General features: G+C 39.4%; 5 protein-coding genes across 5 annotated transcripts in view; 4 read left to right on the top strand and 1 right to left on the bottom strand.

Moving 5' to 3' along the window:
• The first annotated feature begins 604 nt into the window (after nucleotides 1–604).
• Nucleotides 605–29,290, top strand: LOC122055726 (protein RETICULATA-RELATED 4, chloroplastic-like). Its single transcript, XM_042617299.1, has 8 exons — nucleotides 605–1,187; nucleotides 2,026–2,094; nucleotides 22,513–22,644; nucleotides 22,718–22,771; nucleotides 22,891–22,935; nucleotides 25,374–25,513; nucleotides 28,421–28,546; nucleotides 28,943–29,290. The coding sequence occupies exons 1-8, from the start codon at nucleotides 663–665 to the stop codon at nucleotides 28,995–28,997; spliced, it is 1,146 nt and encodes a 381-aa protein (XP_042473233.1). The 5' UTR covers nucleotides 605–662; the 3' UTR covers nucleotides 28,998–29,290.
• A 552-nt stretch (nucleotides 29,291–29,842) lies between these two features.
• On the bottom strand, nucleotides 29,843–32,306 carry LOC122055725 (sm-like protein LSM5). The gene is made up of 4 exons (XM_042617298.1): nucleotides 32,148–32,306; nucleotides 31,949–32,072; nucleotides 31,377–31,449; nucleotides 29,843–30,036 (listed from the first exon to the last, which is right to left on the bottom strand). The coding sequence occupies exons 1-4, from the start codon at nucleotides 32,179–32,181 to the stop codon at nucleotides 30,004–30,006; spliced, it is 264 nt and encodes an 87-aa protein (XP_042473232.1). The 5' UTR covers nucleotides 32,182–32,306; the 3' UTR covers nucleotides 29,843–30,003.
• A 4,600-nt stretch (nucleotides 32,307–36,906) lies between these two features.
• Nucleotides 36,907–38,739, top strand: LOC122055724 (heavy metal-associated isoprenylated plant protein 32-like). Its single transcript, XM_042617297.1, has 3 exons — nucleotides 36,907–37,115; nucleotides 37,230–37,305; nucleotides 37,395–38,739. The coding sequence occupies exons 1-3, from the start codon at nucleotides 37,077–37,079 to the stop codon at nucleotides 38,531–38,533; spliced, it is 1,254 nt and encodes a 417-aa protein (XP_042473231.1). The 5' UTR covers nucleotides 36,907–37,076; the 3' UTR covers nucleotides 38,534–38,739.
• A 6,890-nt stretch (nucleotides 38,740–45,629) lies between these two features.
• LOC122055723 (protein trichome birefringence-like 10) lies at nucleotides 45,630–48,201 on the top strand. The gene is made up of 4 exons (XM_042617296.1): nucleotides 45,630–46,056; nucleotides 46,582–46,971; nucleotides 47,097–47,255; nucleotides 47,555–48,201. Exons 1-4 carry the CDS (start codon nucleotides 45,698–45,700, stop codon nucleotides 47,934–47,936), a joined length of 1,290 nt encoding a protein of 429 aa, XP_042473230.1. The 5' UTR covers nucleotides 45,630–45,697; the 3' UTR covers nucleotides 47,937–48,201.
• Nucleotides 48,202–60,539: 12,338 nt separating this feature from the next.
• Nucleotides 60,540–60,948, top strand: part of LOC122055722 — a 4,353-nt gene continuing 3,944 nt past the window's right edge. Inside the window, exons 1-2 of the mRNA XM_042617295.1 lie at nucleotides 60,540–60,766; nucleotides 60,939–60,948. The exon at nucleotides 60,939–60,948 is cut by the window's right edge and continues 161 nt beyond it. The gene's annotated coding sequence lies outside the window, so the exon portion shown is untranslated. The remainder of the gene's footprint in view (nucleotides 60,767–60,938) is intronic.

The following is a 60,948-nucleotide window of genomic DNA, read 5'->3' as shown; positions in this document are numbered from 1 at the left end:
CCATGTCCCAAGCAGCACTCATCAATTCAAATATTTGTCCTTGGATACCCTAGCAGACTAACCATCCCAGCTTACAAAAACTCGCCGGAGGGTAGATCTATTCAAAGAAGGTGCCTCGGAGGCTGAGACCTCGGGGACAAAATTTCTAACTTCTCTCCTTTACCTCCCGATAAGAGATCACCGGAATCAATGGATGGAGCCAGAGACGGAGCCGAAGGTGATGAATCAAGGCCGGATCCATCGATGGGCGTAGGGTTTCAGGATTGATGCCGCACAAACAAAACCTGCTCCCTTGTCTTTCTTTTCTCTCGCTGCCTTTTATCCCATTGATGGATCTCCCTCAGTTCTTTGCGCGGGAAACAATACAAACATGAAGCAGCCAATGGTCGCGTGACGCGTGCGCAGTAGCCCCACTAAATAGACCGGACCGTGTTTCCTCATTCCGGCCCGGTCTAGGACGTCGGTCACCGGTTGAGACGAAGGCCGAAGAGAAACGGGCAAACGGCAGACTTGTCGCGTTGCACGAACGCTTTAAACAACCCTACCAACTCAAAGAGACGGACTATAAATAGCGACCAAGGTTTTCTCCGCCCGCCACAAACCAAACCCGAACGTTCCAACTACTCCTTTCCTCATCTCCGGCTCCGCAGTCCGCCCCGACCATGGCGGCCGCAGCGGCTCCCGGCGGGACGTCCCCCTCAAACCTTCGCTTCCCTTCCCCCAACTCCTTCTCCCGCCGCCCTTTTGCCCCGCCTTCCACCGTCCGCTTCCTTGGCCCCTCGTTACTTCCCCGTCGCCTCCGAATCTCGCTACTCTCCCCCGCCCGTCGCTCCATTGCTGACCGATCCGGCCGCAGCGGAGGCTTCGGGGACGGCGGCAATGGCGGAAGTGGAGGTGGCGGGGGCGACGGAGGGGAGAGCGGCGAATCAGGCAATAACAACCGCAGCGAATCGTTGCTCGCCCTGGCAAAGGCTGAGCGAGCGCTGGAGAGCCTCCCTAAGGACTTGGCCGCCGCGATCGAGAATGGGAGGATCCCCGGATTGATCGTGCAGCGGTTTTTGGAGCTCGAGAGGTCGTCGGTCTTTCGCTGGCTGCTCCAGTTTGGGGGATTCAAGGAGCGGCTCCTCGCCGACGACCTTTTCTTGGCTAAGCTCGCCATGGAGTGCGGCGTCGGCATCTTCGCCAAGGTGTTTAATTCTATCCTTTGGGAAATCATCCGTGCTCTAGATGTCTGTCCTTTCACAAAATTTGGCCTATGTTATTGTGGATCCGTTCATTGTAATCTGGTGCACTTTTAGTCCTCCCCTCCTCGGTACTCTCAATGGCTGTTCTTTTCTAGAAATGGGAACGAACGGGGTTGTCTTTCTCTTCTATTGGACACTGTTCTCTACAATTCTCGTTGATGATGCTTCGATTAATTTCTCTTAGTCATGCTTTTGCCGCTTTTCACATTTCCATTTTCTCATGATGTAGGTGCTCTACCATTTCTTGGATGAATGATTCCTGAGTAGGAAACAAGAGGAGCTGGGGAGGGAAAGTAAAAAAAAAATTAATAAAGGAAACGAACTATTTGTGTTCTTTTCCCTGTTCCTGCTCTCTACCCTACTATTCAAATAGTTATCCCAATGAAGAAACTGTTCTCAATAATAGTTATCTGAATTGGTGGCACAGAATAATATTCCAGCAGGATAACTATTCTCAATCTTCAGAAATTGCTTCCAATACCCCAAGCAGACACATCACACGTTTGCTTGTTTTTCCCTGCCTAGATTTTAAGCCACACACGCAGTAACTGAATAGGATGATCAGTTTTCTAGCTGAATCTGTAGTTGGTCATTCATATTTGTTTTGACATCGATGTCACTTATTTCTTTCTAGTATTTACAGCATGCATTCAAGCATCTAATGAATTTTCCTTTCATAGAGACCCCACCATTTTATTCATTTATGCATATCTTAATTTTCAAAGTGCCATTGTCTTCCTCTAATCCTGATCTATTGGGAATTGGGATTACTTGTTTTTAGACGGCTGCTGAATGGGAGCGTCGCAGAGAGAACTTTGTGAAGGAATTGGATTTCGTTATCTGCGATGTGGTATGTTTAAAGTCGTGAAGCTTCCTTTATTGTCTATTTAACTAAGTTTGATGTTCAAAGGCTCTGGTACTTAGTCTTTTTTCCCTTTATTTGAGAATGATTCAACTTCTCAGTTATGGTATATTGTACTCACATTCTTATATGCAATGAGGAAATGGAATAATTGCAATTATAAAGTAGGACAGAACCTAATCAATTCCAAAATGACTAGCCACTCGGAAGGGAAATAACCTGTCATATAAGTTATCGGAGAAAAGAACAGCAATCTTGTAAATTGATAGACAAGAAAATTAATGAAGAATTGGTAAATGAGTGCCCTTTCTATTACTTCCATTTCCTTAAATTAACTACATTCTTTTTCATAGATATGATTATAGAACATAACTAGAGAGTAACTAACTACACAACTAACTACTAAGAAATCAATTGCATAGCTACATACAACCTGCTATTTTTACCCACACTGTAGGTGTAAGTCTCTAGTACTTGACTATTATGTAGTATGCTAACAATACTTCAGACTTTTGACCACACACTTTAAGTTAGACTGTCTCTGTTGATGCGAGACTGGGAATAGAACAACCCTCAGAACTCAAGGAAAAACCCATCATCGAGAAAGTGGGAGGTTGTTGCAGCAAAGGTGATAACCCTCACCCCGGGGCCCCTCAAGGACTGTCCCACCCGATCTGGAAGAGAGTCAAATCACAGGGGGCTTTGCCCAGTACAGCGGCCCTTTGCATGGGGTTAGGTGAGCAGCAAGGCATTGCGCACATACTTGAGATTGACCCCATGACCTATTGCAGCCACACCACATGCATGTACCAATTGTGCCAGCGTGTGGGGGCAAGGAAAAGGAAGTGGGAGGTTGTTGATGACACTAGTGGAGGTTGGAAGGGTAATAAAGATGCAGTCTTGAACAAGAATAGAGAGGCAAGAAGAAGGATTGCATTAATAACTGTTCACATGGTTATGCATATGCTGTTAAAAAAAAAATGGCAGTTCGGTGCACGAAGCTCCCGCTATGTGGGGTCCTAGGGAAGGATCCATCCATTGTACACAGACTTACCCTGCTTTTTTGCAAGAGACTGTTTCCAGGATTTGAATCCGTGACCTTTTGGTCACAAAGCAACAACTTTACCGTTGCGTCAAGCTCTCCTTCTATGCATATGTTGTTAGAGATAATTTATTTTAAGGAAAATAAATATGTATCTCACTGATATCATGTAGAATTCTTACAATACATTTGCCCTTATGGAGTGGACAACCCTCCTAATATAGCAATTTGAGACAAACTCCTTATTATCCCTAAGTACTATATATATATACACTTGGTTCTTCTAGAATATGTCTAAATGATGTTCTTCTTATGTGGCACCATGGGCCAATGATGTGACATGGAGCCTCCTTCAAAAGAAGCCTTGTCCTCAAGGCGGAATGAGGGAAATTGTGCAGCAAGTAAATCATAATTCTCCCAACTAGCTTCTTTAAGACGTCTATCCAGCCATTGGATTAAGAGTTCTAAAGAGGGGCACTTGTCTTCATTAATCCAATGATGATTCAATACAGTGGCAGGTGTCAGTAACATCTCCCATTCAGAATTGGTAGGAAGCGATGGTGTGTGCGAAGTGTTATGTTGTCCATAAGCACGACGTAGGAGAGAAACATGGAAAACTGGATGCACTTTGGAGGAATGTGGAAGAGCAAGCTTATATGTAACTGGTCCAACTTTTTTTGTGATAGTATTGACCCAAAGAATCATGGTGACAACTTTTCATACCTTTGCTTGGCTAAGGAACATTGTCTATAAGGTTGGAGACGTAAGAAAACCAAATCATCAACTTGAAATTGGAGATCACGTCATTTGGAATTGGTGTGTGACCTCATACGAGATTGAGCTTTGAGAAGATTGTCCTTCGATGTGCGTAGCATAGCATCCTGTGTTATTAACTAGTCTTCAAGATCAGCAATATTAGTTTCACCATAAATGTAAGATTGAAGATGCAGAGGATCTCTGCCATAAACAATGTGAAAATGAGAAGTGCCAGATGAACTATGGAATCCAGTATTATATGAATATTCTGCTCAAGATAAAAAATTGAACCAAGAATGCAAAAATAGTGTAGATAAGTTTCGAAGCAGCGATTCACAACCTCAGTTTGTTCATCAGTTTGCGGATGGTAAGCAGAACTCATACGGAGTTGAGTGTGACTAAGCTTGAACAGTTCTTCCCAAAAAGCATCGAGGAAGATCACATCTCTATTAGACACAATTAGACTTAGGAATCCCATGGAGACGAACAATATCCTTGCTGAATAGGTGAGCGCAGTAAAAGGGTGAGATAATGGAACAAAATGGGCATATTTGCTCAATCTATCAACAACAACCAGAATAGTATCATAACCCCTTACTTCGGCAGATTAGCAATAAAGTCTAATGAAATATCCTCCCAAATTTGGCCAGGTATGGGTAGTGGTTGTAACAAACCTGCGAGAGCTAAAGCTTGATATTTAGACCGTTGGTAGACTAAACAATTTTGAATCCAAGCCTTAACACCATGCTTCATGCATGGTCAATAAAAACTTTGTGATAGGCGATACATAGTCTTGAGATAGCCTCCATGACTAGCAGTGAAAGTGTCATGAGATTCAACCAATAATTTTTGCTGTAGTGAAGATTGCTCAGAGATGACAAGCTTATTTTTGTAGCAGAGTAAGTGATCAATGATAGAAAAATCTGGATGTATCTTTGTATCAGAGGGAATATCTGTTATTAGTGTATGTGTATAAGGATCCTATAATAATGTCTACTGCAGCTCCAGAAAATCCAAAGGGAAAAGAATGACCATTGACAAGAAGTCAACATGTTGAGGTAGGCACGATAAAGCATCAGCTCCTGTATTTTCTGCACCTTTTTTGTAAATTATGGAGATATCAAACGACAACAATTTCAAGAGAAATCGTTGTTGTTTGTTTGTTGTAAGACATTGATCAAGCAAAAACTTGAGACTACAATGATCAGAAGTGACAAAGAAATGTTGACCCAACAGGTAATGCTTCCATTTTTATAATGCCAATAACTCACGGTCCATGTTTGGAAAAGATAAACCTTTGCTGAAATAAGAAATAGGATGTCCATGTTTGGAAAGAATGGCGCCTATACTTTTTGATGATGCATTACATTCAACATTAAATGTTGCATCAAAATCAGGTAGATGAAGAGCTGGAGCAGATGTAAGGGCATGTTTCAGTGTTTGAAATGCTGGAGTAGCAGCTGAATGCCATGTGAAGTTATTCTTCTTATGAGATCAGTTAAAGGTTTGGAAATCAAACCATAGTTCTTGATGAATCACCGATAATAACCTGTAAGGCCAAGAAAACCACATAGCTCCTTCATAGAATTTGGTAGAGGCCAATGATGAATAGCCTGTAGTTTATTCGAATCCATCTTTACACCCTTGCATGAGATAATATGGCCTAAGAAGGATAGTTGTGGTTGATGACATAGTCATTTGGACTTTTTAATATAAAATTGATTGTCCCACAAGACCTAGAAAGCGATGGACAGATGTTGTTGGTGTTGTTCAGTGTCAACACTATACACTAAGATGTCGTTAAAGAAAACCAAGATAAACTTATGTAAATAAGGCTGAAATAACTCATTCATTACTGCTTGAAATGTAGACGGAGCATTTGTAAGACCAAAGGGCATGACAATAAACTCGTAATGTCCTGAATGAGTCTGGAATACAATTTTGAATATATCGGTGCATTCAGATCTGATGATAGCCAGAGCGCAAGTTAATCTTGGAAAAAATGGTGGCACCGTATAATTAATCTAATAATTCATCTATGTGTAAGTACCCCGTAGAGGTTTTGATATGATCAACCAAGTCAAGTTAGGTTCTGTTGTTATTTGATGCATTGTGTCTAAGTGTGCAGGAACTTAGGAGCACAGGAAGTCGAGGGAAAGACGTAGCTAGCGAGAAGGACGGTATGTGAGAGAGTTGACGGGCTCAATGCGTCCTAGAGACGAGGCGCTGCGGAAGAGTACGCCGGCGGACGAGAAGCCTGAGCAGAAGATTGCTCAAGAAGGCTGGAAAATGAGTTTGGGTGAGCCCTATTCCGGATGGCCGAAATCACCCAAGCGAGTAGAGTCGGAACGGGAGAAACCGGATAGTCAACAGACTATTGACCATCCAGCCCGATCCGGGCGCCCTGGGCTTGCACCATGGATGAGCTTGTTCAGCCCGGTCCGAGTGCTCGGACCTGGTCTAGGCGCTCGGACTATAAAGTTTATCTTTTGCCGAGTTGTCTTGATCCGTTGCTTCATGGATAAAATTTTATCCACCCCCAGGCACCTAGAACCCTTCTAGGCGCTCGGATTAACGCCTATAAATACAACCCTGATTTCAGTAGTTAAATAACAACACTTATAATCAATTTCTCTTTCTGGACTACTACTGTGTGAGCTGTCAACGTTGTAAGAGGCTGCTTCGCCCTAAGGAGATCTTCATAGTGAGCTTCATTTGCCTTGAATTAACAATCCTCTGATTGCAAACCAAGTAAATCTTTTCTGACCTCTTTCTTTTAATTAATTAGCTTCTTAATTCTTTTTGTACAAGTGTTTGTTTTAATCAAGCTATAAGACCGAGAAATGTTTGAGTTTGCATTTTCAGGACTGTTCAACCCCCCCCCCCCCCTTAGCCGGCCACCAGGGGTCCAACAATTGGTATTAGAGTGAGGACGTTTTAGAAGGACTAACCATCAACCGAAGCAAAGAAATTGATGGCCGGACCAAGCCTTATCCCGTCAAAGTTCGAGGGAGAGTTCACGCACTGGAAACGTCGAATGGAGGTATTCCTAAAAACCGACTTTGAAATTCTTTTAATAATTAAGTATGATTTTGTAGTTCTTAAAGATCAACAAGGCATAGCGAAAGAAGAGTACCTCTAGATGAAGGAGCAAAGCGATTTCGTAGCCAACAGTTGAGTGGAATATCACCTATTAAGTGTATTACTGCCTCAAGAAGTAAATCGCATGGGAAGTTACACATCGGCAAAGGATCTCTGGGAGAAGTTCCTGGAACTCCACGTAAGAACATCTGAAGCAAAGCTTGTACAGCGGGACATTCTTCGGAGCAAGCTAACGAACATCCATATGGAAAAAGGCGAGAAGGTAGCCCAACTATATGCAAAGATCAAGGAGCTAATTATCGGACAGGTCAACCTCGGCGAAACGGTAACCAACCGAGACTCGGTACGCTACGCACTCAAGGCTTTTCCCAAAACTCCAGAATGGACTTCGATCATAGACGCCTACATCTCGAAGGACCTAGAGGTAAGTACCTTAGAGGAATTTTTTTCAACTTTGGAATTACATGAAACTCGATGTGCATGTACAACAAAAGAGTTAAGCCAGACATTAAAAGTTACCAAAAAGGACGAACCTGAATCAGACTCAGATCTGGAAGGAGACCAAGAAGCTTACATGGTAAGGAAGTTTAGAAAAAATTTTAGATCTAATAAATTTAAAGAAATGTAGATAAAAAAAATCCAAGAAATAGAAGAAAGGTTCGATGCTACCAGTGTTAAAAAGAATGACACATAAAGGAGGACTGCCCGGAACTCAAAAAGGAAAAAGACAAGAGACCCAAGCAAAACAAGCACAAGAATCTCAAGGTCACTTGGGACGAAAACTCGTCATCCGAGTCAGAAATAGGAGCATACACTGGACTAGCACTGATGGCTAACCACGAAGAACAAGCTTTAGATCTGACATGGTAAGTGAGGTATGCCTTTTACCACCTGATCAATTGTATTTCGATATTAAATCAATGGTAAAATCAATGTGCAAATTAAAAACAAAAAAAGAAATTTTAAAAAAAGGAGAATTTAGAAATAAAAAGAATTTTGGCAAAATCTTGCTTAATAGAAGATCTTGAAAAATTGAAAATTGAAAATGCTAATTTAGAGGAACAAATAGAAAATTTTAAAAATTCTGCATGTTCAAATTTTAGATATTCTTAAAGATTAAATTAGTATTATAAATTTCACAAGGATCAAATTAGAAAAGTTACAAAAACATACATTTCTAGAAAATACTTGATCAATCTAGTAGGAAGGAATGTGCTAAAATAAATTTCTTCGTACAATGTGCTAAAATAAATTTCTTCGTACAATTTCTGTTCAAAATTAATTAGGTATTAATTTTTTCAAAAAAGAATATTTCATTTCCCATTTGTAGAAAAACTTTTAAAATTTTTTGATCGTTGCAGTATTTGTTATGATTTATTTTTCAAATATTATAGTTTTCAATTTAAAAATATTTCACAGAGTTATTTTTACAAAATTTATTTTTCGGTAAAAACTTATAATATTCTCTGTCCAACAAAATATTTTCGAAATATTTTGGCTAATATTTAATTTTCTATGAATTATTTATCCAAATCCTAATTTTTAATATTAAAAATTCTCAACATTTAATTTTCGAAAATTTAATTTTTCTGCAAAAATACTTACTCTACTACATTTTCAAAAAATTTCTCAAGAATTTTCGAACCTCAAATTTATTTTTAAGCATTTTTAAGAAAAATTCATCATTCTATCGTAAATAATTTATTACTACTTAAATTGATTTTATTTTCTTGTGAAAATTTTATTACTACTTTGGATATGTTTGCTTAACATTGTAAAAATTTTCGGAATTTTTCAACAAATAAAATAATTTTTAATTTTTTTTTTGTTGAAAATTACTTTTTCAACAAATAATAACTTAATTATTAGTCACTGTCTGTGTCTTCCTTGGACTTTAATTTAATTTAGCAACACCTTTATTTTTAATGTGATCAAAGAGGGATAGTTAGAAGTTAAATTTAAGGGGGAGGTACATTTTTCAAATATTTATATCTAATCTTTTAAACTTGCATAGTAATTTAATTTAATATCTTGTCTTACCCTAACTTAACTTGGGTTGATCCACATCAAAAAGGGGGAGATTGTAAGTACCCCATGGAGGTTTTGATGTGATCAACTAAGTCAAGTTAGGTCCTGTTGTTATTTTGATGCCTTGTGTCTTAAGTGTGCAGGAATTTAGGAGCACAGAAAGTCGCACGAAAGACGCAGCTAGTGAGAAAGACGGCATGGGAGAGAGTTGACGGGCTTGGTGCGTCCGAGGGACGAGATGTTGCGGAAAAGTACGCTGGCAGACTAGGAGGCGCGTAGCGTTTCCGAGGGACTAGAAGCCGGAGCGGAAGATTGCTCGAGAAGGTCAGAAAATGAGTTCGGGTGAACCCTATTCCAGATAGCCGAAATCACCTAAGCGAGCGGAGTCGGAACAGGAGAGACTGGACAGTTAACAGACTGTTGAGTGTCTAGCCCAGTCCGGGCACCCCGAGCTTGCGCCCTGGTCGAGCTTGTTCAGCCCGGTTTGGGTGCCTGGACCTGGTCTAGGCGCTCAGACCACAAAGTTTATCTTTTGCCAAGTTGTCACGATCCGTTGCGTTATGGATAAAATTTTATCCATCTCTAGACGCCCGGAACCCTTCCAGGCGTCCGGATCAGCGCTATAAATGCAACCTTGATTTCAGTAGTTAAATAACAACACTTGTAATCAATTTCTCTTTCTGGTCTACTACTGTGTGAGTTATCAACGTTGTAAGAGGTTACTCTGTCCTAAGGAGATCTTCATAGTGAGCTTCATTTACCTTGGATTAGCAATCCTCTTATTACAAACCAAGTAAATCTTTTCAGACATCTTTCTTTTAATTATTTATCTTCTTAATTTTTTTTGTACAAGTGCTTGTTTTAATCAAGCTATAAGATCAAGAAATGTTTGACTTTGCATTTTCAGGGCTATTCACCCCCCTTCTAGCCAGTCACTAGGGGCCCAACACTATATTGGGGATTGGATATTTATCAGGGATAGTAATTTGATTAAGGCGCCTATAATCCATACACATGCACCAAGATTGATCTTTCTTCTACATTAAAAGTACGGAACTTGCAAACGGACTAGTACTTGGCTGTATAAATCCTAATTTCAATAATTCGGTCACTCGTGTTTCACTTTCCATTTTTTGAGAATGAGGATAGCGGTATAGTCTAAAGTTTGGTGTTGTAGCCAATGGTATTAACGGGATAGAATGTGAGTGGTGTCTAAAGGGCGGAAGCGCCTTAGGTTTATGAAACATAGCCTCAAATCAACCTAATAAGTAGTCGACTGGAGATGTTGTAACCAGTGGTTTGGCAGGAGTATTGGCAAGTCGTGCTTTGGTTGTTGTAATCATTTGTGTGACAAATTCTGTAGCTTGCTCCTTAGCCAAATATTGGAATGTAGCTTCTAAATAAGATGGTATTGTTACCCCTGAAGTTTGTACTATTTGCCCTCTACATGGAAAATAAAAAACATCTCATTCCAATTTGCTTGTAGAGTATTTAAGCTAACCATTTTATTCCCAATACGAGATTTGTGCCTCCAACCGAGAAAGTATTGTAATCTTGGAGAATACTCAAGCCCGGTAACTGCACTTTAACTGCCTTACAAATTTTGCTGCAACATATGATTTCTCCATTACCAATCTGCACACCAAATGTAGGCATTGATTGTATTAGCAATCGAAGGTCATCAACTAACTTGTCAGATATGAAATTGTGTGTGGAACCGCTATCAATGAGGATCAACATTGGACGACCATAGAGAGTTCCTTGTACTTTCATTATAGTGTCGAAAGAACTACCGAGAATAGCGTGAAAAGAGATTCCTCTCTTCCCTTTATTTCAGTTTCATCTGTTTCCTCTAAACGGATAGCCTCATCTTTGTTATCAGCAATTTCTAATAATGAAAATAATGTTGGTTTGCATCGATGTCTAGGACTGAATTTTTCATTACAATGAAAACAAAGGCCCTTGTCTCGTTGTGCTTGTTTTTCTGTATCCCAGAATTTCATTGGTGGAGTAGTGTTTGAAAGATGAGTTGATGGGAAAGACCGATTAATGTTGAAGTTGGTATTCTGCCGGGGAATGTAACTGGTGTTGTTTCGACCTTGCACAACCACTGTTACACCCTTGAAATTTTTATTCATCTTTGATTTTGTTTCATATTCCAAGGCTAAACTCATTCCTTTATAAATACTCCGAGGTTTGTGGACTCGAACATCATTTTTTATTTCCTCTAGTAATCCATTCAAGAAAACACCTAAGAGGCAATGTTCCGACTAATGTTGTACACGAGTAACCCTTTTAACAAATTCCTGGTGATATTCTTGAACGTCGTGAGTTTGCAAAATACTACAAATATATTCATCAAGATTCTGAAATTTGGTTGGACCATAATTCTCTTGTAACTCTTTAACTAAATTTTCCCAGTATACCAACGACCGCTCACTATTAATCCAAGCGAATAGATCTAATGCATCACCCTTTAAGTACATGGCAGCCACATCTACTTTCAAGTTCTTTGGTGTTTTGTAATAACAAAAATATTTTTCTGCTTTGAGAATCCAACCTCTAGGACTACCACCCTCAAACGTTGGGAAATTTATTCTGGTGTGCTGTTTACATGAAAAATTACGCTTCCATGAATTGTCATATTCGTCGGTATGGATTGAACGTTATTGATCATCATTCTTGCGGCTCGTACCACCCATCGTAGGAATATGGGCTTGTTATTTAAGAACAGCCACATCAGTGGCTAACGCATCTAAACTATAAGTTTGGAATTGATAGTCATAAGTTGTTGTATGATGGCCTCTGGTATAGGTGGAGGAGAGAATGTACAAGATCGTCGGGCATCAGAGTTGATCGAGTATTCACAATTGTGGTAGCGGATGTGGGAAAGGATTTTGTTGTCTTTGATACCAAAGTATTCGAGAATTTATTTTAAGGAAAACGAATATGTATCTCACTGCTATCATGTAGAATTCTTACAATACATTTGTCCTTTTGGAGTGGACAAACCTCTAAATACGAAAACAAATAGCAATTTCTTAGAAATAAATGTTGGGACCTTGATCATCGGTTAGAGAGAGAGAGAGAGAGGGGGGGGAGGGGGTGAATAGACGGTCACCTAAATCGTTTGCTTCTTGAGTATTCGTTAGTGAACAGTGGAAATATAGAACTAATATGAATACAAAAGTTAATACTAAAAATAAAAAAGAAAACAATCAAACCGCTAACACGTTGATTTAACATAGTTCGGGGATGATGCTCCTACTTAGAGCTGTCAATTTGGGTTGGGCCCGTCGGGTTGGCCCGCCCCGCCAAACAATTTAAGCGGGTTGGGTTGAAATTTTATCAACCCAAGTCCGTCGTGGGCCGACCCGCCTAGGCCCGCGACCCGCGCGGGTCGGCCCACTCGGGCTTGGGTTGACCCGCGGGTTGAAAAACACATGTAAGCTAAGTTTTAGGCTAATTTATTATCTTTCTTTGTTATAATTTTGAAATAAAAATAGTACTTTTCATCCAACATAAATACTCGTTTGTGTTCATTTATATTTAAAATACATGTTTATGTATACATTTAGGGGGTGCTTGGTTCATTGAAAGGAATGGGAATAAGAATGGGATTGATAGAAGTAGGTAATGGAAATGGAGATTTTCCCATTCCCCTCCTTTTACTAAGGAATGACTCATTCCCATGTTTAGAGTAATGAATCCATGGGACCCACCACTAATCCCCCAAACCAAATACCCATTTTCAATCCCTTTTCCATTCCTTACTCTCATTCCATCCAACCAAGCACCCTGTTAATTGTAGAAAACTTTTTCGAAGTAAAATGTTGAAGATATGAAATATTTTTAAATTTTTTTAAAAATTTTTGATGGGCCCGCGGGTTGGCCCGCCAAACCCGCAACCCGCCTTAGAATGAGTTGGGTTGGAAATTTTCCAGCCCGCCAAGTTAGCGGGTTGGCCCGCCCCGCCCCGCCAAATGGTAAGCCCGCCACGGGTCGACCCGCCCTCCCACGGGTCGACCCGCCCTCCCACGGGTCGACTCGCCCTCCCACGGGTTGACCCGTCTGACAGCTCTACTCCTACTCCACAACGTGTCCTTGAGGTGGACGATCCCTGAATCCATCGGTGGATTAGTCCCCAAAACTCTAGCTAGCTCAATCCTCCTCGGTGGAGAAACCTCGCCACAATCTCTTGATCACACACAAGGATCACACTGAGAGCTTTGGAGACTCTAATAGACTTTAACCAAGTCTATTTTCATCACCTAAGTGAGCCACCCCGAGCTCTATTATATAAAGCTCAGGAGGGAACACCCAAGTCGTGTTTCCGCCACCAGTCGACTACTATACTTACCAGTCGATTGACCTTTGTGGAATTCGACTGTTACAACATAACAGCTCGAATCCAGTCGACTACCCATATGGATCAGTCGACTGAACCACATGGGTTGAGTGAACAGAAGCATTCTGTTCGCTCCCAATCGACTATGCGGTCGATTGGTCCAATCTACTAGTAGGGTTACCAATACAAACCCTAACTTAGGGTTTTATCCCTAAGTATAATCACTCATGTACTTGTTCTTACCCGCACAACCTTGACCTTGCCTTCTAGCCTCCTCTATCAGCCTTGCGTCCCTCAGATGCTTCCTTATCTTTCACGCCTTGCCTTCAAGAGCTTCCTTCGACCTTGTCTTTATTGTCGGATCTTCCTTTGCCAATCACACTTGGACTTACATGGCTAAGCCTCAAGCTTGGACTTACACCGCCAAGACTCCCATATTTGGATTTCACCTTTTCCAAGATCACAGTTGGACTTTCCTTTGCACCTGTCACCTGCACACTCAATAGTGCTTATCAAATACAGATACAAATCCTAACTTAAACCCTTTGCCCAAATATCAAAATCTAAGGGTACACTGATTGCTCCAACAATCTTCCTCATTTTGATATTTGCCAACCATTTAAGTTAGAGAAATAATATAGCGACAATTACATATATAAATAAATATGCAATATACTCATGCATATACAATGGAACCTAATCTTTACCTCCCCCTTGAGCTAGGATTCCTTGCGAAGGTATTTAGGTTTCCCACTTAAACCTAAATTTCTTCCCCTTTACTATACATCAAAAAGAGCTCCAACAATATCCCAATTATTAGACTCTTATACTTCTAATGATCATAATCATCATGTATTACCCCCCCCCCCCCGCTCATTTGATTACATACATGCATATCATCTTTTTAGTAATTTCCTATTGCTGGAAAAAAGTTTCAGACTGTCTCAGCCGACTGTCATAGTCCCCAGTCGACTGGTTTCTAATAGTAGTCGATTGACACTAAAATTTCAGCCTAAACTTATTTCTGAACCCAATTTTAGAAAAGCACTAGAAATTCCTTAGACCTCCAAAAAATTTCAAATTTTGTAGAAAAGTATGTTTTATCATTATCTACTTGGGAAAAATAGAATTAAAAATTAATTCATCATGGATCCCAAGATAGACCTAAAATTCAAAACTATCTAAATGGTACAATTGAATCTTGACCTAAAGTCCTAATTTTGTCTTGCTCTTGATGTATCTGCCCATACTAAACTATATTGCATCCCTAGCATTAGTTTATATGAAATTTATACATCTAAAACCAATTTTCATGCAATATGAATCTCATTTCATATTTTCATGCATGAATCTCATCCCAATTGTGCCAACCAACTAGTTTAGATGCTCAAGTCCATTTCTGAATCCTTTGACATGTTTTATGACACATTTAGAATCCCAAGCAAGGTCCACTTGAGATCCATTGACTATGGGTCCCAAATTGATTCTTTAAGCTCCCCTTAGATCTCTTAATCCTAGCCACCTTCCTAGGTGACTCATCTATTATGGTTAGACCACTATGATGCACCTCGGGTGACAATTAATCTAACCACTTTACTCTCTTAACCTCAGACACTTTGTCTTTGGTTAATTTCTCCGTGTCATTAACCTTGGATGATTTATCCTTAGTTGACTTTGTTAGAGTGTATACTAAAAGCCTAGCTTTTTGTAAACATTTATTTTGAAATAAATAATCACATTGGTCAAATGTCTACATTTATATGCTAAGTGTAGTTGTTCAATTAATTTATATTGTAAATAATATGGTGTGTGGTGTCACACACAGAAGATCATGTTATCAGTTCCTTATAAATTATAAACAGTAGCTCACTACTAAGATGGATAGGAACAAATCATTGGAAGGTCGTAGTGTAATTAGGTATTAGTTTATCTTAACTATAAAATTACACTAGTACACTCTGAGTGTATTGAGCAGGACCATTTAAGATTAGTTCTTTTTATACTGACTGCATAAAAGAACAAGACCTTTGTTATTATGGAAGTGTGTGCTCTTAATCATGATATAATAACAAGCACATATACTCAATATTCATTTCTTTAATTTATCAAAGGGTGCGATTTAGTTCGATAAATCAATAGGTCCGATAAGTTGGGAAATGGTATTATTTATACGGTGTGTTGTTGATTATAGAATGAAACTGTGTCCTAGTAATGTAGGTTGATGATGTCCCCAAGAGGAGCTTATAAGGATTGTCATGTAAACCCTGCAGGTGGACTTAGTCCGACATGACGATAAGGTTGAGTGGTACTACTCTTGGAGCTAGATATTAATTAAGTGAGTTGTTAGTAACTCATTTAATTAGTGGACATTCTATATCTTAAACACAAGGAGATTAACACACTTATGATAAGAAGAAGTCCATATAGTAATATGAGATTGGTGCGGTAGTTCAATAATAACTCTTTAATGGTATGAGTTATTATTGATGAACTCGAGTTGAGTGTTCGGGGCGAACACGGGAAGTTCAAGTTCATCGGGAGACCAAAATCAATTTCTCCTTTCGGTCCCTGTCATAGCCTCTTAGTTATAAAGTCTTATACCCACCTAAACCCACCTTCTTACCCATCCCAAGGTGGCCGGCCAAGCCAAGCTTGAAGCCCAAGCAAGGGCCGGCCAAGATAAGGCTTGGATGGGTTGAAGTGTGGTCGGCCTAGCTTGAACCCAAGCTTAGGTGGTCGGCCACAATAAAATTAAAAGGATTTTATTTTTTAAAATCTTTCCTAATGTGGAAGACATAATTTTAAAAGAGAGTTTTAAAATTAAGATTTTACCTTTTATAGTTTCTACAAAGGATTAAGAGAAAGATTTGATATCTTTCCTTATTTGTAGATTGAAAGGAAGATTTTAATTTTGGAGAAAACTTTCCTTATTGTAATCAGCCACATGTTTTAATAGAAAAATTTTAATTTATAAAAGTTTCCTTTTATAACCAACCATGAAGGAATTTTTAAAAGAGAAATTTTTATTTTAAAAATTTCCGGAAACAAATTAGGAAGTTTTAATTTTGTGTTTAAAACTTTCCTTGTTTGGAGGAGTTGTAGGGGTCGGCCACATTAATAAATAAAAAGAATTTTTAATTAAATTTTCCTTTCATTGGCAAGGAAATTAAGGAAGTTTTAATTAAAACTTTCCTTATTTGCCAAAACCAAGGAATATAAAAGAGAGGGTAGAGGTGTCTCACCTCATATAACAATATATCTTCTATTATTTCTCTCTTCCTTGGTGGTGGTCTGCCCTCTCTTCCTCTTCCTCTCCTATTCTTCTTCCTTCTGTGGCCGGTGGCATCTTCATCTCAAGGAGCTTGGTGGTGGCCGGATCTTGTTAGAGGAAGAAGGAGAGATAGGAGGCTTTGTTTCATAGCATCCCTTGGAGCTTGGTTGGTGGCCGAAAGTTCTTCATCTCTTGAAGATTGTTGGTGGCCGAAACTTGCTTGGAGAAGAAGGAAGCTTGGGTGGATTTTCGTCTTGGTAGATCGTCACCCACACGACATCCGAGATAAGAAGAGGAATACGACAGAAGATCGTGAGGTCTATAAGCTACAAAAGGTATAACTAGTTATTAGTTTCCGCATCATAGCTAGTTCATCCTTTTGTTTAGATCTTGGAATACCAAACACAAGAGGCTAGTGATTCTAGGTTTTCGGATTTATGATTCGATTTGTGTTTCTTTTGTTTTTCGATCTTGTGATTCGATTGTTCTTATTGGTTAAACCTAGGGTTACTATAAGGAGATTAAATATTGAATTTCGTTGAAAGGCTTTGTCTAGGAAGTGGTGGATGATCCCATACCCAAGAAGGCCTAGTGCCTCGCCATGTTTAACCTGGAAGTCAATCTCTGAAATAAATATTTGATCGAATTTGTAACATGGGTAGATTTAGATCAATAATGTTAAGCATCGTTTGCGATCCAAGTCTAAACCTCTAAGAACAGATAAGTTGAATTTGGAATCAATAATGTTAAGTTCGGTTTGCGATTCCAAATTTAATTTCTAAATAACACAATAGGTTGTTAGGAAAGATTCAGGACTTGTACAAAATTTTTGTACAGGGGAACCGACACGATATTCTGAGTAGCAACCAATAAACTTATCCTTGGATTTCTTCTCTTTGCCATATTTATATGCAACCCTTGCATATATCTTTTCTTTGACCTTGGAGATTTTTCCCTTGCTATTAGCACGTGCAATCATTGCATGTGGCCTTGCTTTAGCCTTAGGGGATGATGATCAGTATCCTAAACCTGATGTATCACAATTGGGTCTTTGACAACCCAATACTAAACCCAAACTCTTAGATCCAACATTGAATCTTTCTAAGTTTTTTCTAACCTATCAAGCTTTTCCTTTAAAGCTTGATTTTCCAATTCTAGGTTTCTAACCCTAGAATTAACTTGTCCACCATGGACAATCCTAGACGTACCCACCTTCCTAGGCATATGTCTCCCCTTCTTGGATTAACACCTAAGTTTTCCTTAGGTCTACTATGTTTAGGTTTAGCATTTGGATTTAATTTCTTAGGGTTATTAACTATGTAGACCCTATTCCTATCTTGGTATCTAAATCCAAAATTATGTATGGGTAAATAAACGACGTTATTTCTAGCATGCATATCCCTAGAACTTGAATTAACATTTGAATTAAAATTCAAGTTAGGGTTTACCTTTCTACTTACCATTCGAGCTCCCCTTTGACACGAGCATCCACATGGCTTCTTCCACTTCCTCCATTGCTTCACCCACTCCATCTTCTTGAGTGCTCCCTTTCTTGGGCATCTTATGTAGTAGTGTCCCTGCTCACCACACGGGAAACACATTATGTGCATCTTCTCCTTCTTCCTACAACTCAAATTAGATTCTAAATGAATTGAATTGAGTTTAGGAGTTACCTCTTTTTCCTTTTTGAGCGAAAGACACCTACTCTTATAGTGTCCCATTTTACCACACTCAAAACATTTGATGTGGTTATTCCCGCTCTTCTCAGTAAAGGCTGTTGAGAGTTGCACTTCTAAGATTTCTTCTTCACTTGTCTTGGACTATTCTTTCTCCCTTGAAGATGTGGACGATTCCATTTATTTCCTCGAAGATGTGGGTGATTCCACTTCTTCCTCCTATTCGGATGTTGAGCACGTTTCAACATTCGATTGGTCCTTCTCCTCTTTTTGGACTAATGAGCCCTTCTCCTTGAGCTCCTCCACTTGTTGGATTTGTGTAGGATTTTCATGAAGAGCAATTACTTTGCTCCATAGCTCATGAGCACACTTGTACTCACCTACACAATGGTGGCAAAAGATGACTACACTCGCCCCCAACGCCTTCGCCAACCCATCCCAGGACCAACATGTAGGAGGTAAATCACGGGTGACTACTAATCTTTGGAATAGTGACTGACACATGAGGGAGGCATTTACCTCGGCTATGCCAAGATTCGAACTCTAGACCTCATGGTGACAACACTCATGTGCTAGCCACTAGATCGTCCCAAGGGAAATGTACTCACCTACACAAGATAACACATTAGGACGCAATAAAGTTATCAAAATTTTTGTTACCTCCATGTTTGCCTTCAATTGTTCCCTTTGCTCCTTGATCCAATACCGTGGTTGGAGACGTTTTTCCTTCTTGTCCGTCGGAGCTTCACAAGGTTCCTCCAACGCTATACAATGGTTCAATCCATTTAAAACCATGTCTCCAAGCGCTTCCTCCAATACTCGAAGTCTTCGCGCTCATATGGAGGTGGAATTCGGATGTCCCATCCTAGTGCACCTTCCGATTCCATTGTGATACCACTTGTTGGTATCGGACGATTTCTAAAAATCGTCGCATTCTTTCTCTAACGTTTGCTCCTTTCAATGGTTAGTCCTTCAAGAGCGCTCCTCACTTAGATACCAATTATTAGGACCTTGATCACCAAATCGTTCGCTTCCTGAGTATTCATTAGTGCACAACAGAAATACAGGACTAATACGAATACAAAAGTTAACACTAAAAACAACAAAAAAAGCAATCAAATCTTTAATATGTTGATTTAACGTGGTTCGGAGATGATGCTCGCACTTTACGACGTGTCCGTGAGGTGACGATCCCTTAATCCGTAGGTGGATTAGTCCCCGGAACTCTTGCTTGTTCAATCCTCCTTCTCTGTAGAGAAACCTCGCCACAATCTCTTTGATCACACATAAGGATTACACTGGGAGCTTTGGAGACTCTAATAGGCTTTAACCAAGTCTATTTTCGTCACCTAAGCCAACCATCCCGAGCTCCATTATATAGAACTTTGGAAGAAACATCCAAGTCATGTTTCCGCCACTAGTCGACTGTCATACTTACCAGTCGACTGACCCTTGTGGAATTCAATCGTTATAATCTAACGGCTTGAATCCAGTCGACTGCCCAAACATGGATCAGTCGACTGAACCACATGGGTTGAGCAAATAGAAGCATTCTGTTCGCTCCCAGTCGACTGTGCGGTCGACTGGTAACCCTAGAACTACAAACCCTGGAATTCCATTCTGGGTTTGCTGGTTCTCAACCATCAGTCGATTGGTAAACCCTAACTTAGGGTTTTACCCCTGAGTACAATCACTTGTATACTCGTCTTCGCTTGTACAACCTTGACCTTGCCTTCTTGCTCCTCCATCAGCCTTACGTCCCTCTGATGCTTCTTCATCCTTCACGCCTTACCTTCAAGAGCTTCCTTCGGCTTTGTCCTTGTTGTTTGGTCTTCCTTTGCCAAGTCACACTTGGACTTACACGGACAAGCCTCAAGCTTGAACTTACACCGCCAAGACTATCATGCTTAGACTTCACCTTTGCCAAGATCACACTTAGACTTTTCTTAGCATATGCCACCTGCACACTCAATAGCGCATATCAAATACATCTAACCCTAACTTAAACCCTTTGCCCAAACATCAAAACCTAAGCGTACACCGATTGCTCCAACAATAAACTTCTTATTAGCCCTAAGTACTATATATAGATATAAATAGGTGGTAGTTATCAATGGAAGTTACATCCTACTTCCTTATTTTATGCATTGTAGTACAGGTGTTATGCTTTCTTGGTTCTTCTAGAATATGTATAAATGATGTTCTTCTTATGTGGCACCATGGGCAATTGATGTGGCATGGAGATCATATCATATGCTTATAGGCAGGAAGAGTACAAGAGGCACAAATAATTACAATGTTTACATTGTTATGCATATGCTTTAACAACAATGGTTAACGATGACTAAAAACTACAATTCTAAAGCATAGCGGCAGATGATCTGTTGCCTTAGTTCCAAAGTTATCTGAAAGAAGCACCTAAAATCATTCAAATGTAAGGCAGAATGAAATTGCTTAGGTGAAATAAATTCCTTACTTTGCTTTGGTTGTTTTCCTAGTAAGGAAGGAAAGTGTGAGGAAGGGAAGTGAGGATAAGGAAAGAATTTAATTGGGAATGATAATGAAATTAATCCTTTAGTTATGTTTCATTGGGGGATAGAAATCATGATTTTTCCTGTCCTCTCTTTCCTAAGGGAAAGAAAGGGAGAAGGATTCTTTGGTTTATGGAATTGATCATTTAAAAACTTATAATGGATAAACAAAAATATGATTTCAGTTTTTTTTCTTAGTTAATTAGTGTCATTCTGACACATCAGTGCTTTGGGCAGAAGCAATTTTACTTAAAACGAGGAAATGCTTCTTGAGTGGACTCACTCCCCCCCCCCCCCCCCCCCCAATTTCTTTGCGAAGCTACAGAGGGAAAGGTGGGTCCCCGCTTCCATTTCTTTCTTCTTCTCCTAATATGAAACGAAGCCTAAAGCTTCATTTCTGGAATTATTTTGTGGACTTTAACATGGTTTTGTGGATTATCTACTAATGAACTAATTCAATTTCATGTTAGGAGCTTTGTGATTTATACAAAATTGATGAACACAATCCTAATAATTCGTGAATTTGGGTCAGTTATATAGAATGAAACATTACTGATAAATTGTTGAATCTATAATTAACTTATGGTTAGTTCCTGAAAACCGACTAAGCTTTGAAGGAAATGACAATTATAAAGAAAATAAGATTTGATAAGATATATAGATAAACTTAGAAGTATGACAATTGTATCATCAATCAATAAGTGTGGCATGTTCACATGGTTTATTTCAAAATCAAATGCTAAGAGATATACATTAATTTAATTAAATTAGCAGCTAATTGCTAAAATGAACCTAAAATTGATGTTTCTAAGAAACATGATCACCTCATTGAGGTATTTAACATTGAAACAGAGACACATGGACATGTCATGTGAATTGTATACAATAAGATTATAATTGGTTGAACTTTGAAGTTGATGTATTTGTTATAATTCTTGATTAATGTTGTTACAGGCCTCAATAGTTAGCCAAATTTAGCAATTAACCTAATACCATTTGATGTAGTCCATATCATATAGAAGTGTTAAGTACTAATTGTTATTTTTTTTATTTTCATCATCTTTGCCTTACTTTCTCTTGATTTAATTTGTTTTTACTTAGATCCTTGTATTTTGGAGTGGTATATATAAGGGTTGCGTCCTCAGGATTCTTGAGTTGATATCTACGAACATTGAGCTATTTGGAAGTTGTGAAGATCATGGTCATAATAAATGAATACTTGATGATTTTACTGCATTCAAACGACAGGTTGTAATCTCATGTTCAGAGTCTTATCTCTTGTTTAAACCTACATTGTCTAGTGGACAAAGCTTGAAGTCTGAATAACTTGCAAATTTATTTAAATTGGAAATAGTGATTCCTCAAGATTGTTCTTGCCCCATTTCATCTTTTTTACTATGTTATACTTTTCTACTATTCGTATACATTAAGAAGCTTATGTCATGTGGTCATTATCTCACTCCATGACAATCATAACATGCTTGGTTGTGCTGGCATAAGCAACTTTTATCAGCATATTAGCTTGCTAACTTTTAAGTTAGTTATAGATGGTGATTTGACTTGCTTGCATATTTTACACATCTAACAGTGTGCTCAACATTAATAGGTTCGTACAAATGAACTGTCATTTTTAAATTCTTAATGTTGCTTAGGTAATGGCCATAGTAGCTGATTTCATGCTTGTGTGGCTTCCTGCTCCGACAGTATCAATACGAGCACCTCTTCAGTTGAACACTGGACCAATTACAAAGTTCTTCTATAGCTGTCCTGATAATGCTTTTCAAGTAAGTGTTGTTCTTATACTTGTCTATAAATGCTTTTGACAATATCAGTAAATATGAGTTATTTTCTTATCAGATTGCTTTAGTTGGAACATCATATTCACTCTTGCAGAGGGTTGGTGCAATTGTGGTAAACTATTGACATTTCTTGATAACCGTTTGTTTTATTCAATCTTAACAAACCAATAAGTCCTTCCTTTATGCTTAGCCATCAAATTATTTCTTAAAATTCTTCCACCTCTTTTGCAGAGAAATGGATCAAAGCTTTTTGTTGTTGGAACTAGTGCTTCCCTGGTATGGCATAATTGTCCAATTATTCAATCATTCCTTTTTTTTCAAGTCTGATAGTAGCTTATTATATCCGTGCTTGTAATAAAAATGTTGAAGGTTACATCTTGACTGATACTTGAATAGTGTAAAATATTTTTTTCTTCATTTTCTCATGTTTCCTTGTGTAGCACCATGAAATAGGACTTCAGTATCAGTAATTACGGCATAAGGAAAATGTTTGATACTTACCTTGAGCAAAGGTTGAACTCAGTTTCATTTAGTATTGGACTCATTTACATGGAGATCAGATCCTTCATATCTAACATAACTAACCAATCAAAATGATATTCAACTTGCTGGCAACATGGTTCTTTAATGCATCTAATCACCTACTAAGAATAATTAGTAATTCATTTTGCATTTATATCTTCATGAAATATGACATAGAGTTCAATGCAAAGATAAGATCCGTGCACCTGGTCTCAAATAGGTGGGCGAAACACAGCTTGGTGTGCAAGTCCATCGTTGTGGTATAGTTCTTAAACTCAGTTTTGACCTTTCTTATATAGCTTCATCCTCATTATACCTTCGATAAATTATTTATACATGATGGTCCATGTGCTTGAGCTTGTCAACTTGCAACACACATTTTTTTATCCTTTTAATTTCCATTAGGTCATTTTTATAATTATGCTAGAGTTGACTGGGAGTTGTTACCTTCAGCAGAAATGTATTAGCATTGAATCAGATATTGTGATTGTTTAAAGAGGAAAGGAAAAGAAGTTACACATTTTTTTCAAGTTGTTGTGGCAATAGTTAACATCTAATAGTAAAATTGGCTCTTGATTTCTACACCTCTAATTTTTTAAATTTTTCGCTGAGTTGCATCATCATCTCTGTTTTGGCATAGTTAAATAACTTTGATTATGTGCTGGCCACCTCTGAAAGCATTGATTGCAAATTCTGTTGCAGTTGTGTCATTGTGGTGTTTTTTATGGGTTCTCCACGAAATACAAAGATGTTGAAGGCTAACAAAACTGAATTGCAGACAATACAATTCTCATCAGATCGGAAAATTTTCAAATTATTCTTTCTTACTATAGTTAGGATTCTTCTGGGATAGTTTAAATTTTTAATCAAGAGACAAATCCACCAGATATCATACTGAAAAAAAAATTCAGATTAAATAATGCTAACTTTATTCAAATGGTAATGAAGGTTTAACTTGAAGAAGAAATAGGATATCCTCTCCAGATACATAAGGAATGGCTTAAAAAAACATTTTGTGTTGATTAGCTACAACGAAATGAATCGTTTGACCATTTTGTGTTAAAGAAGAGGAGGTGGAATGTAGATCTCATCTCAAAGTGAAATGCTTCATGTCTAGTCGAGGTGAGGTAGAACAGTCAAGGTCTTCTCTTGCTCCCTTCTTCCTTCCTCCTATCTTTTCATCTAAGTAAACCTGTCCTTAGACTAATTTTTCAGTAGGATGCAACCTCAAAACATAGATTAGTCATTATTTCCATCCTAATATCCTCTCTCTCTCTCAAGTAGATGTCTAAATTTATTCAATCTTCTTTCTCTTTGTTTCTCATGGCAATATTAAATTGTAATTTTTTTTCAAACCCCATTCAAAATTATCATTTCATCTTCTAAAATTTTTGCATCTTGTAGCATCTTCAATTCAAGGGGAAGTTAAGGAAAACATTGTATCAACTTTTTTTTTTTGAAGTTTATATCAACTCGGTCAGAGTCACTTTTGAACATCAACATCAATTTTAGTTGCAAAAAGGTGAAAATGTTACCTTGGCGCCCCTTCAGGGTGGCCCACACTTCCCAGAAGGGGGTAAATCACGGGAGGTTTTGTCCAATAACAGTAGTGTATGTAGGGAGGGAAGGCAACCAGCAAGGCATTCCGTACCCATTGAGAATCGACCCTGGGCAACACCCCTGCATGAACCATCTTCGACAGCCCATGGGGGCTACATCAACACCAATTTCAGTCATAGCATTATGTTACATCTCAACAGTTGCAGTGATATCGCGTCTTTATCAATTTTGTTGAGTGTTGTAACAATACTTTCTATTTGTGGGGCCCTTTATTTTGTGTAGCAAGCTAAACATGGATCAATATTTACGGGGTAGCATGTAAGCTAATGTTTTCACTCGACATTTTATTGAATGCTATACGCAATTGTAATAGTTCTGTTCTATGCAACACATTTTTCTTCCAACTATCGAGTTACACTATAAAGAAGCCCCTCTCAGACCCACTTGCTCGAAGTTCATCAACATGGTTGAATGTTTTGCCATAATATCATGCATTCTTTTAAACATAGACTCTGGATACCTAATAGTTGTTCTGTTTTCTTTAAAACTCGAATTGTTCTCATAATTTGATCCAATAATCATGGAAATTGTCAGTTAAAATATGTTGGTGGATTCTATTGGATGTTTTACAGATTGGAACTGGTGTAACCAATGCCTTGATCAAGGCAAGGCAGAGAATTAACAAGGATGTTGCAGTTGAAACAGAGGACGTGCCCATAGTATCTACCAGTGTTGCTTATGGTGTTTACATGGCCATTTCAAGCAACCTTAGGTATAAATTCATGACTTTTTGACTTCTCTTTCTTTATTCTGACTAGAGAACCTGCTTATTTATTGTGACACGCATTAAGATAATTGTTTCTTGAGTTAACTGAAAGACGAAAGGGAAAAGGTTTCTTCGTTTTAGTAACTGTAGTAGGTAGATGGTGTCAGCGAGTAGGAAAACTATAAAACTTCTCATAGTTTTAGTAACTTCCAAACTTTTACACCAGAGCTCATGCATCACTGCCTTTTCATATTGTCCCTGCAATACGGACAAGATCCTTTAGATCACCTAACCTGAATTTCTAGTTGTTTAATCCATAAGCCTAGAATGAATTCTTCCTGGGTCGATGCCCGAGCGGTTAATGGGGACAGACAGTAAATTCGTTGGCGATATGTTTACGCGGGTTCAAATCCAGCTCAGCCCAAAAATTCGCTGCTCCATAAATATGATATAACTAATGATATAAGAAATTTATCCTCTATAATAATGGAATCCTTCTCTTTTATGGATCAAGCATTTTTTCTTATGTATCCATGTTTTTCTAATTCCTTCTGATCTTTTTAATACTCTAGATTGATAATACATAATCAAAGATTATGAAAAGAAAAATAGTTTTTTCTCGTTGAAAGGTTGATTATCCATTTTTGCCATAAAAAAACATGGATTACTAGTAATATGTGGAGTAAGACATTTATTTTCAATACGATCAATTATGTTCATTGCATAATTGGCTCCTTTGAAAAGCATTGATGCACGTGTAAAGGAAGTGCTCTACCAACCGAGCTATAACCCTTGTTGTCAAGATAGATATTTCATAATCTCACTTGATAGCTCTTTGATTTTTTTTTTAAAGCTTAACAGAAAGAAATTAGTATTACTTGGAAATCCTATTCTATCTATAATTCTTGAAGTGATGGGTTCCTATTTGTAGTGATAAATGACCTGCTCAATGCAGTGGTTTCTTGAAGCAAACTAATGTTGTGTTTTCTTAAAGGGGAGGAAATAAGAAGGGAGATGAAATAGTTTCAAGTGAAGAGAAGAGAAAGGAAATGAATTGTATTTTTTATTTTTCACTCCATTTCATTTATCATCGTTACTTATAGGGAATTGAATGGAGAGGATTCAGAGGAATTGTATCACTTAATTGTGTTTACGACGTGTTCATATTCCATTCCTCTCCATTTTTTCCAGGTTTGGGTGGAAATAAAATAAGAGGACATGGATGGAATTAAATTCTACCTTCTTTATTTCCTTTCTAGCAAGCAAAAGAAATGAATCCTTTGAGTTCATTTCTTTTCTTTATTTTGTTTCCATCCAAGTAAACACAACATAAATGCAAGTACTTTTCAAAGCTTTTTTTCTTGATCTGTCACTTGGTTATGAGTATTTCTCCCTTATCCCCATGCTAGTCGATAAATATTTAACACCTCCAGTAGGTCTGCATTATTAAATATGTGCCTAACCTTGGTATCTAATTCATTCATTTATGGGGAAATAGTCTTGACATGCCGGTAAAACACTAGGAAAAAAATTCTAATAGTCACATTCACATTGAGAAAATTCCATATGGAATTTTTTTAAGATGCTCCTAAGTTTTATCAGTCTGAACTACTGATCGGAAACTTATCTTAAATTGAAGATTAATGATGTGGTTTTGCATCCAAAATCCATCCAATATCTGGTGATTATTTCTGGCTGAATAGAAATTACTGAGAATGCACTAGGATAGAACGACCAACGCCGAAGACTTATATGAAGCAGCATCTCCAGACCTTTATCACTATTGGATATAATGAGTCGTAACCCAGGTGGATGTTTACCTCTCTCATTTATTGCATGTTCAACTTCCAATGTATTAATTAGTGAACCTGGAAAAGCATGAAGTGCTTCAAGGCTCCGTTAACTGGCAAGAGAAATTAGAGGGAAAGGAAGGAGTGAAGGGAAAGAGATGGGGCAGGAGAGGAGGGAAGAATAAAAAAGAATTAGAGCTGTTTATTTTTTATTGATGGAAAGAAAGGAAGTGCAAACCTTTCACTAATTTAGATGAGGATAAAGGATAGGTGAAACAAATCAAATAACCAAAACCTCCTGTTAGACCTTTCTTTTGCTCCCACAACAAGAACATTGGTCTCTCCTCCGCAACCTAAGCTGCCTTGGCAGCGACAGGGAAAGGAGCAACCTTGATGCATCTGTAGAATGAAGTCGACTAAGGCATTGACGCCTATGTGACACTGGGATTCCATGGTGGAGCTGACATCTCGGGTCCCCACTGAAGAATATACCTGTCAGCACCTTGGATGCCGCTGCTGTAGATCGTGGTGCAGTTGGACGGTAACATTGATGAGACAGAAGGCATTGAGGATTGGTGTCATCTACTGGTACAAGGGTAATAATGACGTCTCCAAAAGCTTTTCTGATTCCCTGCCTTTCCTTCTGCCCAATTTTCAGCGGAAGCAATTTGGTTCAAAAGCTTTCTGCTGCTTGATCCAAATTAGTTCTCGGGTGTGGACATAAACTTAAATGCTGATGGCAGGCAAAACTTGTACTTGAACCTACTACTCATGAAGTTCACTCCATAGTTTGATTAGGCTAATTCTTCATAGCTATTCTTGGTTTCCATAGGGATATAAACCATCCATCCTCTGCTCTGGCAGTTATACTATAATGCTTTTCATGTCTCTAGTTTGGTCAACTACTCAATTTTCACATTCATAGTTCCAGAAAACACTGATTGGTGTGTATTTTTGTTCAATTTCCTTCTGAGATTAGCAACTATTTTATTCAACTTATGCATTTTTAAGTGTGTATTTTTACTTGTTAAGATCAGAACTTGTAAGGATTGGCTGGATAACAATTACATCTGAGTTTTTATATTGGTTCTGTTTGCTTACACTAAATTTGGATGCCCAACAGGTATCAATTGTTGGCTGGTGTCATTGAACAACGTATCTTGGAACCGTTTCTTCATAACAACAAATTAGCACTCAGTGCCTTGTGCTTTGCAGTTCGTACAGGAAACACAATTTTGGGATCATTGCTGTAAGTACTTATTTAATTTGCATTTGAAAAATATTTTGAAACCAAACACTGGACTAGCCCAGTTCGACCCAATTGAACTGTGAACTGGACATAGGTATATCTAAATCTTAGTCATAGAAATTATTATAAAAATTCAACGGTCATGTTCCGGTTTATTGGTTTGTTAGTCTGAATCTGGTGAATCGATCAATGGAAATGTCAATTGATCCTGACAGCAACCTGAATAAGCTAATTGGTTATAACGGCCTAGGTTAATTGGTCTGGTCGCATATTGATTACATACATTAAAGCGTATTTGTTTATGTCTTGAAGCGTATTTGTTTTCCCCCTAGTGTTTATGTCTTGAAGCGTATTTGTTTTTCCTGTGAGTTAACGTTCAGATTCTATGTTGAACAGGTGGGTTGATTATGCTCGCTGGGTAGGTGTCCAAAAGTCAAAAGACCAGGAATAGTCGACAACCAAAGAAGACAAAGAAATGCATCTTCTATCCTACGGAAGGTGAGCTGGAAACACTGATTGGAACTTTTTTTAGCAAAGATTTGCTAGATCAAGCATGTAGGTCGCCTTTTTGATTGCCAAGTTTGATTTATGAACTTGGTTTCGCTTCTTCATTTATGATTTTTGAAGGGGAAAGTTATGGGTTCACATTGAATTGCCTTGGAAGTGCATAATGCATTTGTCAATTTATAGCCACATTTCTCAGATGATACCTTCCGTTCCTATATATTCTCTGAGTTTGGGTCATTGATATTGATTCTATTATACATTTAGTTATCTTTTGTGTGGCATTGAATGAGATAAAAATGTTCCATTGCCTTAATCATTTAATTTCAATATTTGAAAGAATAATTTAGGAGAATGAGCATTCTAAAGTGCTAGTTTCATCTACTCTAATTTCATGGCTGAGGTAGAATGTTTCATCAGCTCTCTTAAATATCACCTCTCTTAAACATAATATAACATGACAATTAAATATAAAAATCAGATAACTATGTTAAGGCCAGCTATGTTGAAAAAAAAACAAAAGGGAGGGTTCGGAGAGTACAGAGGTTGGATCCGGAAGATGAAATTGACAAGTTGATCGGAGCAGGCAAGCTGAGAGGGGCCTAGAACCGGCCTGACAAACTTATCGAATCAAATTGGTCAAAGTATCTTAATGCCCCATTTAAGGATTACAACGATTTACTCCATTCAAAGTGAACACTCTATTCACGTCATCATTCCGTTGGCAAAATAAAATGCCCTATCGTCACACACAATCAATAAACGCACTGAGCAAGTAGATAGCAGTATGACTTGAACGAAGACCACAAAACATCAGAGCACTATACTGTAAACTACAAGATATTCAAAACATGACAGAGAGATTACATGAGCTTACAGAGTTATATGAGAAAATACTAGTAATATTCTATCCTACCACCTGGAATGATTCAGCAAACATGAAGTTGGTAGTATTATTCTGGATCGGGAGAACCACCAGGTACCAGCTGCACGACAAATAGATGCCAATCTTATGTAAAATGCATGATAAAGAAATAAAATAATACATGATGAAGGGTAAGAAAGACAAAGATTATAACAACTGTGATACCAAACTGAGTAGAAAACTGGTGATTACACCTATGTTTGTTTGTTTTTTTTTCATTCAGAAACAAAAACCTGAGTGGCAAGAAGGTAGAGGAACAATTGACAGGGATCAGAGACTTTTTCTGCAAAACTTGGTTTCTTTGGTAGGGAACATATTGGAATCCTTGCATCCTAATAAGCTGGCAGGGGTTGGCTATAGAGCTCCAGTGTGATATGGGTACAAGAGTGCCACAATGTTCATGGGGTTTCCAAACTGGGTGATTTCCACCAAAGCCTTTGAGTGGGGCTGTAAAGTTGTATCTTTCTGGGTTAACGGTCTCCATCGAATGACATGCTTAACGAAACTCATAGTCTTTGAACTAGCCAAATTTAGATATTTGGATCTTGCAGGATCCAGATATGCATATACACCCTCGAAACCTTGCTTCATCAAAGGAGGAATGTACTATCTCATCATATTGTGATGTATGTGTGCATGCAATGATTGAAGTATTAATGCTACAATAAAAAATTTCTCCACAAAATCATAGTCATCGACAAACTTGTTGAACCATGTTAAATTTGCATGCCTTATTCGATGTTGCATTTTTTTATCTTTTCTTCTTTGCATTCTCTATGCAACTTGCTTCTGTAGTGTTTAAAAAGGTCGGTTCTATTACTAACAACTAGGATCAGTTTAACATCACAACTCCTAAGTTGCAATTATACCTCACAGCCCTAAGAACAACTAAGATATCATTCACACTATATCCAGTTTCCAAAACTAACTCTTCACAAACCTCATTTCCTACCCTCCACAAAACAAACTACGAATCTATTTTGCAAATGTAAAATTGCCTTCGTCTAAAACAAGATTGTCTTATCAAGATATTTCAGAATATTGCAATTAGAGCTAAAAAATATGAAAATATAATAAATGAAAGCTCTGAGGAAATTAACTATTCACAAATTCAGGAACTTCTTATAAATTGCTACATTCAATTATCCATTACGAAATAAACACGTATACAAAAGCAAAAGTAAGCTTTTAAAATGTCCTTGGATGAATACTGTATTGGTACTCAAGCTAATTTTAAAAACTTCAAATGCTTCAAGTTATAAGCTGAGAATTTAAAGGCTAAATAACATTATATAAACCTATTCTTCTCTCAAAAACTAAAAATCAAACTAATGCTGAAACAAGATAAATATGACTAGAGGTAAGTAATAACTGTAACATTAGACAATGATGCTCGCTTACAATGGCAATGTTGTTTCCATTTAGCAATATCTGGTCAAGCTTTGTTATCCTGCGCCCCTCGGATGTGATTTCACTGCAACAGAAATTTCATTTAGCATTACCATTGGCAAGATCAAAACAATGCTCCAGTTGATTTTCAATTTAAAAGCATAAAACAAGAGCAGGGCAGACTATTTGTACTGTTAAGATTATAAGAAACAGAGTAATGGCAATCATGGTGTCAAGTTCAGAATCAACCTTCAATTGTCAATGACAAGAGTTGGGGAACTTCTAAAGTTACCAGAAGAGATATCAGAGAGTTGCAAAACTACCTTTTACACAGAAGCTTAACACTTCCCAGTTTTTCGAGATTGAAAGAAGCATATTTATTATACAGCTTCAAGTAAGGTTCACCAGACACTACTCCTACTTCAAACTTCGATTACGAATCAAAGAAAACTTGCATTAACAAGGACCTCCTTCAAGAATCTCGATCTAGACAAACATTAAATTTGCTAAAGAAGAACTTGGAAGCACTACGCAGAGATCAAGCACCGGTGGTTTAAAATTCAGTAGGAGGAAGTGTTCATTACTATTCAGTGACATCTTCGAGGACCATGTTGACGTAGACATCGAATCCTCTGAGGGTTCCGACGAGCTCCTTGTCTCCCTTCATGATCACCCAAATCTTCGACCCGATACACCTATCGATGAGCTCTGCAAGGCGCGGGTAAGAGATGAGGGATCAGGAAGCAGAGATGGCAATCGGAATAGAGAAAGGGAGGAAAGGACCTGAAGGGAGCAGTTGCGACGGGTTGCTCGCCATGGAAACGCCTTCCTTGGGCCCGATTCGTGGAGTGCCGCCGCCGGATAACGGAAGAAGACGCCGAGAGCGGGGCGGAGGTGGGCGGCCGCCTCTATTTGTCTTGTCGTGGCCGGATTAGGGCTTCGCGATGTAGATCAACCGTTCGATCAGTATATTGCATTTAATCAGACGGCTATCTATTGGAGAAGTAGCGTAGTTTTTTTTTTTAAAATTATTTATTTATACTTTTGCAATTTACAATTTTTTTGGACAAAAATGAGAAGTGTACACCAATTATTGTTTTTTTATATTATTATGAAACATGTTTATTTCAACGTTGTTATAGTAGATAGTAAATAGCTAATAAAATATATTAAAATAAATCAATTCAATTTTTTAAAAATACTATAAATAGAACATAAAATTAATTTAAATAATTTAAATGTTATCAAAATAACTATAAAATTTTTATAATAGTTATTAAATAATATTACAATAATAGTTGTCATTCTTAGACAAATTAAATAAAGAAGTAGATCGAGTTCGAATTTCATTAAAGATGAATATTTAATAAAATTGATATAAAAGTATTTTATGTATAATATTTTTAATCATGTCGATTAAAAAGGAAATAATTTATTTTAATATTATATATAGTAGTTGATTATGTCCAAAAATGAGAAGGTAAAAAATTAAGAATGTGATAATTTCACTGACCGATGGTCGCTCTGCTCTGCTCTGTAAAATAAATAACGTCAGTGTCGAATTAGAAAAGGGGTCCTCGGTATTGGTCCTACGACGCTCAAGTCAGTTACTAGAACTGTAAAAGAAGTGGAGCAACAGTAGAAGTAGCACCAAACAATAATAACACGTACCTCCGCCGATGATGGACTTCCTTTATATAGAGTTCTGGCGGGCGACGTGCACGCTTCTCGAGGCATGGACATGTTTTCCAATATGTCCTATGAAAGGGCATGCCAATAAAGTACTTTGATACCCTACCTTAATAATATTGGGGATCTTGTATGACCAGCTAGAAGGGAGGTTGAATAGTCATGCACCCCAAATAATTGCTCTTTTCTACAATGTTAGTGTGCAAGCGGAAATATAAACAAAACAAGTAGAAAGTTAAACTAAAGACAATAAGAAAGAACAAGCAAACCGTTAACATATTTCCTTTAACGTAGTTCAGAGATTAGGGTTTTTACTCTATGGCTGTCCATAAGGTGGGTGATCCTTATCTGTCGATAGATTAGCCTCTAGCAAACTCCGACTACTCAAGCAACTCTTTGTGGATGGAGAAACAGCACCACAACTTCACCAAAACCTCTTGGATTACACAAGCACTTGAGAACTAGTTGACTACTAATGAGACTTTAACCAAGTCTAATTTCGTCAACCTTAACCAAACTTCCAAACCTTGGTTATATACGTCACGGGTTGGACAACTCCGCCTACCAGTCGACTGGTGAAAGTACCAGTCGATTGTCCTCTGTGGAGATTCAATCGTCACATCCTAACGGCTTGATACCAGCCGACTGGTGAAAGTACCAATCAACTGCACCAAACTGGCTGAGCGAACAAGACATTCTGTTCACTCCCCAGTCGACTAGTACCCCGAGTACAATCTCATGCACTTGGACCCTCACCCTTACGACTCACTTGACTTTTCGTGGCAGCCTTGACCTCTTACTTTCAAGTCTATTTCTCTTGACTCTCGTTCCTTAGATGCACCCAAGCTTGCGACTCATCCCAATGTCATCATTCGCATATGCCTCGAAGTCGCTTCCCTCGGACCTTATCCTTGCTGCATTGTCCATGACCCCTCGGATGCTCCATCCTTCACCGGAGCTGAAGCCATCAAATTGAGTCATATGTGTATCCTATAAACCTACACAATCACATACACATATCAAATAACAAGGATGAACATAACTTAAACCCTTTGCTCAAATACCAAACACATGGTCGCATGGACTATTGAGATTGCTCCAATAAACAAGGCATGCATATCCCTGACAAGACAATAGAAGTTTTTGCCTTACGATCAACCTATCAACTATGCATCGTGTCAGTGACATTATCTCTCAAAAGGATGTCGAGAGATACTACAGTAATCCCGTTGCTTGATTTAGCCGCTCGACCGGGACTCCGCTCCGTCCACGGGCAGGTCTCGCTGCTTGGCCGAGAGGGGTAACTGCTCGACAAGGAACCCTCCGCTCAGTCGACCTTAGTTGTTTTCCGTGCGGTGAAAGTGTAGTAACATGCCCTCCCCATTCGGACAAGCTATCAGTCTCCCTCGACGTCTTGCTGCTCCGTACTAAGCGTTGACCGTCTTATGTATCATACCGAGCTGGATGGGTGGTCTGCTCAGACATGTCTCCCGTCGGTCTGACCCTAACTAACCCGACCGGTTATTGTAATTATCCTCCGTTTGACCCTTTAACACCTGAATTTTAATCACTTTAATTTTGACTTCCATATTTATAATTGACTCGTGCCAGATGAACCTCCTTGTATCATCGCATCAGTAGTTATATTGAAACTATTATGCTATAATAATACACTAATAGAGTTATTTTTAAAAATGATAACATGCGATTTAATTTAGAGGGAATCATATAAAATTATCAAATCAATAGATTTATCGAGGGATTCAATCTTCGAAACTTGTGCCCACTACTCCACTCTCGCTCATCAATTTATTTTTTAAAAATAAAATTTATCTTATTAGGACAAAATTAAGTCATGGAATTAAAAGTTGGAGTAATTAATGCATCGACTTGAATGGGAAGTAGATTGATTCTTGGCACCACATGAAAATGCGGTAGCTTCACATGACAGAAGAAGACGAAAAACATTATTATTTTTTTAATAATTAACAAATACTTTGCAAGTGATTCATTTTATGATTTGTTATCATTTTTTAACTACCATTCAATGACAGAAGAAGACGAAAAACATTATTTATTTTTTAATAATTAACAAATACTTTGCAAGTGATTCATTTCATCATTTGTTATTATTTTTTAATTACCATTCAATCCCATGAAAATTTTCTATTAGAGAAGAAGATAACACAGCGTGAAAAATAGAATTTGTCAAATAAAATTGGATAAAAATTAATAAGGCGCGTTTTGTTATCATTATAATTGAGCATCGCATTTTAAAAAAATAAATTAAAATACTATTTTATATTAAAAAATACTTTAATTCTATTATAGTAGTTGTTATAATTTCAACATTGTTTATCCATAGTTGTTATAATTATAGCAAATACAATTATAACAGCTCTAATTATAGCAGTCGAAGTAATTATTATTCATAATTGTCCCAGCATGAAAATAACTATAGTAACAATTGCTAAGATTATAATAGCTATGTTTATATTTGTTACAACTTTATCGAAGTGAATGTAACAAAATTGAAATAATTCGGATCAAATTTAAATAAATATGATTGAATTGATAAATAATATTTTTTTAACAAGTTATAATTCTCCCAGACATTATAATTTTGATAAGTTAGATTAAAAATTAAATTAATTTACTTTAACATTTTATATATAATAGCTACCATCGTAACTCTTTTTTTTTACTTTTATTTTTTATGCATGTATTTTATATTTTTTTAATGCATATATCCAGGGGCGTATCCACAGGGGGCGGCATCGGCGATCACCCCCCCCCCCCCCCCCCCCCCCCCCCCCCCCCCCCCCCCCCCCCTTCCACTAATGGAGATAGAGGATACCATCCTTTGTTTCATGTAAAAATCATCCTTCATACTTGAATTCTTAAGTCCGTCAGTACATATATCTCATTCGTATGATCCAAATAATAGTTAATCTGTTAAAATCCTATAAAATTTTTTCATTAATTATAAAAGTATATTAGAATATATAAATAAATTTGATAGACGATAAAACATCATAAATAAATAAATAAATAAATAAATAAATAATTCAAACTTGCTCTAAGTGACTTCGAATCATTCCATATATCTGGATCTATGAGGCAATTAATTTTAAAGAAGAACGGCTCAATCTCATGTATGTATCATTTTTGAATTATTCGATCTTTGAGATTATAATGTCGTGATAGGATATACAGATTGTCACTTAGTTATGATGTATTTATAAGAATTTTTTTCTAAATAAAAGGTGTAATTAAATGATATTGAACTTCTGGATTGATCATCACATTTACTTTTGAAAGAAGCTAACCAATTTTACTTTGAATTCACAAGTTGCAGTTGTTTACTTTGAATTCACAAGTTGCAGTTGTTGAGTGACTTGATGATGAAACTCCCCAAACCAAAAACGCACTATAACCATTTCATGATGCCGTTGGGATTATGGTAGTTGATTAGGTTCATTACAGATGTTTTTTATAATTTATTTAAAATTATATATAGAAAAATAAATTATAAGATTAATTTATAATCTACCATAAATATTAAGATATAGATTTTTTTTTTTTTTAAATTATACGCCCAGAATTAATCTGGGCACTTCTAATGAAACCCCGTGGGGACATCACTTCGCTGGGATCATGATTTCAGCTGGCGTCAACTTGTAGACCGATAAATCAGTCATTAAAGTTAAAAGTAAAACATACATACCAGTTTAAAAGATCTAAAAATAGATAAAATCATTAAAAAAAAACAAGCAAAAATAAAAAAGAAGAAGAAAAGCTGGCAGTCTTACCACTGCTTTTGCTGCATGCACCACAATATATTATTAATCAGCCCCTCTCTCCCTCTCCCTCTGTCTCTCACCTTCCCCCACACGGTCACACACTGCCATTAAATAATGCAACCCTAAGGCTCAAGAACCTACACAAATCTCCCTCACCTAAACCTTCTGCCCACTTCTTAGCAACTCTCTCTCAAGCTCTTCCTTCCCCCCTGCGCAAACAATGAGCAAAGAAGAAGCCAACAAGTTCCTAAAGCTCCAGGTTTGCTTTCTTTACTTGCTCTGAACTCAATTCCATTAAAAAAAAAAGGCTTCTTTTGCCTTTTTCTTTTCTTGTTCCTGTGAAGATTCGCAATGTTTCGTGTTTTCTTGGCAGACGTGTGTTCTGAAGCTGAACATTTGCTGCGATGGCTGTAAGAAAAAAGTAAGAAGAGTGCTCCTCAAGATTGAAGGTATTTTTTTTTTTTTTGTTGATGAATGTATTGTTCTTTTTCTTTGTATTTTTCAAAGGTTTCGTGCACTGATTTTTGATCTTGTTTAGGGGTGTACACTGTGACATTAGATGCGGAGGAGAAGAAGGTTACAGTGACAGGGAGTGTGGATCCGGTTACTCTCATCAAGAAGCTCAACAAGGCTGGCAAAAATGCAGAGCTTTGGCCTGCCAAGGGAGGAGGAAAGCAGCACCAGAACCTCCCCGGCATGCTCCAGAAGACTCAGCTTGAGCATGCCAAGGGGCAGCAGAAGCCGCAAAAGGGCGGCGGCGGTGGCGGCGGAATCAAGGAACAGAAGTTTCAGCAGCAGCAAGGGCAGGGAAAGGGGCTCAAAGATTTGAAATTTCCCAGCTTGAAGGACCTCAAGCTGCCTTTCAGGAAGGACGATGGCAAGAAGGTCAAGTTCGATCTCCACCCCAAGGGGGATTTTGACGGCGGAAGCGACTTCGACGACGACGAGGATGACGACTTCGACGACGAGGACGACGATGAGGACTTCGACGACTTCGACGACATGAAGCCTTCTCCCATGGCGAACTTCAATCAGCCTAATGCACAAGGCAAGAAAGGTGGTGGTGGAAAGGGAGCAGATCTGCTTCAGGTGATTAACAAGGCCGTGGGAGGCAAAAATGGCGGTGGCGGCGGCGGCGGTGGAGGAGGTAAAAATGGCGGTGGCGGAAACCCAAACCAAGCCAATGGTGTCGGTAGAAAAGGCCATGGAGCCGACGAGATCAAGAACAAGGGTGGGGCTCAAGGTAACCATGGCAATCCACCGCCAAACAAGGGCGGCGGTGGCGGATTAGGAAGGGGCCTTCCGATAGGCCAGCCCAACACGATGATGGGCCACCAAAAGGGAAGTTTTCCCGCCGCCGGAGGCATGGCCCATCCGGGCTACTTCCCGCCCGGGGCAGTGCCGCCGGAGATGATGATGGCCGGTGGAAACCCCTACCAGCAGCAGCAATACCTGCAGGCACTGATGCAGCACCAGCAGCAGCAGCAGCAACAGAGGCTGATGATGATGAACGGACTGGACCGGCAACCGCCGGCTTACCCACCAATGCAAATGGGATACGGGTACGGCCAAGGCTACGGCCGACCGGTCTATGCCCCTCCGCCGCCGCCGTATCCCCACGGGGAGCAGTACTCCATGTTCAGCGATGAGAACCCCAACAGCTGCTCGGTTATGTGAAAGACAGCAAAAAATGTTCGTTTGGTGTGTGGCTTGTTGCTTCAGGATCTGTTTTCTTCATCATCAACTGTGTTCCTTGCTCTTTAATTCCTTGTGTTTAGTTTATAGTGTTTAGGCCATCCGCATGAGGCCAGTGCTTCAGCTGTATCTCATGGCTCTGATGCTAAAACATCCAAGAAAGATATCGATAAGTTTACTACTTATAAGTCGTAATGTCTGTAACAATAAGCAAGGAAAACTAGCTAAGTTGAAGTAAACAACACTGATGTTCAATTCCGACTGTCACCGAGATCTCTCCTTGTTTGGCTGTGTGGACGCGCATGTTTAATGATCTGGGTTGAATACGAGAGATGAGTCGACTCTCAGTGGATCGTCTTTTGCTACTTGATCTTCAGTCGGGTTGGCTCATAACAAATCGGGCACGGCGAACCAACTCCCTCTTTGCCTCGCTGAATGCCTCGCTTCCTTATTGAGATAGGTCAATCAGAGGTTAGAAGGGGATTAAGGCATACCTTGGCAGGTTGAAGAAGAGAACGAAGAACAGTAGTACAAAGAGTAGTTTCGTGGTTGACTGTGCACACTTCACATATAGCTAGTGAGTTTTATATCTATTTTTATTTTTATTTCTATTTCACTTTCCTATCAAACTCATAATCATTCTAATCGTTTAACCAAACACCACCTTAACTTAACTCAACATTAACATTCTCGAGCTCTTGGTAAGTACCACCGAGTTGTCCTGAAGTCAACACAACCCCATCCAACTTAACCCCAGGCGTGATTTGAAACTCTAACTGACTTGGATCCCTGTTGACTAAGTCATGTTGATCAAGTCATAGACATACGTGGAGTCTATGTTACCTGAGTGAAGGAGACATTACCTGGACTATATGTTAACCGAGTCAAGATCATGCTATGTAAAAGATCCCTTATTGACCTTCCTATCATTTAACTTCTTCATCAGTTTGGAGGAAGACAAAGGGGACCCCTGACCCTTGTGGCGGGGGACAACACTCATATCTTCCACCTCTTCCAGGTTCCCATGCATGGTTTGGGGGAAGTAAAGCTGAAGGCTGCAGCTTGTACCATGATAAAAAAGGAAGAGTCTTTAGGTTATGACAGAGTCTGTGCATCTCTTCACTTCGTCGATCGGTAGTTGTGTTAGAAGTCGGAAAATGTTTCCCTTGGGAGTTAACTTCTATCGAATTGCATAGGGCGATGTCGATCGGGCTTTACTTCTCAAGGCCTTTTGTCGTGACCAATTAAGCTTTTTGGTTCGTCGCGGAAGATAGCTTAGTTTGTTTTGTGCTTCTGTTTGGTGTTCCGATAGATTTGTATTTTTCTTGACACACATGGTGGCTCTTCTCTTATCGACTCATCGATAATAATAATAAAATCGATTAACGGATTTTACACATGCAAATCCACATCCAATAGCACAAACTCACAATTAACCTTAATTAAATCACTCAATGAGTTTATTCCATAATGACATAAATCCGCGTGTTACAAAATAACGTGTAAACCCATTGATCCCGTCCGGAAGCTGAGTCGGATGAAGGCGGACCTTGTTATGCTAAAAGTTGACGGAGAGTCGTTGAGATGCTGAGTCAGCGAGGTATCCCCCTTGGCACGGTTCGCGCGGGCGATTCTACGAAGAGAAATGATCAGGATGATGACAATATTGCTCTGCACACACTCAGACGAGTCCACCAGTTGTTAGAGACCCAGAAACCAGGGAAAAAGTCCCCGGGCCAGGCCCTCCGACGCTCAAGTCAGGTACTTTTTCCCCAGAAAATCACAGAGAAATGACGGAAAGAAAAGTGAAAGACTGGTAAGAAAATGACGAGTGAGCCTACCTGCGTAAGGGACAAAGCTTTCCTTTTTATACTACAGCGGAGGTTTCTGGAACCTGGTGAATGTCAGGGAATGTCGGGTGGTAGGATTTGTCTCCCAGTGATCGATACGTGTCTTTCTCTCATAGGCTGGCGGAGGAACCAAGACAAGTATGAGCTTTCCCCCGTGAGAATATTCCCTGACATGTGATGATTCGTCTCTGACAAGTAGTTACGATTCTTTGCAGGTCTATTTGTCATGTAGTGTCTGGCTTTCTGATCCACCTTTGTCTGTGTTACTAAAGGCCTGCACGTTGGGTTTAATTCCCGACCCACTTCTATTTGCTTTTTATCCAAGGCATGAATGTCCCGCCTTGTACGCTGGGACTGATTCCCGACATATGCCGACTGTTATCCATGGCATGAATGTTCCGACCTGTATGCTGAGTCGGCTTCCCGACCTGCATATGATGGCTGTTATCCATGGTTTGAATGTCTCGACATGTACGCTGGGCCTGATTCCCGACTTACATATGTCGACTGTTATCCATGGCATGAATGTCCCGACCTGTACGCTGGGTCGGCTTCCCGATCTGCATATGCTGGCTGTTATCCATGGCCTGAATGTCCCGACCTGTACGCTGGGTCGGATTCCTGATCTGCCCGTTGGCGTTGTCCCAGAGGCTAAACTTCCGACCTCCAGGCTGGCGTGACTTTGGACTAGCCACGAGGGCTAGACTTACATATGTCGACGGTTATCCATGGCATGAATGCCCCGACCTGTACGCTGGGTCGGCTTCCCGACCTGCATATGCTGGCTGTTATCCATGGCCTGAATGTCCCGACCTGTACGCTGGGTCGGATTCCTGATCTGCCCGTTGGCGTTGTCCCAGAGGCTAAACTTCCGACCTCCAGGCTGGCGTGACTTTGGACTAGCCACGAGGGCTAGACTTACATATGTCGACGGTTATCCACGGCATGAATGTCCTGACCTGTACGCTGGGTCGGCTTCCCGACCTGCCCGTTGGCGTTGTCCCAGAGGCTAAACTTCCGACCTCCAGGCTGGCGTGACTTTTGACTAGCCACGAGGGCTAGACTTTTGACCTCCAGGATGACATGACTTTTGACTAGCCACGAGGGCTAGACTTACATATGTCAACGGTTATCCACGGTATGAATGTCCCGACCTGTACGCTGGGTTGGCTTCTCGACCTGCCCGTTGGCGTTGTCCCAGAGGTTAAACTTCCGACCTCCAGGCTGGCGTGACTTTTGACTAGCCACTAGGGCTAGACTTTTGACCTCCAGGATGACATGACTTTTGACCCTTCCGTAGCTTTGACTCCTTGCCAAATCATATCACAGACCCCACATTCATATACCGTATCACCCATCAAATAGCGAGATATATCCAACAAATTCATGTATTGACTTCTAGTTTCTTGATCTTACTATGTGTGTTTTCAATCTCAACAATTTCTACCGCCCGGTGTTTCATCCCTTCTTGATCTTTTCCTCCCATCGTTTTGTTTTGCTCCTATCAAATCTTCCCCGACCCCTCTTCTTTTTATCATTATCCTTCATACGCATATGAAGTAAATTCTTTTAGTAGATTTTGATGATTATACCCGTTGGGTTATGTAGCAAAATTAAACAATAAATACAGTGAATAGATAATCCACTAGAGATCGATGCGAGCTCTAATTATATCGTCAGTATAGGATTTTACATCTTAATACGTAAAACTATTGTAAATATAAAGAGTCGGGCTAACCTATTTATATCTTTAATGGTATCCACACAAGTACAACCACCACCCATTAGTCTTTCAAAATCACATGCTAACTAACATGTGTGTGCGTCGTGCAGGAGATTAATTAATAGCTTTATTTTTTTTAAATTTTTTTTTAATATTTTAAATTAAAAAAATTAACATTTCCTTATATAAATTTTTAATACATTAATATATCCTCTCAACATATTACAATACTCAATAAATACTTAAATTAATTTTATTTTATTTTTTTAAAACCAAACACTATAACCTAATTGAGAAGCCTGAACCCTAGAGGTAAAATCTAAAAAAAAAAATAACTTTGATACTATACTATAACCCAAAGCCTGAACTCTTAAAATCTAAAAAAAAAATAGCTTTGATACTATAACCCAAAGCCTGAACCCTAGAGGTAAAATCTAAAAAAAAAAATAACTTTGATACTATACTATAACCCAAAGCCTGAACTCTTAAAATCTAAAAAAAAAATAGCTTTGATACTATAACCCAAAGCCTGAACCCTAGAGGTAAAATCTAAAAAAAAAAATAGCTTTGATACTATAACCCAAAGCCTGAACCCTAGAGGTAAAATCTAAAAAAAAAAATAGCTTTGATACTATAACCCAAAGCCTGAACCCTAGAGGTAAAATCTAAAAAAAATAGCTTTGATACTATAACCCAAAGCCTGAACCCTAAATAGCTTTGATACTAGAACCCAAAGCCTGAACCCTAGAGATAAAATCTAAAAAAAAAAAAGCTTTAATATTATAACCCAAAGCCTGAACCCTAGAAATAAAATTTTTAAAAAATATTTTAATTATTTTTTTTTTAATTCAAAAATAAAAAAAAAACTAAAACCAGTGATATCCTGCGCGTGCGCACAGTCGCGCACTGTGCGGGCGCGCAGGATATCAAATTCGTGTATATATATAGAGAGAATTGTTATCCTATGGACTTATTACTGTGGAATGCTACGGACTTATTGATGTGGCAAAATCGCGTCATTTTTTTTTTCTAAATTCCCCCTTTCTCCTCCCGACGGGGAGAATCCACGACGTGCTCGCGATGGGGCCGACGCCTTCCTTCAAGAGGAGGATGGTCTCAACGACAAAGCAACCGTCGAAGAGCATCATCTGGACGAAGTCGTTGCTGGTGATGGAAACAACAATTGTTGCTATTCGAAGACAAAGACTTCGCTGCCGGCAAGCGGCACTAACTTTAGCGAGGGCTGAGTTTCAGCAGCAACAACTGCTGGGCGGGACAGAGCTGTTCGACGGCCATTAACTCAGCAGGAATAAAACTTCCAGTACCACAGCAGCATGGCTGGGCGGAGCATCCCATCACCGGTGGCACAACTCATCTACGGAGGTTCAGTAACCTCGTACTAGCAGCAAATACTCTTGGCTGGAACAAGACATGCTGGGCGGCACAGCCCCTTGGGTGGAACAATTTCTGCCGGAGGGAGCAGCAACGCAAAGCTTCCACCAGCGAGAGCAGCACCTTGAATGGAGGCAGCAACCTGGATAGCGGAAGCAACCTCAGACGGTGACAGCAACAATTGCTGGCGTCGATAGCAGCCTTAGGTGATGCCCCTTTAGCCAGAGCAGCAACGGACGCTGAGGGTTGGCCAGCGTTCGGTAGACAGCGGCGGCAGCAGGAAAGCTTGGGCGGCACAACACAAAAGGCTAAACCCTTTTGTTGTGTTCTATTCTGTTCCATGAACCGTCTCAAGTGGCACAGCCTCAAGAAGTTCCTCGGCCGCAGCACCTGCTACGCGCTCGTCAACTACCTTCGCCACATCAAGGTCTCCGAGCGCCGCGCCCGCGCTCACGCTGCGTACGTCGACAACCTCGCCTCCATCACCAGCAACGACTTCGTCCAGATGATGCTCCTCGACGGTTGCTTCGTCGTCGAGACCATCCTCCTCTTGAAGGAAGGCGTCGGCAAGTTCGAGGCCGTGCAGAACCCCATCGCGAGCACGTCGTGGATTCTCCCCGTGGTGGCACGCGACATGCTGATTGTTGAGGGGAGGAGGGAGGAGAAAGGGGGAATTTAGGAAAAAAAAAACGACGCGATTTTGCCACATCAACAAGTCCATAGTCGGTAATAAGTCCGTAGGATAACAATTCTCTCTCTCTCTCTCTCTCTCTCTCTCTATATATATATATATATATATATATATATATATATATATAAGATTAACTATTAAATTTATTATTAATAAATTTAAGATCCAATTAAATTAAAGTAAGACTTGGATTATATTTCCAACCATATCATAAATCCTTTCATCATATCATACAAAAATAGATCTATATATATATATCACTTCAATAAGCATCAAGAATTGAGTATTCTACGTGCTCATTTAGCTCATATTGGTGCTACAAGACGCGAGGGAATGACTTGTCCCTCTGCGCCGATCTAGATACTTTCTCCTCTTGCTCTCTGAAACTTTATCCATCTTCTTTAGATCGTCAATACACTTTGCATCAGCAATGCACATAAACGACTTAGATACACCGGAGTAGTACTCCGATAACCCTTTCCTCTTTCTCCTAAAGAATATGAAGCGAACAAGTTGTGCAAATGTCGATAGAAAAATAAAATCAACGAATACAAAATCGAATTAGATGCATTTACTGTTGCGGGAGATGATCCTTCAATTCACCCATGTCGAACGAAGAAAAAGCATCGCCCGAGCAACTTGACATTGTAATGTGAGTTGAGAGGAGATAGCAATTGAGACAATTATAATGTCTATCTCAAGCGATTATGAACATATATAGAGAGTTGAAACAAAGGTCAGGAGAAAAGAGCTCGATAAGACTCTTCATATATTGATGGATTCGCGTAAGTAGCGGTTTGATCATTATATCGTAAAAGATTTTTAAGTAAATCAAGCTAGATAAGGATGATTTTATTTGTAATATTATATAACTATGAATGAAAGATCTATTATACGCAGTCTTATTGTTGTTATTAATTTTTTAACTTTGATTCCTAAAGTGAGCCTAATTCAAAATTTTAAAATATAAAAATAAAAAACTACAACCTACCATTCTTCATTGGGTTCGAATCGTTCTTTAGATCATGATGCAACGATAAGAAATTTAGATTGTCAACTAAGTATTCATGATTAAAATCTAGTTATCATATATTTATAAAAAAAGTTTCTCTAAAGATGTAATTACTAGACTTCCAGACGGACTATTACGCGAGCTATCTAATTTATCGTTACGGCGGATGGAAAACTTCCCTAAATATTTCATCTATATTGCCACGTTGAACAATTAAATACAAAGTCAACTTTTTTTTTATGCTACATATGACCGGTAATTCTCCTTCGGCTTCTACTCGTCTACAACATACCCGCTTCTTTACCCGACTTTAAACGCCCTTCGATTGTGGGTCCCATCAACGTTCGCCTTTCATTTTGCATCTCCCAGCAGCCATTAGTTTTTTTTTTTTTTTTTCATTTTTTTGGCCTTTTTCTTCCTCCGCCCTCTGGATGCTTCCACGGACGCCGCGAGCTCCGACGGCGGCGAGGGCGGTGGCATGGCGAGCTCTGACGCGGTGAAGCTGTTTGGTAGGCGGGTGAAGTCCTTCGAGCGCGTGGCGCTTTGGGGGATGTTATTCGCGAGCTTCTCCCTTATCGCCGTTTTTCTGCTTCGTTTCGCGCGCTCCGATCACTACGGTCTCGTGCGGGGCGAGAGCTTGGCGGCGGAGGGCGGCGGCGATAGCGGCTGGAGGTGCGATTGGTTCGAGGGGGAGTGGGTGTGGGACGAAGACTACCCCCTCTACGACTCGGCCGCCTGCCCGTTCTTGGACGACGGATTCCGCTGCTCGGAGAACGGGAGGCCCGACCGGATGTACACCAAGTGGCGGTGGCAGCCCACTCGCTGCCATCTCCCAAGGTCAGCCATGTCTTTTCCCTGGATAGATGAGGTTTGTGAAATGAAAAAGTTAAAGGAAAAAAAAACTCTAATCATTATTGATGTAAGGGTTTGAGGCTTGTAGTTTAAGAGCATAAAATAAATTTTAAATCTGTTATTTCATCTCAAAATTAACGATATGGGTAGGACCAGTATGATCCACAAAAAATTTATAGGAAGATTTTTTAATTGTGATATATTTTTATGTTTTTGATGTGATTGAGGTAACATATAGAGCTCTAACCATTGGAGATGCCCTAATAACCGTGTGATTTCCATACGATAATCCAGAATTGCATTCTCTATTTTGTACTTTTGAACTTGAATTCAATTTCAGTGACTTTTGAAATTCAATGAATGTATATGAAGTTCTTGCTTCTCTTCTAACTTTCCTCTATTTTACTTGGAATTCAGTCATCTATAGAAGTAGGCTTTGTTTTCATGAAGAAAGGATCTGAAGTCATCAAGCCGCTTTCTGAATTCCTTGTATCTTATTTGTTTGTCTAGATTTGATTCCAAAACTATGCTGGAGAAGCTAAGGAACCGAAGACTAGTTTTTGTGGGTGATTCAATTGGAAGAAATCAGTGGGAGTCTCTCTTGTGCATGCTCTCGATGGCTGTTCCAAACAAGAGTTCAATCTATGAAGTAAACAGAAGCCCGATAACGAAGCATACAGGCTTCCTAGTGTTTAAATTTGAGGATTACAACTGCACCGTGGAGTATTATAGATCACCATTTCTCGTGCCAAGGACTCGTGCTCCAGTTGGCACGGCCGGAAAAGTGAAGACCACGCTGAGACTGGATGTGTTGGATTGGACATCAAATAGATGGAAGGATGCCAACATTCTTGTCTTCAACACTGGGCACTGGTGGAACTATGAGAAGACGATAAGAGAGTAATCATTTAATCAAATTTAGGCTCTGATACACATGTTTCGGTTTCTTGTTTCTACCTTAGGAATATGCAACATTGTGACTTATTTTTATCATGTTCATTTGATAAAACTTTGAATGTTTTTAGGGGTTGCTATTTTCGAGAAGGAAATCAAGTGAAGATGAATATGAGTGTGGATGATGCTTATCAGATGACAATTCAGACTTTGTTTCAGTGGATTCGCAAAGAAGTCAATAGAAGTAAGACACAAGTCATGTTTCGAACATATGCTCCGGTTCATTTCAGGTAATCAACTGATTAGTTTGTGTTCTTCACTCTATCACTTTTCTTTTGTCTCACCATTAACTGCTCAAGGATTGCCATATAAGCGCTCAAATCTATTCTTGAATTAAACAAACAATGTGACTGACTGTAGTTTCTTTTATGAAAGAATTCGATCGCCATTTTTCTCCAACTACCGAGCATTCTAAGAAGGTTGTGAATTATGAAATCATTGTCTTCCTTTACCTAAGCAAACAATTAGGGGTTATCGTAGCACAGATTGCAATACTAAGATTTGTGAAATGCTACATTGCTTTGTGCAGAGGTGGTAACTGGAGAACAGGAGGGAATTGCCACTTAGAAACTCTACCAGAGTCAGGACACCAGCTATCACTGAAACCATGGCTACATTTCCTGAAACCATTTCAGAATGTGATGGCGAAGAATTCTACCGCGACCGAACTAGAACTCGAGCTACTCAATGTGACACGAATGACAGTCCCAAGAAAAGATGGGCATTTATCGATCTATTACCTCAGTTCTTCTCGGCCACCTCTTCTTAGGCAGGACTGCAGCCACTGGTGCTTACCTGGTGTCCCAGATGCCTGGAATGAGCTGCTTTACGCGCTCTTTGTGCGACGGGAATCCTTGTATCGTGACCACGCAACTATTGTTGGGAACTCCATAGTAAAGCTAAGAATGTAGAGCTCTTCAACCCATCTTTTGTTCACTCAATGAAGATGTGGATGCGATCATGAAGCTCAACGATCATCGCAATTTTGAGCTATGTTCGAGTTATGAGGAGGTTTGATAATAAGAATGTAAAGCTCTTCAAACCATCTTTTTGTTGTTATCTAGTAGAATCAAAGGTAAAATAGCATTATTACTTGTAAATAGGCAAGCAATATTCCTCAATTACTTGTAAAGACACCTCAAACTCTCTATGTTAACTATTTTTTTTTTCCATATGTATATTGAGCTCAAAGTTTTTTTTGTTCTAGTTTGAATCTCGTTCTTTTTTTATACATCAAAATTTTGATGGCCCAATCGATCGGACCATGTTGAATCGATCCACTGATCGATTCAGGAGGGCTGGATTGATCGGTGGATCGATCCAGACGGCTTCTGTTCACGAGAAGCCTGCTCTCAATCGATCGCCCGATTGATTGAGACCCTTCAATCAATCGGGTGATCGATTTAGGGTCTGATTTTTCTGAAATTCACTTTCAGTGAATTTCAGAAACCCCTAGAAAAATCTACAAAATTTTAAAAATCGTAAAAATTTGTGTAGACATTATTTAGGGTATACTTTATCATGGAAAAAAAGTTTTTTATGAAAATACATCATATTTTCAAAGATTGACACAAACTTGAAAACTTACAAAAACTTTAGTGTTTTCTTCAAGTTTGTATCTAACTATTCAATGGTGATTACTATCAAAAGATAGCCTTCACCAAGGTTTTCCAAAAGCATTTTAAAATCATTTTCAAAACCAATATCCCACCATGTTCCTTGGGCTTAATGCACATGACTTGTACATTAGCTTTCCCAATAATGAGAAAACACATAACTATGTGTTTTGATGAATTTAAAACTCAAAAGAATGCACTAAATCAACATCTTGAGTTTTGTTCATCATCCTAACATCTCACTTGTATCTAATGTGCACTAAAACACATACAAGTCATTTTATAGGTCTTTGTGAGATGTAAAGTTTTGGTTTTGCCCTAATCTAGGGATCATGCATATCTAACTAGGCATTTTGAGTGGTAAACATCCACAAGGATGTTACTTGTTGATTCCACTTGTGTATAAATACCACTTGTTGGTAAACTTGTATACCACTTGTTGGTAAACTTGTATATAAATGTCATTTGTCCTTATTTTTAAGGAAATAAATATAATGCATGATAATGTTATGACATACATCAAAATGAAATAGCTTTCAAAAGAAAGATTCCTATAACTATATGATGTATATATGACATGACATGGTATTTTTGTATTTTTCATAATAAGTCATGAATGCAAAAATAAACATGATGTCATGATATATGATGGGCAAACAAAGCATGACAAGTTTTAGCATAAATAAAATACCTAGATTACCTATCTAAGTGTCCTTAAACCTTAGCTAAGTTGAAGGTTAAACCTAGATGCCCTCTAAATGCTCCAAGAAAATGCCGAAACCTAACTTGACATTTCTAGTTCTCTTGATTAATTCATGCCAATTGAAATTAAGCTTATTCCTCAAATGTTGGCATATTTCATTCTTCCACAAGAGTAGCACTTTAAAATAAGACTTAAATTGTCTTTAATTTCCTAAGAACATACCAAAAACTCAACTTGGTAGTTCTTATGATTTTCCCAATATGTGCCATTTTAAAATAAAATCAATACTTCTCAAATTTTGGCACATTTTACTCTTTCCAAGAGTAAATCTAAATCTATTTGATTTTCAAAGGTTAATAATAACCTTGAAAATGCTCCTTGAGTGTCAATTTCTTCAAAGTTGAGTTAACTACCCTTCTTCTTAGAGTTGACACTCTCTAACCCATCTATGGGGTAGAGAAAATGCTCCTAGGAACCCAAAACCTATTGGTGCTCCTTGGATGCTCTAGGTATTCACTAGGGATAACTTCTCTAGATACCTTCTTAGTGACCTTGTTTGGCTTCTTAGAAGCCTTGGTCACCTTTTCTAGGTCAACTCTAGGGATTTCTTCCCTTGTGACCTTGTTTGTGACTTTCTTAGACTTCTTAGAAGTCTTAGTCACATTTATTACAAAAATACTCTTAGGGATGACCTCCCTAGTATTTTTGGCTTGCCCATTAGGCTTAGGGTTGGTTCCATAGCTATATGGAACCCTATGGTAAGTAGGTGCATCCTTTTTGATTTTAGGTTTGTATCCCAAACCTATATGGCCCTTGTTGTCCTAAACCTAGGTTTTGACTCTTGGACCCTTGTGTCATATTTGTGATTTTTCTAAGGATCTTCTCTAATTTATCAAGTCTTGACCTCAAGACTTGATTTTCCTTCCATAATTCTTCAACCTTAGGTTTTTCACTAAAACCTTGATTTTTCTTCTTCTTAGGCAAATACCTAGAATCCTTAGGGTTCTTACTTAAATTCCTATCTACCTTTCTAAACTTAGGTTGAGAGATTTTGGCATGATAAGTTACATGATTTTCCTTAACTTTATCATGCCTCATATTTTCATGGTAAATGGCATTAAAATGATAAAGATTAGACCTAGCATGCTTTTTACCATTATGTAAAGGGATAGGCTCAATGAATGATACCTTTCTTTTTACCTTGGAGGCTCCCCCTTGAATTGAGCTTCCTCCTTGAGCCTTGACCACCTTCTTTCCCTTAGGGCATTAACTTCGGTAATGCCCCTTTTGATTGCAAGAGAAGCACACAATGTGCTCCTTGCTCTTCTTTGTTCCGGGGATGGTCTCCTTGGGCTTCTCCTTGCCCTTTTGTGCCACTTGACCCTTCTTCTTGGCTAATTTAGGGCATTTACTTTTGTAATGCCCTTTTCCCCTACATTCAAAGCATATAATATGATTTTTATTATTAATTGAAATTGTTATACCTTTGCTTGTAGGGGTGGCATCTTCTCCTTTTGATCCGGAGATAGAAGCTTCCTTTTGATCCGATGATGATGCTCCTCCATTTGATTTTGCTTGACTTATGGAGGTGGAAGCTTCTTCATCCTCTTCTTCTCTTGACCCGGATGTGGAGGATTCTCCTTCTTCTTGATCCGGTGTCAATGAAGATTGCTCCCCCTCAATCCTAGAGGTGGAGGCTTCATCATCTTGTACATGGAACAAGGAGTATGCTCCCTCCTTGTTCCCTTCATTGCATTCCCTCGAAGATGAAGCTTCTTCTTGGACTTCTTCTTCGGAAGTTGAGCATCTCTCAACTTTGGAATCCTCCTCTTAGTCTTGATCCAATGAGTCGCCCTCTTTGGATTCCTCTTGATTTGGTACAGTGGAGGGGATCTCATGAATTGATGTCACTTTGCTCCAAAGCTCCTTGGCGTCTTCAAACTCTCCAATTTGAGCCAAAATATTGCTTGGCAATAAATTGACCAAAAGCTTTGTCACCTTGTCATTTGCCTTGCTCCTTTGAACTTGCTCTTGACTCCATTTGCTTTTCTTGTGAGCTTTGCCCTTGGAGTTCTTTGGAGCTTCGAAACTTTCCATTAGAGCAAACCATTGCTCTATCTCCACCATTAAGAAATTCTCGATCCTTGATCTCCAAAGATCGAAGCTTGTAGATGTGTACGGTGGAGCCACCCTTGTGTCAAATCCAAGTCCATCTTGGAATTGCATCTTGAAGTTGAGCTTCTTGAATTCTTTGACTTTGATGAATTTGCTCCAACTTCTTCACCCTCTAGCTTTGCTTGTTTTGTTTGCCCCTTCCGGCGATGATTCCGGTGAAGAGTGACCTCGCTCTTGTTGGTTGCTACTCGGAAAGCCTAGAGGTTCCACTGTACAAAAATTTTGTACAAAGGTCTGAACCTTTTCCTAGCTACCATGTGTTCTTTTAAATTAAATTTTGGATCGCCTGCGGAACTTAACACGTTTGATCCAAAACTTAATCTATTCGTTCTTTTAGGTTTTGACTTGGGTCTCCTGCGGAACTTAACACGTTCAACCCAAATCACCTTAAGTTATTAATTCTATTAAATATTAATTTCCATAATTGGTTCCCAGTACTGACGTGGCGAGGCACATGGCCTTCTTGGATATGGGAGCAACCACCACCGACTAGACAAAACCTTTTATGGAAAGCTAATATTTAATTTCCTAAAATAACTTTAGGTTAACCGAAAAGAACAATCAAATCACAAGGAAAAAGAAAACAAAAGAACACAACATCGAAAAACATATTCGAAATACTAGAATCGCATGCCTCTTGTATTTGGTATTATTTCCAAAAATAACTAGTATGATGCGGAAAGAAAAATTACTAGTTATACCTTTTAGAAAGACCTCTTGATCTTCTACCGTATTCCTCTTCTAACCTCGGACGTTGTGTGGGCAACGATCTTCCGAGATGAGAAACCACCAAAGCACCTTCTTCTCCTTTCTTCAAGTTTCGCCAAGCACTATGCTTCCAAGAGATGAAGATCTTTTTCCACCAATCAAGCTCCAAGGGATGTAAGCTTTCTCTCCTTCTTCTCCAAGCTAAAATCCGGCCACCACTTGATCTTCAATGAGGAAGAGAGGTCCGGCCACAAGATGGAGAGAAGAGAAAGGAAGGAGGCCGGCCACACCAAGGAAGAAAAGAGGGAGAAAATAATAGAGGTCTTCTCTACCCCCTCTTTTATAATCCTTGGTCTTGGCAAATAAGGAAATTTAATTAAAACTTCCTTAATTCTTTTGTCATGAAAAGGAAAAATTTATTTTAATTAAAATAATTTTTCTTCTCACTAAAACATGGCCGGCCACTTATTTCCTCAAATCAAGGAGAGTTTTAATTAAACAAGAATTAAAACTTCCTAATTTGTTTCCGGAAATTTATAAAAATTTCTCCAATAATTTTATCCCTTCATGATTGGTTTATAAAAAGGAAATTTAATAAATTAAAATCTTTCTTTTAAACATGTGGATAAAAAGAAAGTTATCTCTAAAAATTAAAATCTCTTTCAATCTACAAATAAGGAAAGATATCAAATCTTTTCTTAATCTTTTGTAGAAACTTATAAAAGAGAATATTTAATTTTTAAACTCTCTTTTAAATCATGAATATATTTAAAAGGAAAGTTTTCTTAAAATTTAAAATCCTCCTTTAATCAACAAATAAGGAAAGATTTCAAATTTTAAACTCTCTTTAATCATGTAGATGATTTACAAATAAGGAAAGTTTTTACCAAAATTAAAACCATCCTTTTAAACTACAAATAAGGAAAGAGATTAATCTCTTCTCTTAATCTTGTAGAAAGTTATAAAAGGAAATTTTAATTTTTAACTTTCTTTAAAATCATGATATCCACATAAGAAATAATTTTAATAAAAATCCTTTTAATATTCTAGTGGTCGACCACCCAAGCTTGGGACCCAAGCTTTGGCCGACCATCATGGCTCATCCACTTGGACTTGGCGGCCCTAGCTTGGGTTCCAAGCTAGCTTGGCCGGCCCCATTGGATGGGTAAGAAGGTGGGTATGTGGTGGGTATAAATCTCTATATACAAGAGGCTACGATAGGGACCGAGAGGAGGAATTGGTTTTGGTCTCCCGATGAAATTAAGCATCCCGTGTTCGCCCCGAACACACAACTTAATTTCATCAATAATAATTCATTCCACTAAAGAACTATTATTGAACTACCGCACCAATCCCAAATTACATTTTGGGCTCCTTCTTATTATGAGTGTGTTAGTCTCCCTGTGTTTAAGATAACAAATGTCCACTAATTAAGTAAGTTACTGACAACTCACTTAATTAATATCTAGCTCCAAGAGTAGTACCACTCAACTTCATCGTCATGTCGGACTAAGTCCACCTGCAGGGTTTAACATGACAATCCTTATGAGCTCCTCTTGGGGACATTCTCAACCTAGATCACTAGGACACAGTTTCCTTCTATAATCAACAACACACACTATAAGTGATATCATTTCCCAACTTATCGGGCTTATTGATTCATCGAACTAAATCTCACCCATTGATAAATTAAAGAAATAAATATCAAATACATGTGCTCGTTATTATATTAGGATTAAGAGCACACACTTCCATAATAACTGAGGTCTTTGTTTCTTTATAAAGTCAGTATAAAAGAAACGACCTCTAATGATCCTACTCAATACACTCTAAGTGTACTAGTGTAATTATATAGTTAAGATAAACTAATACCTAATTACACTACGACCTTCCAATGGTTTGTTCCTTTCCATTTATGGTCGTGAGCTACTGTTTATAATTTATAATGTACTGATAACATGATCCTCTGTGTGTGACACCACACACCATGTTATCTACAATATAAATTAATTGAACAACTACATTTATCATAAATGTAGATATTTGACCAATGTGATTCTTATTTCTAGATAAATGTTTATACCAAAAGCTAGGCTTTTAGTATACACTCTAACAGCTCTGATACCACTTGTTGGGACCGAAATGAAGCTAGAGGGGGGGTGAATAGCTCGTGTGCTTGGTGTTGCTTGTTTCTTCAAAGATGCAGCGGAAATATACAAGAAAACAACACTCAACGCTAACACTAAGGATTTACTTGGTATCCACCTCACAAGAGGTGACTAATCCAAGGATCCACACATTCACGCACCCTCCACTAGGAAAAACACTCCTTTATGGTTACTACCAAAGGCGGAGAAGCCCTACAACACTCTTAATACAAGAAGAAGGAAAGGGAAACGAAATACAAGCAAAAGCTTACAAGATATGCAGTGAAAACTCTTACCCTAACTTCTTGTTGTAGCCGGCCTCTTGATCTTGGATCACTAGCAAAACTTGCTCCAAGAACCCTTCAAGAACTGGAGGTAGAGTGGAGAAGAAGTGTGGAGTCGCTGGTGAAGATCTGAGATGAATGCCGAGAGATCTACTCAAGGAATCGAGCGCCTGCAGCCTTTATTGATGCCAACGGTCGGATCCCGATCGATTGGAATGTTCCCAATCGATCGGGGAGGCTTTGGATCGATCGGTGGATCGATCCAGAGCGCCTCTGTGCTCTGGGAATTTGCCTGCATCGATCAGCTGATCGATCCAGGGCTTATCGCGACAAAACGCGCCACCCCGATCGATCCACTGATCGATCGGGGTCTCTGGATCGATCAGCTGATCGATCCAGAGGCGTTCTGTGCTTTCGCGACTTCCTCCTAATCGATCCACTGATCGATTGGGACGAAAGCTTCTCGCGGGGACACCTCAATCGATCGGCCGATCGATTTGGCTCCAGCCAATCGATCGGCTGATCGATCTAGATGTTGGTTTTTGCCCAAAACCAAGTCCCAAAGCCCCCAAACCAACATCCGGTCAATCCATGACCTGTTGGTTCATCATGCCTAACATCCGGTCACCCTTGACCTGCTAGGACTCCCCCACCAAGTGTCCGGTCAATCCATTTGACCCACTTGGACTTTTCTTCATCATGCCAAGTATCCGGTCACCCCTTTGACCTACTTGGACTTTCACCAGATGTCTGGTCAACCTTGATCCATCTGGATTTCTCCGTGCCTGACTTCACTCACCAGGACTTCCATTCTGCCTAGCTTCACTCACTATGACTTCTCTTCTACCTGGCTTCACTCACCAGGTCTTTCACCTAGCTTCACTCACTAGGATTTTCACACTGCCTAGCTTCACTCACTAGGTCTTTTACCTGGCTTCACTCACCAGGTCTCTCACCTAGCTTCACTCACTAGGATTTTCACACTGCCTAACTTCACTCACTAGGTCTTTCACCTGGCTTCACTCACCAGGATTTTCCTTCTGCCTGACTTCACTCACCAGGGCTTTCCCAGTCAAGTATCCGGTCAACCTTGACCTACTTGACTCTTCTTCAACCAAACTGATCAGACCCTGATTAGAGGGGAATTGCTCTAAACAATCTCCCCAAATGAACAACTGCACCTGCATTGTCCATACCATCGAAGTCTTGTATTGTCAAACATTGAAACTTAAACCAAGACTCAAGCTTGGTCAACCAGGTCAACCTTGACCTGAGGGATATTGCACCAACACTTAGTACAAAACCTTGGTCTAACTGGTTAGGATCTATAAAGGGTACCTTCGGTCAGTTCCACTTAGCCAAATGCACCAGGTCGAAGCCATATCTTCCTAGACATGCGATGACTAAGTTTCCCCAACGTACTATCATCCAATTCTTCACCAGTACCGTGGGTCAAGTTAAACCTAGCTCATTTTAATCTAACCTTAATTACCCCGCCGGGTAGTCTACTCTTGTTTACCCTTATCGGGTGGATTAATTTCGGAGGTGCCAGCTATTCTGGAGCCTTCCTTTGGATTTTGATTTAGTTTGAATTTAATTTGATTTTAAGTTTATTTAATTTGATTTTAATTTTATTCTTAATTTAATTTAAGTTTAGTTTTATTTTTATTATTTTTCTTTTAGCTCCCCCTGGATCATAGCCTCGATATGGTTTATCGAGGTAATGTATTTGATCCTTAGGGACCCAATATTGTCCAAGTCCAACTTGATTGATCAGGTTGGACTTAGGGACCCATGCTTGGACCATTTTTCTATTTGTTCTTTGTATAAGTGATAAATATGATTTATATTTATTTTTCGATTTGAATCCTAGTCCAGTTCTATTGTAAATTGCCTTTTGTGTTCTAAGAAGTAGGTCAATGTTCTTGGAACCCAAGGAGAATCGTTCTAGTATTTTCTCCAGATCCTTGACCTGAGTTTTCAGGCTGAAATTCTGTTCCTCAAGTTTTTGGACTTTAGTTGAGTTTCCAGTCTGAACTGGTTCAGTCAAAGATTCGGAGTTAATCACTTCTTTAAGGACAGCTACTTCCTTTAGAAGTGACTTAATTCTAAGGTTAGACTTAGCTAATTTCCGTAACAAATAATTAACTAGGTTGTTAAGCCAAGGGATACTTACAGAGGGATCGGGCCCTTCGGAAACGGATACGGATCCGTGGCTTCTTTCTGATTCTGCTTACGACTCGCTCTCGCTCTCGGACTCATCGATCTGGTCTCGGGCCATCAGGGCAAGAAGGCTCGTCTGTTCGAGCTCGTCGACGGTATCCTCTTCTGAAGATTCTTCAAAGGTTGCTTTTAATACCTTCTTCTTTCTTTGCTTCTTTGCATCCTTTTGATTGGGGCAGTTGACCTTGATATGCCCCTTCTAGTTGCATCCATAGCAGGTCACCTCAAATTTGACCTTTGAGCTCGGCTGACCCTCCTTTGATTGGACTGCCTTCTTTAGGTCTTTTTTGTTGAAGCCCTTCTTTTTCTTGTAGAGCCTCTTTATCAAGTTCACGAGTTCGGTTGTTAGTTCGTCGTCTTCATTATCTGAGTCTAGTTCTGGTTCCGACTCTTGCTCGGTTCTTCTTCGTGATCTTGGTTCGCGTGTTCTACTGGTACCTGCAAGCAAAGCTACACCTTTCTCGGGTGGCTGTGTATTAGTCTGCTCATGAAGTTTAAATTCAGAAAATAACTCGTCTAATCTAATTGAAGATGAATCCTTGGAGATTTTGTAGGCATCTACCATTGATGCCCACAATGTGCTCCTCGGAAAAGCATTAAGTGCATACCTTATGATGTCTCTGTTCTCGACCTTTTGCCCGATCGCGTGGAGGGGATTTAGGATGTCTTGTATACGAGCGTGAAGTTGGCTGGCCGTCTCGTCTTCCTGCATTTTCAAATTATATAATTTATTGAACAAGAGATCTCTCTTGCTTACCTTAGTGTCAGAGGTGCCCTCGTGGAGTTCGATCAGTTTCTCCCAAAGTTCTTTTGCACTGGAGAATGGTCCAACTCTGTTGAGTTCCTCCTTGGTCAGTCCGCATTGGAGGGTGCAGGTTGCTCTGGCATCAGCTTCCACCTTCTTGATTAGGGTCGGTTCCCATTTTTCGCAGGGTGTCGGCTTGCCGTCTTCGTCAGATGACAGTTCTAGTCCAGTCTTGATGATCATCCACGTGTCGAACTGTGTCTTGAGGAAGGTTTCCATTCGCCCCTTCCAATATCTGAAGTCTTCTCCGGAGAAAAGTGGGGGGCGAACGGTGCTGAAACCTTCTTGTTGGGTCATTTGTGATATGCAACAACAAAAAATAAAAATATCCCAAGACTAGGTCTTGGATTAGTAGTGCGGGAAATAAAGTTAATGATTTGCGAAATAGAGTGGTGTTGCACCAGTCTCGAGCAAAATCCGATTCAAAAAATTAATTAGAATATAGCTATTAAGCTAAATTCTAATTGACTCCGTAAAAACTGAAAATACCACGAAGAAAAATTGCGTGATTGGTGGTTGCACCAGATCAACGCGACCCCGCTCTGATACCAATTGTTGGATCGAACGCGCTAGAGGGGGGTGAATAGCGCTCGTGACTTTCACAGTCGATTTCGTAAAAATAAAGCAGCGGAAATAGTAAAATGCACAAACACACAGAAGACACGAGAGGTTACTTCGTTCGGAGTCTATCTCGACTCCTACTCGAAGGTCCGCGGTCGTTGACCACTTTTGGTGGGCAACAACTATAGTATCGCAAGAAGAATTACAGCTTTGAAGTACAATTGAAGTGAAAGCAATAATAAGACTAATTATACCGACGACAAGAACAGTATCTCGGAGCTTCGGGTCATCGGGATCTTGTAGCAGCACTTCTGGGCGTCTTTTGGAGTAGCACGTTGAAGAAAGAAAGCTTGGAAATCATTGTCTTGAGCTGTTATTCGAAGTCCCCTTATAAACAGTGCTGGAGACGCCTCCAAGCCTGTCTGAGGCGCCTCCAGGCCGCCAAGTCGCATGGGTGGATCAGCGCAAACCTGGTCGCACCTCATCCCTCTGAAGGCGCCTCCAACGCCTGGTCCAAGGCGCCTCCGGCTTCCTCCGAGGCGCCTCCAGCTCCTTTGGACAGCTAGCTTCGGCTAGCACCCAAAGCGCCTCCAAGTTCCATGGAGGCGCCTCGGACACTGTTCATCCGATGTTAAAGATGCTCCTTTGTTCCTGCAAATTGTGTTAGTCCCAAACACAAGCCCTGCAAAACAAAGTTAGCACATGGATAATATGATAATTAAACTTGACAGTCGTCGGACTGTCCGGGTCTGACTTTGGATTTCCAACCGGAAACCCTAGGTCGACCCGACACCTACTGTTCCCTCTACGGGGAATGTGCCCTCACCTACTTCACTCAGAAGATTTACCTGTTGCCAGTGCGATCCTCCAGATTGACTGGGCTTTTTGCTCAGTGTTCGGAGCTTCCGGACTTTTTGCTGGACTTCCGCTTCCCGGCTGGTCTAGTCTTTCACCTGGTTCGCGACACCAGGACTTTCTACCTAGGGTTACCGTTACCCCCCTAGGACTTTTGCCTGAAGCTATCGACCCGCCAAGACTTTTCACCCCATATGACCTAGGGTTACCACCCCCTAGGGTTTTCCATCTGCCTAACCGTAGCTAGGACTTTCCTGAGACACTCAATCAAAGTGCATTAGATCACAAAACAACTTAACTTTGAATTCCTTTGCCATTATCAAAACAACGGTCGATCATCGGATGCTTCCCGCACCAACATATGTTACTTCATAACTAGCTTTAGGATGTTATTTATAGCCACCTGGTCGAAGTGACCGGCTTGCTGGCGTGGTCATCTAAGGCGCCTCCATTAATCCAAGGTGCCTCCAATGGGGTGAGTTGTTATCCACACAGCAATGTCTTTCTGCTAAACTGTAGGTATTAGAGACGCCTCGACTCGTCGAAGGCGTCTCGAGTGGGCTGACGTGGATTTCTGCTTCTTATCTGCATCGCAATGTCTCTTCTTTTCAAATATGCCTCAAGTGAATGGGGGAGCCTCAAGTACCGTAGTTGTCATCTATAGCAATGGCTCTAACACTGGTCATTTGAAGCACCTCGAGTCTTCAGGGCGCCTTGGGTCATCCGAGGTGCCTCGAATAGTCAACATCAAATGCACATGATCTAACTTAACTTAATTGATCAACATCAAAACTAACATACTTACAAATATTTATCTATTTTTTTCTACTAAATTCAGGCTTGCTTGAAATTTGTCCATCAACACTGATGTTCTTCAACACCGTTGTTCTTCAATGTAGTTGTCCTTTAAAACCGCCTCTTGAATACCTTGTGATAATACTCTCGCTTACTATTTACTTTATTATAATCCCTCAAATTGTAGGAAGAGGTATAATAAGCAAGAAGAGGTTCATGATGACATTATGTTTATATGAATAAGAAATATGAACAAAGATCAATGTCATGCAGTGGAGAGAGAGTAAGATATATTATGAGATGATGTGCATTTGAACTATGGAAATAACTTTTGAATTAGAATTTCGTACAATGTGGCTTCAATGTCTTGGCAAACGATGCCCAAAAAGTAGAGATTAGCATAGGATAGAATCAGAAGAATAAATGATTAAGTATGCCCTTTAATAATTTCCAATGAATAATACATCTTTTAATCAATTCAAAATCTACCTGGCCCCTCTGGCCAATTGTCATTATAATTTTGAAGTCTAACCTTTTCGGGGCGGATTTGCTCTGCGAATCCGATAACTCGTGCATTTCGAAAACCCGATCAGATAAGGAGCATAAAACCCTAGTTGTACCCACTTTTTGACTCTTGTCCCATTTCCTAGTCTCACTCCGTCAACACTCGTCGCTCTTCGCTCTGCTCGGCGACGCCCTCTTTGTTCGATCTCTCTCCCTGTTTCCTTCCCCATCAGCTCGCTATTACCTCTACTTCCTTAATCGCGGTGGGATTACAGCTGTGGTGGAAGGTAGATGGCGGAAGCATGCGATCGAAGTGCTTTGGTAGGCAGATGATGTGCGGAACACTGTTGAGTTGACTCTCTGAGGTCTCTTTTCTTTCCTCCTCACTCCTATTCTTTGACTTACTGTTCGAGTTCATATGTGATATGTTAAAAAGGCGAGTGCGGTGATGGTAGAATCTCCCGTGTTTATTCTGTTGATGTATTTGCCGAATGTTATTTTTTATCTTCCTTATGCAGGTTTCTTGACATTTTGTAGGTTGTTAGCA

This window comes from Zingiber officinale, chromosome 3B (genome assembly GCF_018446385.1).
Source record: "Zingiber officinale cultivar Zhangliang chromosome 3B, Zo_v1.1, whole genome shotgun sequence".
NCBI lineage: Eukaryota > Viridiplantae > Streptophyta > Magnoliopsida > Zingiberales > Zingiberaceae > Zingiber > Zingiber officinale.
This window is presented reverse-complemented; position numbering and strand designations above follow the sequence as displayed.

What these genes read in the sequence shown, in the direction of transcription:
- LOC122055724 (XM_042617297.1), top strand. Translation starts at nt 37,077, where the DNA reads ATGAGCAAAGAAGAAGCCAACAAGTTCCTAAAGCTCCAG. An exon ending in ACAAGTTCCTAAAGCTCCAG is followed by an intron (nt 37,116 to 37,229) that starts GTTTGCTTTCTT and finishes TTTTCTTGGCAG; the next exon opens with ACGTGTGTTCTGAAGCTGAA. An exon ending in AGTGCTCCTCAAGATTGAAG is followed by an intron (nt 37,306 to 37,394) that starts GTATTTTTTTTT and finishes GATCTTGTTTAG; the next exon opens with GGGTGTACACTGTGACATTA.
- LOC122055726 (XM_042617299.1), top strand. Translation starts at nt 663, where the DNA reads ATGGCGGCCGCAGCGGCTCCCGGCGGGACGTCCCCCTCAAACCTTCGC. An exon ending in GTCCTGATAATGCTTTTCAA is followed by an intron (nt 22,645 to 22,717) that starts GTAAGTGTTGTT and finishes TTTTCTTATCAG; the next exon opens with ATTGCTTTAGTTGGAACATC. An exon ending in AGAGGGTTGGTGCAATTGTG is followed by an intron (nt 22,772 to 22,890) that starts GTAAACTATTGA and finishes CCTCTTTTGCAG; the next exon opens with AGAAATGGATCAAAGCTTTT.
- LOC122055725 (XM_042617298.1), bottom strand. Translation starts at nt 32,181, where the DNA reads ATGGCGAGCAACCCGTCGCAACTGCTCCCTTCAG. An exon ending in GTCGCAACTGCTCCCTTCAG is followed by an intron (nt 32,073 to 32,147) that starts GTCCTTTCCTCC and finishes CGCGCCTTGCAG; the next exon opens with AGCTCATCGATAGGTGTATC. An exon ending in ATGGAAACAACATTGCCATT is followed by an intron (nt 30,037 to 31,376) that starts GTAAGCGAGCAT and finishes TTTGTCGTGCAG; the next exon opens with CTGGTACCTGGTGGTTCTCC.
- LOC122055723 (XM_042617296.1), top strand. Translation starts at nt 45,698, where the DNA reads ATGGCGAGCTCTGACGCGGTGAAGCTGTTTGGTAGGCGGGTGAAGTCC. An exon ending in ACTCGCTGCCATCTCCCAAG is followed by an intron (nt 46,057 to 46,581) that starts GTCAGCCATGTC and finishes TTGTTTGTCTAG; the next exon opens with ATTTGATTCCAAAACTATGC. An exon ending in TATGAGAAGACGATAAGAGA is followed by an intron (nt 46,972 to 47,096) that starts GTAATCATTTAA and finishes GAATGTTTTTAG; the next exon opens with GGGTTGCTATTTTCGAGAAG.